Here is a 60,948-nt window from a genome sequence, read left to right on the forward strand (position 1 = left end):
AAATTCCAAATGAGCTAATATTTGCAAAAAATTACAAAAGTTTTTTAGTTCGAACGTTAAGTATCTTGTCTTTGCAATAAATATAGGTTGAAAAGGATTTGCAAATCATTGTATTGTTGCGCCTGTAGCGTGAAAGCAAGACAACTTGAAGTATCGTTTGACACACAAAAACGTGTGCGTCGTTTATTCATCAAAGACGAGAATGAATGACTACTAGCATCGAACGACTCAAAATGGTGGTCACAACAAACCACCACCTTTGGGAGAATCTCCTGACGGTCAATTAAAGGGGACGCTCTGAATTACTCAACTGCATATATGAATGCTAAACAAGAACAACATTGTTATGTGCACAATCGAACAATGACAGTAAATAATGATGACAAAGTCAGGTAAACAGGTGTGGTGAATTATGTCCTTAAAGCAACCGCTACAGTATTCTGTTTTTATTTACGATGTACACAACATGCCAACTTCACTGGTTTTAGGTTTTGTACATTAACATTATTTACCAAGCATCGGAAGGAAGAAAGCGAGTGACAGACAGAAAGTGGATGATATTCAATGAATAGAAGAATGAAATCATCAAAAACATGGCTGAGCTCTTCTCCAACTTGGCGAAGTAATTCAAGCTCAGGCATATTGCGTACAACGCCAAGCAAGAATATTAAAATAATATCTAAACCTATGTAGACATTTATCCAATCAAATATGAAAAAGCTGCTGATTGTTTGCTGACAGAGATGTAGCTGAAAGAAGATACCGTAGAAGTCCACTCTCCAAGGTACAAACCCCGTTTCCATAAGAGTTGGGAAATTGTGTTAGATGTAAATATAAACGGAATACAATGATTTGCAAATCCTTTTCAACCCATATTCAGTTGAATGCACTACAAAGACAAGATATTTGATGTTCAAACTCAAACTTTTTTTTTTTTTGCAAATAATAATGAACTTAGAATTTCATGGCTGCAACATGTGCCAAAGTAGTTGGGAAAGGGCATGTTCACCACTGTGTTACATCGCCTTTTCTTTTAACAACACTCAATAAACGATTGAGAACTGAGGAAACTAATTGTTGAAGCTTTGAAAGTGGAATTCTTTCCCATTCTTGTTTTATGTAGAGCTTCAGTCGTTCAACAGTCCAGGGTCTCCGCTGTCGTATTTTACGTTTCATAATGCACCACACATTTTCGATGAGAGACAGGTCTGGACTGCAGGCAGGCCAGGAAAGTACCTGCACTCTTTTTTTACGAAGCCACACTGTTGTAACACGTGCTGAATGTGGCTTGGCATTGTCTTGCTGAAATAAGCAGGGGCATCCATAAAAAAGACGGCGCTTAGATGGCAGCATATGTTGTTCCAAAACCTGTATGCACCTTTCAGCATTAATGGTGCCTTCACAGATGTGTAAGTTACCCATGCCTTGGGCACTAATGCACCCCCATACCATCACAGATGCTGGCTTTTGAACTTTGCGTCGATAATAGTTTGGATGGTTCGCTTACCATTTGGTCCGGATGACACGATGTCGAATATTTCCAAAAACAATTTGAAATGTGGACTCGTCAGACCACAGAACACTTTTCCACTTTGCATGAGTCCATCTTAGATGATCTCGGGCCCAGAGAAGCCGGCGGCGTTTCTTAATGTTGTTGATGAATGGCTTTCGCTTTGAATTGTAGAGCTTTAAATGGTAAATGGGTCGTACTTGTATAGTGCTTTTCTACCTTTTTAAAGGAACTCAAAGCGCTTTGACACTATTTTCCACATTCACCCATTCACACACACACACACATTCACACACTGATGGCGGGAGCTGCCATGCACGGCGCTAACCAGGCCCATCAGGAGCAAGGGTGAAGTGTCTTGCTCAAGGACACAACGGACGTGACTAGGATGGTAGAAGGTGGGGATTGAACCAGTAATCCTCAGATTGCTGGCACGGCCACTCTCCCAACTTCGCTACGCCGTCCCCCTTTAACTTGCACTTACAGATGTAGCGACCAACTGTATTTAGTGACAGTGGTTTTCTGAAGTGTTCCTGAGCCCATGTGGTGATATCCTTTAGAGATTGATGTCGGTTTTTGATACAGTGCTGTCTGAGGGATCGAAGGTCACGGTCATTCAATGTTGGTTTCCGGCCATGCCGCTTACGTGGAGTGATTTCTCCAGATTCTCTGAACCTTTTGATGATATTATGGACCGTAGATGTTGAAATCCCTAAATTTCTTGCAATTGCACTTTGAGAAACGTTCTTAAACTGTTTGACTATTTGCTCACGCAGTTGTGGACAAAGGGGTGTACCTCGCCCCATCCTTTCTTGTGAAAGACTGAGCATTTTTTGGGAAGCTGTTTTTATACCCAATCATGGCACCCACCTGTTCCCAATTTGCCTGCACACCTGTGGGATGTTCCAAATAAGTGTTTGATGAGCATTCCTCAACTTTATCAGTATTTATATCCACCTTTCCCAACTTCTTTGTCATGTGTTGCTGGCATCAAATTCTAAAGTTAATGATTATTTGCAAAAAAAATAAATGTGTATCAGTTTGAACATCAAATATGTTGTCTTTGTAGCATATTCAACTGAATAAGGGTTGAAAATAATTTGCAAATCACAACTCATATGGAAACGGGGTTTGTACATGTTGTACATTATTATTACATTACTTCATAAAACTACTGTAGTTGTTAGCAGTACATTCTACAGTATTGTTTTTATACAATATATATTATTTAAAAGTTGGTTTCTTTTTTTAAAAGGCAAGTTACATGTTAAAATTGTGCGGTTTTGAGGGGCCAAGTACTAATTAATTTGGTTTGATTTTAAATAATTTCAATGAAATATGTTGCTTTGTATTTTGAGTTTAGAGCTCCATCACAAACAATAAAAGCTTGTAAATTGAGGTGTTACTGTCAGTGCTAATGGGGGCAAAATCCTTACATTTGACAGAAGTACTAGGTTAATTTACACCTTTATTTTGCCATTCACGTTCTACTGGCTTTGGCTAAACGATTACAATACAGCAATTAGCAAACCACACTTTGTCAGTAATACAATGTAAAGAGTATGGGCCACATTTGCTTAAGAGAAGGGACAATAATGTTTCAAATCAGCTGAAATAATAATAAATTGTCCTTTTAAAAGTTTTTCCTTAAAATTGAATAAAGAATGGAATTACGTAAAATAAAAATACAATTTACTAAATCGATCATTTTATTCATGACAAACTAAAACTGAACCAAGTTGATAGTTGATCATCGAGATGTGCTCTGTTTGACAGGTAACAGTCCAGGGTAGTCCAAAGTCAGCACAAAAATGTTCCAACTTTCCTAGGACCCAAAGCAGGGTGTCTGTTATAGAACATAAATGAATGAACAAACAAGTCGTGTACCGGGAGTTTCTATATGCCACAAGGAGACAGCAGACAATTGACAGTTGAGTCCAAGTTGAATGAAGCAGAATAACATAACAAAACACTAACTAAGGTCCTTTGAAGTGTGATGAAACAACAGCTTTGTACAAAAAGATGACAAAATGAAAAGTGCTATTTTTAGACTAGTGTATAAACCCAGCAAGCTGCTTTGTATGCAATAATAATCTATGTTCATGTTGGTCACATTTGCATTTATACAGCCAACCCCCCACCAAGCCCTTCCATGGCATCTCACTGTAGCTCTGGTGCTGATTAAAGCAAACTTCAAAGGCTTATTGGCTGTACTGGAGCTGTGGCTGGCTGGTCAGTGAGCACTGCTCGCATGGGTGATGCTGCTTTGAAATAAGAGCATGTGTAATGGGGCAATGATGTTTGCTCAATGAATAGGGATCACATCTAGAAAATAGGATACAGCTGCTTCTCATATTATGGTGTGATGTTTTTATTCGGCAACCATTTTCTCAGAATCGTGCAGATTGCCAATAGTGCAAAAGGTCAGGTGGCCTTGTATTGGAACCACTTCTGCAATTTTGGCTATGCCTTGATCCTCTTACAACTAGCCAGCTCACATCACTTCTGCATACAATTAATGCAGACATTCAAAAAGGCACCACATACACTCAAAAGGAAGCTCTCATGTATAATGAGTTGCAGGAGAGAAAACACAATCTTTGTAGGACCAAATAATTTCAGTCAATGTGGTACTTTATTTTTAATCAATATTAATATTCTTATCAAATTATTAAGTCAAAAATTGTATTTCCTCTTTGGACAATTACACAAAAACACTAAGGAGACTTAATTTGTCAAACATCTCTACATTATCCTATGATAACACAGGAACGACCTGTGAAAACAACAAAACTGACCATTGAGTTGGGATTATTTACAGTAATGTTAAGTGTTACCAATGACACATGTATCTGCAATAAAGGGCTTTTGACTTAAAGGCCTACTGAAATTAAATGTTCTTATTTAAACGGGGACAGCAGGTCCATTCTATGTGTCATACTTGATCATTTCGCAATACTGCCATATTTTTGCTGAAAGGATTTAGTAGAGAACATCGACGATAAAGTTCGCAACTTTTGGTCGCTGATAAAAAAGCCTTGCCTGTACCGGAAGTAGCGTGACGTCACAGGTTGTGGAGCGCCTCACATCTGCACATTGTTTACAATTATGGCCACCAGCAGCGAGTGCGATTCGGACAGAGAAAGCGACGATTACCCCATTAATTTGAGCGAGGATGAAAGATTTGTGGATGAGGAAAGTGAGAGTGAAGTATTAGAGGGCAGTGGAAGCAATTCAGATAGGGAAGATGCTGTGAGAGGCGGGCGGGACCTGACATTCAGCTGGGAATGACTAAAACAGTAAATAAACACAAGACATATATATACTCTATTAGCCACAACACAACCAGGCTTATATTTAATACGCCACAAATTAATCTGCATAACAAACACCTCCCGTCCATATAACCCACCAATACAACTCAAACACCCGCACAACACACTCAATCCCACAGCCCAAAGTAATGTTCACCTCCGTAAAGTTCATACAGCACATATATTTCTCCAAAGTTACGTACGTGACATGCACATAGCGGCACGCACGTACGGGCAAACGATCAAATGTTTGGAAGCCAAAGCTGCGTACTCACGGTAGCGCGTCTGCTATCCAACTCAAAGTCCTCCTGGTTGTGTTGCTGCAGCCAGACGCTAATACACCGATCCCACCTACAGCTTTCTTCTTTGCTGTCTTCATTGTTCATTAAACAAATTGCAAAAGATTCACCAACACAGATGTCCAGAATACTGTGGAATTTTGCGATGAAAACAGACGACTTAATAGCTGGCCATAATGGTGTCCCAATATGTCCGCACAATCCGTGACGTCACGCGCAAACGTCATCATACCGAGACGTTTTCAGCAGAATATTTTGCGAGAAATTTAAAATTGCACTTTACTAATCTAACCCGGCCGTATTGGCATGTGTTGCAATGTTAAGACTTCATCATTGATATATAAACTATCAGACTGTGTGGTCGGTAGTAGTGGGTTTCAGTAGGCCTTTAAACATGCTAATTTCTAAATCCACAAACTTTTGGCACATAAATGTTCTGGAGGCGCTAACTACACTGCACATTGTATACAGTATATAAAATTCATAATGAGACATATGACAGCACCTGTAATGAATGTGGGAACAAATGATGTAGTATGAAATATTTTATGCCTCATTCCAATGATGGACATGATAAACAAGGATAGTGCATAACAAGGAGCTGGAGACAGACAAGATGAAAGAATGATTCAATCTTTGTTGTTTTTATTTAAGATTAGAACAGTAATTTACAAACAACAGAAGATTTACCTAGGCTAAGCTTTGCAAATAATACAGGCAATACTATCGGGCATCCGGCAGGAGGGAATATAAACACAAAATCAAGTTTAACAAATGTGACAACTGTTCAACAACATTAATCAAAAATATATTTTGGCTCCTATTGACAAATGATACACAATCAAGTCACCATGGCATTTTGCCTAACAATTGTTTTCTTTTGAGCTGGTACAACTAATCATATATTGACAATATTCTCGACGATGGCCTTCTTTTATCGGTATCAGTAGATATTATTTTTATTTGTTTTTTACAAGTACAACATAAATACATCAGCAGGTGTGATATATACATATATGATACCAGTATTAGTTTTTAAAAAAGGTTGATAAGTAGAGAGTAAGTTAGTAGTAATAACCAGTTCTCCTTTCTGCTAAACTGCGGTGCTCAGACGGCCTATAACCACAACATTAGCGCCACATAAAACATCATGGTCTGGCGTTTCCTAAATAAATAATGTTTAAAAAACAACTTAAAGCCTTGTCCAGTTGATGTATACTATTCATGTTTCGCTTGATTTTACTGCAAATTAATAATGGCTCCAAAAATCGGTTATCGGCCTTGTCCCGCCCACAGAGGCTAAGCGTCTGTGGAAGTAAATGGAAAGTGGCTTCAGCTCAGCTGGCCTGGAAACCAGGCTTCCACATGATGATTGGATGGTCTGTCTGAGGCTAAATCTATTTTTGATTGACAACAAAATGAGCAAATCGGCAATCTTAAAATATAAGCCACTGCAAGCGCATTTTTCAAGTTTAATTCTGTTGTTCCGTGTTGATATGGAGAATCTCTCAATCCTTTCTTCGTAAAATCTAACATCTTTATATATTTTATCGGTTATTGGAGAGACTGTGTTGAGAGAGTAAATAAAAATTAGCTTCTCCAACTTAAAGACAAGCAGCCGCAACTGGTATACGGACTGTGTTACATTAAACAATAATAACAATACGATAAGAAAAAATATATGTTGATATTACGAAAGTAGTTACTAATAACACAGATGTGTTTTTAAATGTGTGTACACCATCTTTTAGCCTTTTTAAAGACAATATATGCATCTTTAACAATTATACAAATTATGATGACATCATATTGGCCACGCCCCCACCACCACAGGTGTATTGGCGAGCTGGTGGGAGCCCTGCAAACAGTATATGAATATCACCATGTGAAGTTTTCATTTGACATTTTCTCAGAATCACGCACATTGCCAATAATGCAGTAGGTTGGCTTGTCTTGTATTAGCGCCACTCTCAGGATACCTTTAAAGGCCTACTGAAACCCACTACTACCGACCACGCAGTCTGATAAATGGTAAATGGGTTATACTTATATAGCGCTTTTCTACCTTCAAGGTACTCAAAGCGCTTTGACACTATTTCCACATTCACCCATTCACACACACATTCACACACTGATGGCGGGAGCTGCCATGCAAGGCCCTAACCACGACCCATCAGGAGCAAGGGTGAAGTGTCTTGCTCAAGGACACAACGAACGTGACGAGGTTGGTAGAAGGTGGGGATTGAACCAGGAACCCTCAGGTTGCTGGCACGGCCACTCTCCCAACTGCGCCACGCCGATAGTTTATATATCAATGATGAAATCTTAACATTGCAACACATGCCAATACGGCCGGGTTAACTTATAAAGTGCAATTTTAAATTTCCCGGGAAATATCCGGCTGAAACGTCTCGGTATGATGACGTATGCGTGTGACGTAGTGAGTTAAATGGAAGTATTGGTACCCCGTAGAATCCTATACAAAAAGCTGTTTTCATTTCATAATTCCACAGTATTCTGGACATCTGTGTTGGTGAATCTTTTGCAATTTGTTTAATGAACAATGAAGGCTGCAAAGAAGAAAGTTGTAGGTGGGATCGGTGTATTAGCAGCGGCGGCGGACTACAGCAACACAACCGGAGGACTTTGTTGGAGAGCAGACGCGCTAGCCGGTGACCTCACCTTGACTTCCTACGTCTACGGGCCGCCAACCGCATCTGTGATCGGGTGAAGTCCTTCGTCGCACCGTCGATCGCTGGAACGCAGGTGAGCACGGGTGTTGATGAGCAGATGAAGGCTGGCTGGCGTAGGTGGAGAGCTAATGTTTTTCGCATAGCTCTGTGAGGTCCGGTTGCTAAGTTAGCTTCATTGGCGTCGTTAGCACAGCATTGTTAACCTTCGCCAGCCTGGAAAGCATTAACCGTGTATTTACATGTCCACGGTTTATTAGTATTGTTGATTTTCTATCTATCCTTCCAGTCAGGGGTTTATTTCTTTTGTTTCTTTATGCAGTTAAAGCACGATGCTATCACGTTAGCTTGTAGCTAAAGTGTTTCACCGATGTATTGTCGTGGAGATAAAAGTCACTGTGAATATCCATTTCGCGTTCTCGACTCTCATTTTCAAGAGGATATAGTATCCGAGGTGGTTTAAAATACAAATCCGTGATCCACAATAGAAAAAGGAGAGAGTGTGGAATCCAATGAGCCAGCTTGTACCTAAGTTACGGTCAGAGCGAAAAAAGATATGTCTTGAACTGCACTCTAACGTTCCTCATCTACGAATCTTTCATCCTCGCTCAAATTAATGGGGAAATCGTCGCTTTCTCGGTCCGAATCGCTCTCACTTCTGGCCGCCATCACTGTAAACAATAGGGAATTTGTGGAAATGTTCAGCTGACTACGTCACGCTCCTTCCGGTAGGGGCAAGGCTTTTTTTTGTCAGACACCAAAAGTTGCGATCTTTATCGTCGTTTTTCTATACTAAATCTTTTCAGCAAAAATATGGCAATATAGCGAAATGATTAAGTATGACACATAGAATAGATCTGCTATCCCCGTTTAAATAAAAAAAAATCATTTCAGTAGGCCTTTAAGTGGCACACAGGCCCAAGGTCAGTATTTCTAACTTACTTTAAAGTTAAAACTTAAACTACCCATGATTGTCACACACACACTAGGTGTGGCAAAATTATTCTCTGCATTTGACCCATCACCCTCGATCACCCCCTGGGAGGTGAGGGGAACAGTGAGCAGCAGCGGTGGCCGCGCTCGGGAATCATTTTTGGTGATTTAACCCCCAATTCCAACCCTTGATGCTGAGTGTCAAGCAGGGAGGTAATTACTATGATAAGGAGTGCTAAAAAAATACAATTATTATGACGACGATAACAACTAGTTACCAAAGTAATATATGCTTCCTTCAATATTTCTTAGGGAAAAGCAACCAGCTTTTACTGTGATATGGCTTCCTAACTAAAAAACAACAATCCAAAACATATTCCAGCATTTTTAAATCCCAATTAGGACACTGGGTTAATTTAGAAACTGCTGACACGACAAGATACCTGGAGGCACATACAGACACAGCAGAAAAATATTCTAGACTGGAAAATGTATTTAATTATGCTCCAAAAAGTCTTGAAATTCTATTGCAACCTATTTTGTGTCTCTATCAGTCGTCTGTTATGTATAATCATGTTCTACTAATCCCAGTGCATGTCACAAATAACAAGCATCACTTCTTGAGGAGATTAACAGTCAAAGTGAGAAGTGTGTTGATACACATGGGGCAACTCTTGCTGTATGTGGTGTGTACAAAGGCTGACCTACCACTATTGTTCATTGATATTTGTTAAAGAAAGGATACAGGAAATGGTTTACTGTGTCTATGGCTTTTTGTAAGACAAATAAAACATTACTACAGAAACAGGCAGACCAACTCAGAGAACAATCAATACAAAGTAAGATGCAGTCAGTTATGACCAGCCTGTATCCTTAGGTACCTAAATGCCCCTTACATTTCATCCTCAATAGCAGCAGGATTGGGACGTTCTCACATGTCCATGTTAACAAAAACACCCCAAAATTTAAAAAAAATGTCCTGCATGAATGTGAAGCCATCTGCATCCTAAACAATTTATAAAATGTGTAGAGGAGGAGAGTCTTACAGCCAGTGTCTAAGTAAAAAAACTTGGACACGTAATTCTCAGAGTCTGTTAAATCCACTCTGAAACAGCAATGTGAAAAAAGAGAGTCAAGTGGAATGTGTGTTCCTGCCTGTCGAGGATTAGAGCCGATGACCGGTTAAGGCCAGAATGTAATGTACTTGCAAGTTGCAACAAGAATCATGATAATAAATCAGAGAGATGAATAAGATACAGAACAGAAACTGAAACCTAAAAGATCACTATGAATAGTCACACTTAACTACAAACTTCACTACATTAAAACATCTTAATGAACTGCATATTATCAATCAATCAATCAATCAAAGCATATTTATACAGCCCTAAATCACGAGTGTCTCAAAGGGCTGCACAAGCCACAACGACATCCTCGGCTCAGATCCCACATAGCAAACTAGAAGCCAAATAGAAATTTAGGGTCAGTGGAAAACCTCCAATATAAAAAGCCACAAGAAACTTCATGCAGCTAGGTTTCATTTGGATTGTTAGAGGAAGCGGTGTGGTGACGGGTTGACGGCCCTGTATAGGATTGGCTTGAACGCCTTTTGTTCTTTTGGGCCACCTTATCAGGTATTTTCTTTGGGACACGGGAAGGTTTGGTGAGTTCTTTTGGTAGTCAATGTTGAACAAAATAAGTTCACTTGAACTTTGTCTCCTGTGTTCTCTTGAATATGGCGAAGTTGGTAGAGTGGCTGTGCCAGCAATCGGAGTGTTGCTGGTTACTGGGGTTCAATTCCCACCTTCTACCTTCCCAGTCACGTCCGTTGTGTCCTTGGGCAAGACACTTCACCCTTTGCCTCTGATGGCTGCTGGTTAGCGCCTTGCATGGCAGCTCCCGCCATCAGTGTGTGAATGTGTGTGTGATTGGGTAAATGTGGAAATACTGTCAAAGCGCTTTGAGTACCTTGAAGGTAGAAAAGCGCTATACAAGTATAACCCATTTATCATTTATTTATCATTTAATATGTTTGACCCTCAGGTGGTAACACCATGTTTGAAGGTTTCACAATTACAATTACTGACGTGACTGTAAACTGTGGGTCCGGGTGACATCTTCTGTGTGCTCCAAACCAAATGAACTACCTCACTCATCATCTTGCATTATATATTTAGAAATAGGACATTCGACAAAGGGTTGAGAAATGTTTATCAAAATAATTACCCTTCATTCCTTGGGATTTAATGAATGTGTGTCATTTCAGTTTGAAACAATGTTTTACATTTAGAAACACAGCAAGCCTACATTGGGACTTCATATTTTCATCCCATTTTACACAACTACAATGCAATTGAATCTAGGTTGACACTCAAGAGTACAAACTGAGCAGTGTCTATAGTGTTTTAATGTTTAAAAATGTTCTTTGGGAAATATTTTGAGAGGAAGCGTTAAAAATAAAAGCAAGTCTTACCTGAAGGACATGTTTATCAGGGTTAGGGAGAGGGATGACCAGCAGATTGCTTCATCAACTAAGCCTCAATACTGTCCACTGGCCAAACCTGTCACAGCCCCACACCCCCAGCATACCCATGTACCACACGCTTGAGTAACAAGTTCTACAAAGGATAAGGGGAAAGTGGTGACTCCATGACAAATAAAAGTTCATCCATAAATCCATCCATCAATTTTCTACCGCTTGTTCTTCTTTGGGTGGCAGGGGTGGCTGGAGCCTACACAAATAGTTGTTGTCTGATAATCTTAAACTCCTACATTAACCTGATGAGAATTTTAACTCTTAACATAATGACTTTTCATGTACAGCAGATCCCAGCTATGGGTAACGTTACAAAACTAAATACGAATAAAATTACAAATGAAATTAATACTGCACCGAGGCACCATTATATACACTATGGCTCCCGTATTTCCTCCCTCATTCTTCCCACTCCAAACCTTTGTTAGTTTGACATTAATGTTTAACTCATATTTTGGAACAGCATTTGCAAAAATAGTGTTGTAATTATTAGAGATGGGAATCTTTGGGCACCTCACGATTCGATTACGATTTAGGAGCTACGATTCGATTAAAAATCAATTATTGATACATCTTTAATTTATGTATATTGTTGATGTCTTACATTTATTTTTGTTTCACTAAATAAGCGTTTATCACTTGCAACTGTAAAAAAAAGAAACAATTCAATTAATTTCCACATTTATTAGATCAATTAAAATGTGTGCAAACCTGGACCATAAGTGCCCGATAATAAATTAGCTTGTCAGATCTCTCTGTGATGTGGCTCGCTGCAGTCGGCCAAATTTTAGAACTGTCTACTTTACTTTATTTACAATAAATAAATCGATTATCGACGTTTACTAATCGATTCTATAATCATCCATGTCCGAACTGCGATGCATCTAAAAATCGATTATTTCCCCCATCTCTAGTGATTATCCGTTATTATAATTCAAAAAAACCCTCCTTATGACGAAGGAAGCCAATAAGCTAAATTAAAGCCAAATAAAAGCAAAATCCGGTACAGTAAGAAAACAACAAAATATTTTTTTTTTGGTTATTTATTTACCAAATTTGTAAACAATGGCATAACATACATACTGTATACACACAGGGTCCATTGCCAGGATTAACGTGGTCAACATATATAAAACAAAAACTAAATAAGATAAGGCTCAGAATGGTTTCTTAACAAAACCTTTCTACATATAAAGTGCTTTTTTTGATTTGATTGATTGATTGATTGATTAAGACTTTTCTTAGTAAATTGCACAGTACAGTACATATTCCGTACAATTGACCACTAAATGGTAACACCCGAATAAGTTTTTCAACTAGTTTAAGTCGTGGTCAACGTTAATCAACATTAAACTGCCTCAAGTTGTTGCTCAGATTAAATAAAATGACAAAACTTTTCTTCTACATATAAAAAGTGCAACATTAAATAGTTTCAAGTCAACTCAGCCTCAAATGAACTTTTCTTTTCCCCCCCAGCCTGGCTAACTTGGCAGTAAGAGGATATATGGGCTTATTGTTCTTCCACCACAGAAGTGGGTCAAAATCTAGTTTCTAATGCAATATGGTCTTAAATCTGCTGCTATAAAAACATTTGTTATTGCTTTAGCCCTGCCTGACTCGCCGAGGAGAGGCTGCTTGAATGCGGTGGTGACGCTTCAAATGGGTAAGCATGTTTGACGTGTTGTCAGAAGCAGCTGCTGAACAATGTCGGCAAACCTCCATCCTCCATTGTTGTATCGCGCAGCCAAAGTGTTCCCAAACGGGAGATCTTAACGAGGCAGGAGGGTCTTCAAGCTCTGGCTTTTACATGTTGTCGTAGCCCGGTCGCTGCTAGCATGCCGTGTGTTGTGCCTCGGTGTGCATTGTTTAGACAACGTGCGGTGCGCTACTTAATATGTCCGTGTGGAAACTCGTTCGGTACACCTCCGAACCGTACCGAAATGGTACAATACAAATACACGTACCGTTACACCCCTACTCACACATATTTATTAAAGACATTTTAAATTGTAAAATGTATAGGCACGCACCTACCACTAATGAATTATAATGAAAGATGAACAGTAGAACAGATGGAATCAGAGTTAGGGTCTATCCTTTAGCGTAGTCATCAGTTTAGCCCTACAATTGCATGTTAGAAACACAAATACCACTGATTAATTTCAAAGGTTGCTGAGATACCTTATTAAGATGATGTATGTAATTAGTTTCATAACTAGTATTTAGTCTATACTGGTGGAACTGCCATGAAAAAAACAGCAGCTTTCAGAAGTTAATATAATGTCAAAGGAAAATGTCCCCTTGACAAACTTTTGGAGTTTAATCCTAAAGCTGCACGACAGCCACTATTGGCTAAGCTATATGAACTATTTTCCCAACTTCCATTCAGGGCATCAAAGCCAAAAAATGAACCAGGTTTAATGCTGCATGTGTGTTTAACTTGGCGTGTTCATGCTCATTAGGCTGTATAAATAAATATAATTGTGATTTATAGCTTTGCCTGGTGGCCTCAGCTGGCTTTTATCCACTGACGAAGCAAGATATGTCAGTGAAAAAGAGGCTACAGGTCACACCGGCCATATGTCTACACATATGGTTAAAGGAGCTTACATTAATTATTTCTGACCAGTATGGTAAACTGGTTTGCCATGTTGTATCAGGACTTCTTCATGGAGATCTTTCAACATGTGAATGCTGGCAAATTAATAAGATAAACTCCTTTCCTAGGCAATTAAGTCCCAGCATGCATGTTTATTGGTGTAACAGTTGAGAAGCATCATATTATTCTACTGTGTCAGATAATACAAGACATAAATACAAGACAAAAAATATATTTCCGCTCAGTTGGAGAACATCCATCCATCCATTTTCTACCACTTGTCCCTTTTTGGGGTAGCGGGGGGTGCTAGAGCCTATCTCAGCTGCATTCGGGCGGAAGGCGGGGTACAACAGGGCTATAAATCAAAGATGACTATCTAGCTGGATAAAGGAGCAATCTTCATTTCTGCCTAGCATGTACTCAGTACTTTTAGCAGTACAGTGTACTCAGTGGTTATTAAAGTTTTTCATTTGTATTTTTCCAGATGCCCGGTTGATAACATTGGTTCCATTTAATGACGGGGATGGCCCAATTTCTTGGGCACCTCGCTCTCCAGATTGACTTAGTTCCTTGAATTTATTTGTATTGGGTCATGTTAAATATATCATGTGATGAAAAAAGATAGACAGATAAATAAATACTCAATTCACCCGGATCTTCAACATTCAAAGCAGAAATCACTGATGCCATCGCCATCATTCATGAGGCAATGTTTAAGTGAATATGGTAAAAAGTTGAGTACCACCTTGATATGCTTTGTGCAACTAATGGTGCTCCTAGAGATCCATCCATCCATCCATTTTCTACCGCTTATTCCCTTCGGGGTCGCGGGGGGCGCTGGAGCCTATCTCAGCTACAATCGGGCGGAAGGCGGGGTACACCCTGGACAAGTCGCCACCTCATCTCAGGGCCAACACAGATAGACAACATTCACACTCACATTCACACACTAGGGCCAATTTAGTGTTGCCAATCAACCTATCCCCAGGTGCATGTCTTTGGAGGTGGGAGGAAGCCGGAGTACCCGGAGGGAACCCACGCAGTCACGGGGAGGACATGCACACTCCACACAGAAAGATCCCGAGCCCGGGATTGAACTCACGACTACTCAGGACCTTCGTATTGTGAGGCAGACATGTATAAAAATTAGGCCTGTCAAAAATAACAAGTGTGATTAATCACAAAAGATTATCGCATTATTCCTGTATAAACGTAGAATAATGACCCAATTTATTTTGACCGTACATGCTCCTTTAGCTTAACCGCGGATGTTTATACGGTCAGTGATCAGGTTAATGTGTACGTCAGTGCAAAGATGAGTGAAACTCAGAACGGTAAATTTCCCTTAAAATAAACCCTGACTATACTTTAGATAAAAGTGTTACCAAGTTTTGAGCAAAAAAAAGATCTGAATTCAAGTAAAAAAAAAAGTTTAAATGTTCCCAATCTATTAGGTCTTATCCTTATCTTATCTGCTTACATTATCTTATCTGCTTACCGGTACATCATTTGCTACTGTTGTTTCGGTGATATACCAGTAATCGTTACATTGCTGTGCTGCATATACACAGACCATGCTACATAATGGTTGGATTTGCTACAGCTCTAATAGAAACACATTTTAGTTACTTCGTTCAAAAATGGATTTAGATCTTTGGACTTAAAGCTATTCCATCAATACACAGAGCTTAATGAGTGAACTTCGAGACATTCTAAAGTTTTATTTCCATTTTCCGTCCGAAAATTCCTTTAAAACAACTCTCTACCACCAGTCTTTGCTTGGGACCCGCATCCATTCTTGGTAGTAGTGTCATGTTCGTGGCGCAATCTCTGATAATTTCTTGATGCTGTCTGCTATTTAACATCAGCATAGTCTTTAGAGACGTAATATGTGCCAATATTACAGAAGACTTCAAGTAGAACAAGAACTGGGCTGTTGACTTGTGAAGAGTCGCAAAGATGACCTGTTTTGGTGTGCGGTAAAAGGTCAACCAGAAAAGCAATACATTTATCCATGCTAAACAAAAATAAGCGCCCCTCAGTGTACATACAGGAGGCACATAGCGTATGGCCAATAATCACATTCGAGAGAGTGCATGGACACTGGGTGTGAAAATCCAAAAAACAAACTACAAACCAGACTAATTTAGTGCATGGAAACTTAGGTAACTTAGGTACAAGCTGGCTCATTGGATTCCACACTCTCCTTTTTCTATTGTAGATCACAGATTTGTATTTTAAACCACCTCGGATACTAAATCCTCTTGAAAATGAGAGTCGAGAACGCGAAATGGACATTCAGTGCCTTTTATCTCCACGACAATACATCGGCGAAATGCTTTAGCTACGAGCTAACGTGATAGCATCTTGCTTTAACTGCATATAGAAACAAAAGAAATAAACCCCTGACGGGAAGTATAGATAGAAAATCAACAATACTATTAAACCGTGGACATGTAAATACACGGTTAATGCTTTCCAGGCTGGCGAAGGTTAACAATGCTGTGCTAACGACGCCATTGAAGCTAACTTAGCAACCAGACTGCACAGAGCTATGCTAAAAACATTAGCTCTCCACCTACGCCAGCCAGCCCTCATTTGCTCATCAACACCCGTGCTCACCTGCGTTCCAGCGATCGGCAGAAGGACGAAGGACTTCACCCGATGCGTTTGGCGGCCCGGAGACGTAGGAAGTCAAGGTGAAGTCGGCGGCTAGCGCGGCTAGCGCGGCTAGCGCTCCAACAAAGTCCTCCTGGTTGTGTTGCTGTAGTCCGCTGCTAATACACTGATCCCACCTACAACTGTCTTCTTTGCAGCCTTCATTGTTCATTAAAAAAATTGCAAAAGATGTCCAGAATACTGTGGAATTATGAAATGAAAACAGAGCTTTTTGTATAGGATTCTACGGGGTACCATAACTTCCGTTACTCGGACTTCGTCACGCGCATACGTCATCATACCGCGATGTTTCAGCCGGATATTTCCCGTGAATTTTAAAATGTCACTTTATAAGTTAACCCGGCCGTATTGGCATGTGTTGCAATATTAAGATTTCATCATTGATATATAAACTATCAGACTGCGTGGTCGGTAGTAGTGGCTTTCAGTAGGCCTTTAAGTTTTCATATAACAAGGTTTTTAGTGAAGCAAATAGCCTGATGTCTCTATTTAAATATTGACAACCTATCTCCTTGATTCACCAAAGCCTTGGGAAGCAATACACGCGTTTCCCTGCTTCCCACTAATTTCAGTACAGCAGAGCACGCATAGCTGAAAAATATCTTTATAATCATGGGAAATTTTGGTTGTGTTAAGTGTAGGGCAGTGAAGAAAAATGTAAATGCAGCAGCATGTCAAAACCCAACTGAACAGTTAAAAAAAGGCAGGAAATGACAATATTGTCACATTTTTTACCACAAAGCGACACAAGTCTGCTCAAGTGTCAAATTGCGACATGGGAGTCAGTAATCATTTACGAGAAATAGACAGTTGGATGAAAACAAAAGTCCAAGCTGCTGCAATCCCACACTTACAGTGGAAAACAAGGAATGCAGTTCTGATGGATGCCAGAGAAGGGAATTTTCTCCTTTGACAAGGCCAGGCCCACACATGCGGGCGGGGGGCAATAATACTCTTACACAAGTTCAAGACTTTGCCTCAAATGATAGATGATGCAAGAAAAAAAATACATGTTAGAAATACAGGCCAGAATAAAAAAGTAATACAGTATTTTCACCTAAGTTAGAGATGACAAAGCATGAAGCACATGTTATGATGCTTATTTTATTAGAAGTCCTTTCACTTCACTAACACTTTGTCAAACAGAGTCAGTAACTACAATCTGTTTCTCCTGGAGCTGTTGCACATCCAAACAACATGTAACATAGTCTATGTATATGTGACATAGGAATATAATTGACTGCTGGTATTAGTAGTGCACCAACATTTTGGCCAGCAGAATTTTTAACAATATGTCTGTGGTGTGGAAGTACTTCAATATACTGTATCCGAGACAAACCCACAAACAGCGATCTGCAAAACGTGCATTGTGGAAATATCAGGAGGGAGATCGCCAAGACGCTCACCTCGTCGGGTTTAATCCCCTGAAATTCAAACATTCCGACACAATTCTGACAATGTAAGTACCGACAAGCACGTCTGTGGCGCCATTCAGTTCAGTATTTTGCCTGTAGATAATTATTTTTCTTTTATATTACTGTAATATCAGTGGTATATAAAACATGTTCATAATTCTATAGTTGTTATAGATATGTTTTTAAGGATACAAATTTATTTGAGCAATTGCAAAATCTTGATTTTAGTAAGTTTGACACACTCAAAATCATAAATGCAATGGTAATAATGATTGGCATGATAATTCAGGGTTTCCCCTTAATGTAATTGAATATGGCGGACCGCCACGCCATTTTATCACCGTCACACCTTGAAAATAAGTAATTTTTTTACATGAAAACAAATTAAAGTAATATAATATATTGTAGCCCCCAGAAGAAATTACACAAAGTCAGACGCTATTCTTAACTTCTATTACCAATCTTATGATAACAAATAGTACAATTCCAACAGGTTTTACCTCCCGTGTACACAATTTCGTCTCCATGAGTCCGCGCTTCCCCGCCGAACATGCAACAACACTTCCTCATTCTCCGCCAATCACTTTTCAGGCACGGATGTTGGGTTTGCAAGCATGGGAAAAACTGACATTAAATCCAAACCACACACACATTAAACATTACCACCAGCAGGTCGCTACAGTTTGAATGGTTATATATTTATAGCCTACTATTTGCGCACTATTGACAAGTGATGTACCGAAAACTCGACCACCAAAATAAGACTGATTCCTGAAAAAAGTGCTGCCGGACCCAGATGTAAACAAGACCCACGCCATTGTGTGGAGCGTTGTCAGCATGTCTGCGATGTGGACGTAACCATTGGCCTGGGCCGATATTCGATAAGTCAATTAACCTACGATAAATGAAAATTATCGTCGGTAAAGTTTCCGATATTCGATAAGTCAATTAACCTACGATAAATGAAAATTATCGTCGGTAAAGTTTCCAGCGTCAATAAGTTGCCATGTGCATGCTTATAGAGCTTTCACGCTTTTCGTCGCTTTTAGCAGCTACGTGCGTTTGTACCATAGTTTGTCCTCATTAAGTGTCTTTGACGCTGCTGGCCCGTTAGCATCACACAGTGCAGCATTTTTTAAAGTGCTGTCATGTTGTCATGTCACGTCGGTGTTCCTCACTCGGAATCTGCCAAAATTAATTTTGATTAAGTTGGCAAGTAGCAGCTAACATGGACAAAATAATCACAAAACCATTTGGAACAAGATGAGCCTATCAACACAGATGAGCCAGTTTGCAGAATGTGCGCGAATACAACAACGGCCACTCGAAATACAACCACTCTACAGTCCAAACTCACTTGGCACTCACTTCGCGTTTGGTGACGAATCAAGGTCACAGGTCAGTCACCGTCAGTGTAAACAAAATAGTGTACGCTCACAAAAAGTGTGGTTAAATACATTGCCACAGAAATGCTGCCATTTAAGACTGTTATAAAACTAGCATTTTTAAAAGTGTTGTCATGTTGTCATGTTATGTTGGTGTTCCTCACTCGGAATCTGCCAAACTTAATTTTGATTTGCATATGACCTGTTAATACATCTGTTTAAACTGTAGTGTTTATATTGTTACTTTGCACTTTTGTTTAATACGGTCCTAACTTAAGTACTGTACAACTAGACGTCTGCCTACATGTTCAATATTGAAGTACAACTTTGTTTGTCAACACTTTATTAAATCAATGAAAATGTGTGCAAAACTGGTGCATAAGTGCCCAATAATAAATGAGCTAGTCGGATCTCTCTGTGATGTGGCTCGCTGCAGTCTTCCAAATTTTAGAACTGTATGCATTACTTTATTTACACTAAATAAATCGATTATTGACGTTTAATAATCGATCCTATAATCGTCCATTTCCGACGTGCGATGCATCTAAAAATCGATTATTATCCCCCACCTCTAGTTGAAATGTTTATTCAACTAGAGATTGAATAAACATTTGTTTATTTAACTTGGAGATTTAAACTTTTTAATTTCAATTACAATGTAAATTACGCAAGAAAAACATGCATTTGAAAGAATATACATGTATTATTATTATGTGTCATTAAATTAATTTGGTTAATTTGGTCTGATAAAAATAATGGCAATAATATTGTTTATCTGCAATAATTTTTGGTAAATATATCGTCAAGCAAAACTTGTTATCGGCCCAGGTCAACATTACCAGATACACCCGTGGACAGCAATCTAGAAAATGTGCAAATATTAAAAAGGACAGTGGCGGCTTTTAAGAAAGTTCAACTGGAGCAGCGCAAAGCAAGTATGACGTCATGTTTGCTATAACTTGCCTCTTTCGTCAGGGAAATCGAGGGACAGAAGTTAAGAATCTCTAAACAAGACTACGTTTTATAATAACACCAGAAGAAGATTAGATTTGTTGCTAGTCGTTTTTAATTTTAAAAAAAAAGTCATTAAAAGTCTCAAGAATGACACTTGGAAAATGTTCTAAGTACATTGTACAATAAGCAAAAACTATTGAAAATATGGCAAAATTATGAAAAAAAATATATCTTAAAAATAATTAATAATAACATTTGTTCTTAGATGTATATATACATTTTTTTTAAAATATTTTTATTCTTCTTGCCCTGATGTGGAATCTGATGTCATTGTGGCTTGTGCGGCCCTTTGAGACATTTGTGATTAAGGGCTATATAAGTAAACTTTGATTGATTATCCAATCCATCCATCCATCCATTTTCTACCGCTTATTCCCTTCGGGGTGGCGGGGGGTGCTGGAGCCTATCTCAGCTACAATCGGGCGAAAGGCAGGGTACACCCTGGACAAGTCGCCACCTCATCGCAGGGCCAACACAGATAGACAGACAACATTCACACTCACACACTAGGGCCAATTTAGTGTTGCCTTACAACCTATCCCCAGGTGCATGTTTTTGGAGGTGGGAGGAAGCCGGAGTACCCGGAGGGAACCCACGCAGTCACGGGGAGGACATGCAAACTCCATCCAATCGACGTTATTTATATAGCACATTTTAGAAAACAGAAGTTTCACAAAGTGCTGCACAGGAGTTAAAACACACATTTAGAAGCAGGATAAAACTAAGGATAAAAACTAAAACTAAGGATTATTCGATGACGTCATGGTGACCCCGCCCATAGCCACGCCCCTATCACCACAGGTATTTTGGCAGTGTAGGAGAAACCCTGCAATTTATTACGGTGTTACAATTTCAAATTAAATTAAAATCATCATAAAACTGATTGATGACCGCAAACCTCTAAACTTACGGACTGGTGATACAGCTAATTTACTGGAGACGAAAGCTAGTCCACCAGTCGCTCCCTAGCAGCTAACACTGCTAAACGCTAGCTAGCAACTAACGCCACTAATCGGCTAACAGCTAGCACCGCTAAGCACTAGCTAGCACACTAATCTAAAAAATGCACAAAACTAAGAGTTGGGTGTTTTGAGAAAGGAAAGTCTCCACTTGCCAGCTTAGTTTGGGTTTAGTTTGGTTGCTAGCAGGCTTGCAAACATTCTCAAAGATTTTGAGACATGGCACACTAATAGCATTACATTAAAATGTCAGTTATTTCAGTAAATAAATGCAGACAGATTGTACATGCTAGTCTTGTCATTTTTTTATTTTTTTTTATGTATAGACAACATCTATGGACACACCGTGATCGTACATACATACATACATTTTTGCATACCGCATGTCCTCATTAGGGCCAATGGGTGAGGTGGAGCCTATCTTATAACTGACATTGGGTAAGAGGTGGGGCAGCTCATGGACTGGTCGCCGGTCGATCAGAAGGCACATATAGACAAACCATTCACCCCTATAGATAATTTAGTCTCTAATTAGCCCATATTTGCAATATGGGAGGAAACCAGAGTACCCTGAGCAAATCCCCGCGAAAGGGTGAACATGCAAGCTTTACATTTTAAACCCAAACCTATGCAACACGTCATTTAAAACTAGTACATATTTCTACATTTAAGAGTCTAGGTTTCCATATTTTTCATCCTCCAAAAATGATCGACATCGCGCACATACAATTATTTGGGGTATTTTGAATTGCCATCATGAAATCTATGGAAGACAAACTGGATATATTTTTATTCATAGTGGGCGAAATCGATATTTTTGTACTATGCTGAGCTTCTCACAGCTGTATTGGTGCTGCTTAAGCATTGCAGCTTCAGTTATTTGTTGGTCTTTATGCTCTTTGACCGCTGCCTGGTTAGATGTGGATGATCCCTACAGAGACATGCATCATTCGCCTCAGGGAAGGAGTGCAGTGGTCAATAGGGGCAACGTCCAAAAGCTCCTAACACAGAAAAGATTCAAAACTCAAAACACACTGTTAGGAAAAAAGCTTTGATTGATATTATTAAACATGTTTTTTTCTTTATTTTTTTTATTTTTGCACACATGATGAAAGTGCAATTTCAATGTTGATCATGTGCATTTATCACAAAATCAAAATTAACTATTTTTAGTAAAATACACATTGAGGCTATAAAGTGTGTTTTACCCGGTTAGTCTAATTGATAGATTAACTCAATTACTGAAATAATCGTTAGCTGCAGCCCTACGAGGGTTTGGCATCGAAGGAAACTGAGATTAGTAATATGATTCTGCCGGAATCGTTCAAATTTTTTTATTTTGATTCTGAGTTTCAATACCCGACAGTAAGAAAAAGCCGCCGCCAACAAAGATTAGGCTGCAGATCTCATGACAACCAAGAACAGGGTTCGAAAGTGCTCAAAAGTTTGGCTCAACTTCATAAATAAAAAGGCAGTTACAGTCGCCTGTAACGGCACTTAAGAGTGCCCAGACTTAAGAGTGTTTTGAGATAAGAGCTGTCTCTTCGCAAATTGTTATGCTTTGTGTTGCAAGCAAAGGTTTGAGCTACAAGCATTCCCGCCATTAGTCGGCGTAGCTAATGTCGCAGTAAGATCCGCCCAAAACATCTGGTGTTACTCGCTCGCATTAGCTTTTAGCTAAAGATTGACATAACTTTGATTTTCCAACCATGGGAAGAAAGAAAGTGAGCGTGAAGGACAGTGCTGAGAAGAACAAACGGATGATACTTATTTAATTAAAAATAGAAACAATCAAAACATGACCAAGCACTAATTAAATTGATTTCAATTCATTTCAATGAGCGACGTTAAGCTTGTAAGTTGAGGTACTACTGTACATTGTGCAAAGGAGGGTGCACGACAAATGTGATGAATTAATGGTGTGGAATTTAAAGACTGCCTCATCTTTGATCCCTTTATATTCAGTCAGAATTAGGTAAGTAAAACAATAAATCATGTCTGTCTTTTATGCCAACACCAAGGCACCAAACAAATTATATTAGTCCTCCTGCACTTGGGTCAGTTTGAGCTACTTTTTATCACGCAGAATATTTTCCTGATTGGTTAGCAGGCAGGTACAGTGGTACCTCAATTTAAGAATACTCCAATTTAAGCGTGTTTTGAGATAAGAGCTGTCTCTCAGTTAATTGAGTGGGAATTAGTGTGATGCCAGCCAAGAATGTTTAAAACAATATCTAAACGACGGACCTTTATCCATGAAAATATGGAAAAGCTACTATGGTATGTTTGGCCGCGAAGCAGCTTTAAGGAGATACCGTATAAGTCCACTCTCCAAGGTAAATAATGTACTGTACTAATACATTCTAGTGTTTTGTTTTTCTTACAATATTTCTTATTTAAATCTTATTTTAAAAAGGCATGTTTCATGTTAAAATTGCATTGTTTTAGGAGGGAAGCACCAATTACATTGATTTCAAATCATTTCAATTTGAGACGTTGATTTGAGATACAAGCGTTTTGAGTTAAGAACAACGCGCAGCTCTTTTTGAACAAAAGCATCGATAACTTCTTTATAGAAGTCTTCCTTATCTTTCTGCAGTTTTAAAAGTCTCTCTGTCTCGATGGAGATGATCCTTTAATTACCTCCTGCTTCGATTGAAAGTCCAGTTTAGAAAACTGTTTTATTTTAGATATGTAATCCTCCATGTTAAAAGTCCAGGCAAGAGGAAAAAATAAACGATCGCTGCGAACTGTTGCTGCTTGTTGTCACTTCTTCTGCAGCTGAGTGGTCGCAAGAATGATCTCTGGGATCACTACCACCCTCTACCACCAGGAGGCGGGATTACTGCGAGCCTCACACAGTGCGTCTTTTGCAGCCGTTTTATGATTGCTCAGCACAAGAAATATGTTACACACATACAGTTGTTGACAAAATACACTGTACATTATATACCTCAGCTAACTAAACTATGGAAATGTATAGTATAATTCATATAGCAATACGGTCTCACTGCACAGCAGGCCAGCAGTTAGCAGAGTCATTGCGCAATCCATGGCGAGGCTCAATTCAGTGACGTGCCGCAACTGGCTGGTGACTCACCGCAAGTCTCTTCTAAGTATTTGAACGGCAAATGTGAAAATTCAGCGATTTTGAATAAAAATAATCTAAAACTGGTGAAGTTAAATGGAAAATAACTTTATAGTATTATCACTGGATACATATAACAATTTAAAAAAAAAATTTTCTTTTTACATTTTTTTTCTTTCCATGATGGCACGTGAGGCCCCGCCTCACCTGCCTCCCCTGACTGCACGTCACTGCTATTTAGTATGTTTTGTGTTTCTTATGCCACACGGATAGTGTTCTAGCAGACGTTGTGGCACCCCACTCTGTTCGGGGGTCCTTGAACATAGCTCAAAATAAAAACACCTCTCTGTCTGGTATTCCTCAGAGTAGGGCTGGGCGATATATCGATATATCGCGGGTTTGTCTCTGTGCGATATAGTTCTACGTTCTCACGCAGTTGCTTTTAGCAGTGGGGCATTAAACTGCATGCGTTTCTCACTCTTTCCTGTCTTTCCTTCTCACAGAGACTAAAACAAGTGCACCTTCTTACATACGTCATATACTGTCACATGAGCAACGTCACACGCTCCCACGGAGCAGACAAGTAGCGACATGGTAACGTTAGCTGTGATGCTAACAGCTAACGGTGTGGTTTGAGTGGTAATACGAGAGGAAGAAAGTGTGAATCTGGTAACAAATGAAGGAATAATTAATTCCCAAGAATTTGGCTTCAAGCGGGAATATGTCTTTACATGTCAACATCTCCGTTCGGTGCCACACCAACTAAATGCCGAAGCAACTATTTCCACATCAACACCGTAGGACATATACTATTTGATATGTAGCTCATTTTTATGTGACACTTATTGAAATATCTTGTGTGTCATCATGCACAAAAGTGCACTAATAGCTTGTTTTAAAATGTGTCTGACAATCTTGCACTTTCTGTTTTGGAAATGACATGAATGTCTGTGCCACTGCTTAACTGTTTAATAAATACAGTTTTGCTAAATTGACTTAGTGGTGATTTCCCTCTCTGCATGAAAGTTTAAAAGTAGCATATATTAATGCGGTATGAACAAGAATGTTTTAATGTAGACACAGTGAAATTTTTACTTTCCACCCACAGTCTGAATGCTTCTGTATATATGTATGTAGTATAATGTTTAAACAACACATTCAGAACATTCGTTCTCAGGACTGGACTGTGCACCTTAATTTCCTTTTGCACTATTTTTCTTTTCTTCCTATGTTTTGCATATTTATAGACTGTTGCACTGATACTGGAGTTGCTTTTAATCTCATTTCATATATCTTATATATATATATTTATTTATTTTTTTGCCTTTTGGTTGGGGATCCTTTGGGACTGTGTGACAAGGGGTGGCACTTTCGTGACTTCTGCTGTGCTTTTTTGTGGACTTCTGGATCTGCCTCCCGGGAGCCTTTTGGCCATGGAGACCAGCTGCTGGGTCTCTGCCACACCGGAGTCCTTTTGGAGAGACTGGAGCAGATGCAGATGAAGAGACAGGGCTGCAGAGCTAGCACTGAGCGCCGGGACGGACAGGCTTCACAGTGTCTTGGCTGAATGAGCAGGTATCGGACACCTCAGTCTCCTTAGACGCATCCTTGCTCATTCATGCAGACTGGACACTGGCTGAGAGTTGGTGGGCGGCCGAGTGTGGAGTCGGCTCTCTTGGTTGCTTTGTTGGGTCTGCTCCTGTCTCTGGCCATGTTCCCTCCACCCCAGCAGACAATGGCGTGGAACACCGCAGAGGCCACCGCAGTGTATATGTTTTTACTTTTTATTCATAGCTGTACGTAGAAGTGGCTGGTTGCATCAGCGCTGCTCTATTAACGTCTTTAATGTCCTTTGTGTTCTTTGATGTTTCCCTCTTACACACATGTAAGAGGAAAGTGTGCTATGGCTATGAGTTGTTTTTTCCCTTGGCCTCAGTCTGGACCCCCTCTCCAGGAGCCCAGGCTTTTTTTTCCTCACACACCCCCCCCCCATTGTTTACCTGTATCTCACCATTTTTGTAAGGGGCACCGGAAGTTGGCAGACCCGTCAGCGATCCTGTTCTGTCCCTCTGTAATGTTTGTCTGATCTTGAATGGGATTGTATTGAAAATTTCAATTTCCCCTCTGGGATTAATAAAGTATTTCTGATTCTGATTGTACCTGTGTATAGTGACAATAAAAGGCACATTGTATAACACATATGTTCCTTTTTGACTGTACTTAAATGTATAATAGACTGTATTTATATTATTCACATTTGAATAATGCTGTATAACAGACTGTATTTATATTATTCGCATGTGAATAACGCGGTATAATTGACTATTTATATTATTCACGCATAAAAAATACCCAAGTGTTTATTGTGAGCTAACTGTGGTGCTGAATTTCCCCCAGGGATCAATAAAGTACTTTATATTCTATTCTATGTGTTTTGGGTATTGTGTGCGGAGTTTTGGGGGGGGGGCATGTGTGAACATTTTCTTGTGCATTTATTTTAAGGCATTTGTGTTTTGTTGGGTCCTTTCTGTGTCTGGAGTCCGGAGCTTTTGGACATTGCAGCACATTCGGCCACTGTAGAGGAGCGCACACACAAAGCATTGATTGCACTGTCTGACATCTTGCTGCCAAGTGCACCATTTGTGTAGGGGAGGGGTCAAGCAGGGGACATTCCCCTTTGTGTGAGCACATACATAAAAAAGGATGGAGGCAGCTGTGTGCACTCCAAGCCATTGGAGTCAGGACTCAGGACCCAAAAGTGGTTTTCATGATAATAAAAAAACCTTGAATAAAAAGGCAGCATGCTGAGTAATCATTCATTTCAGTCACACTCGTTTTAGTAAATCGCCTAGCAACTGTGGGTTGCCATGTCAGAAACACCAGCTTGTACCTCGGTTGTAAAGCTCGGACGTGACGTGGCAGGCAAACACCGGGTTTCTACCTTTCAAGAGTTGTGTTGTGCGTGGACAAACATTACATGATAGCGCCGGTAAGATGTTTTTTTTAGGCAGGGTTCTGTCAACGTGCTTCTCCTCACTCAACGGGAGTTCATTTTCTAACTACAGGTCAAGTTCAAAACCACTTCCGTTGCCCACTCAAGTTATTCCAGTTCGGTGCTTTGTTAACCAGGCTTGACTTTAAAGTAGTGCCAACAAGTGTCGTTGGCCATTTAAGATACGCGCCGCTGCTAGCTCGGTGGCGGGGATGTTAGCGCATGCTAACACTTTGTGTTGATGGACGCACGCCGAGTGGACGTGACATGTACTTACTTTTATGTCTGCCGCCTCCCCACGACTGTTTGGCGATGCTGGGGCTGCGTATTATCGCTCTTCCGGCGGATTTCAAAGCGTCCATGTCGCGGTGTGAAAAAAAAAAGTGGGGCAAACCCCCGTCAAGCCTCACAGTGTGTATCGAAACGGCGGCACTCCTCCTTTAACTTTTCTCAGCTGTTGGTGTGCCCCCGTTCCTTCCGCTCGGCGTTTCGATCGATGGCGGATCAACACGCTCTGCCCCCTGGGCGGTGTCACGTATGCAAATTGATCGGATAATATGCGTGACGTCCGCTTGTGGAAAAACGTGAGGGGAGCGGTTGTAGTGAGGACGCTTGCATCCCGGGCGGGCGGTGCTTATGATTATAGACGCTCACGCGCACTTCCAATGTGTGGTACGGTGCCCATTAATGGCAAACTCAAACAAATGTGTTTGAGTTTGAGTTTGAGTTTGAGTTTATTTCGAACATGCAAGCATACAACATCATCCCAAGTGCAGGACTAATAGACTAAAAAACTCCTTTAAATAATGTAAATAATTCAATGTATATACCCTGATGATTATCTTGTGTGATGACTGTATTATGATGATAGTATATATCTGTATCATCAATCAATTTAAGTGGACCCCGACTTAAACACGTTGAAAAACGTATTCGGGTGTTACCATTTAGTGGTCAATTGTACGGAATATGTACTTCACTGTGAATTGTGTGCAACCTACTAATAAAAGTCTCAATCAATCAATCAATCAATTTGTATTTCACCTTTTTTGTAAGGGGCGCCTGAAGTTGGCAGACCCGTCAGAGATCCTGTTCTGTCTCCCTGTAATCTTGTTTGTCTGATCTTGAATGGGATTGTGCTGAAAATCTTATTTTCCTCTCAGGGATTAATAAAGTATTTATGATTCTGATTCTGAAGCTCTAACCAGGTTTTGAAAAGTTACCCAGCCAGCCACTTTTGCTGAAATTCCCCATTTCCCCAACATGCATTCATGTTCTTACTTTTACGATAGCATTAACATGTTCACAGGATGTCCATCCATCCATCCATTTTCTACCGCTTGTCCCTTTCGGGGGTGCTGGAGCCTATCAGAGCTGCATTGGGGCGGAAGGCAGTGTACACCCTGGACAAGATGTACAAAAAATATTAAAGGGAATCTAAACTTATTTTTTTAATTTTTCCTATCATTCACAATCCTTATGTAAGACAAGAACACATATGTGTTGTTTTTTTTTTACGCATTCTGAGTCGTAAATAAACACTAGCGAAATCCCAACTATCCTAATTCTAACAAAGCCCACAAAGCCCTCTAAATAAGAATTAGCTGATCAGAAGTCATTTTTAAAATGTTATCAATCAATGTCAATGTTTATTTATATAGCCCTAAATCACAAGTGTCTCAAAGGGCTGCGCAAGCCACAACGACATCCTCGGTTCAGATCCCACATATCTCTTTAAAACATGCTGTAAAAATGCACATCTTCTTAAAATATGCCTTATAATAGCCACAAAGAAGAGGATACATTTTTAATTAGGATACAATACAAAAAAATAGTTAAAAGATTTTATAGAATAATAAATAAACATCATACTAGGAATGCAAATGACGCATGTGTTTGGAAATGGATGACTGATTTAAACATTTTTAAAAAATACACATCACAGAATGATATATGCATCCTTTAGATGCATTTAAAATAAGCTGAGTCAATTATCATCTAAATAGATTGTATGTTGTTTAGAATGCATACAGTAGATAGCAAGTTATAATGTGTCAGGCAGCTGAAGGAACTATTTGGTTTTCACTCTAAATTGTCATTGACTGGTCCTCAAATTCATCCTGCAGGGCAGACAGTCCGATGTTATCCAAATACCAAAGTGTCCACAGTTCTGCTCGCATCCTCCAATCATTTGTGGCAGCTTTGGGGTACTTTGAAGACTGCCAGCAACTTCCAATTTGTCGACAAACCAGAGCAACGCTTACTCCAATCAGCAGATGTCCTGTTGTCATAATTCCGAATAGGTGGATATTTTCACGTCCTCGACTGAAAGGGTCGCCAGGCATGCCGCACTCCTTCTTCTTCCAAGAGTCCGTCGTGTGTCCAGCAACAACCGCTCCGTCAAGACAAGCAGGTTCCCCCAAAACCCGAGATCTTGTCAATTTCGTTGAGGCCAGTTAATTAGTTCCAATGTTTAAATTTGGAGAGCAGGGCAAAAAGAGGCAACAAGAAAGTTGAGACAAGACAAGACAAAGAAGCGAGCAGGAGAGATAAGGGAGAGGAAAGGGGAGTATCCGCCCCTGATGACTGCCAGTGAGAAAGAAGCTCTGCTTATAATCATGTTCTTAGGTAAGAAATTAGTTCAGTAATGCACTTAAGCATAAAGTATATATGAGTCAAATTCACTGCTAACAGCTCAAAATGTGCTAGCGCAAAGCAAACTTCAACATAAAAGCATGAGTATTAAATTAATTTGTATTAAATTGCTTCTCTGCTAAGCAAAGGTAAAGCTTATATTTATTAGTATGATATTGTAAATTGACATTGATAATTGTTGCAATGTAATGTTTACTTTTGTTTATGGTTACAGGGGGAAGTAAAGACAATATTGTAGTTTGCTATGTGTTAACAACCATTTGCTATTTTTTGATCAAATTAATTATGATTAATTCATTCATATCAAGGGTGTCCAAAGTGCAGTCCGGGGGGTAATTTGGGGCTCTTATTTAAAAATAATAACAACAGCATTAAATGCAAAAACACACACAAATGTGAAAAAGACATCAAAAAAGTGTAACATAAGGAGCTGGGTTTTCCTCTAAACATATCAATCAATTAATCAATCAATGTTTATTTATATAGCCCTAAATCACAAGTGTCTCAAAGGGCTGCACAAGCCACAACGACATCCTCGGTACAGAGCCCACATACATATTGTCTTAACATATTGAATGTGTCTTAACGTATTGAATGTGTTTTTAGCTTTTTTGTTCAACTTCTTACAAGTTTTTTGGACACCCCTGTTATTGATAGTACCATTAGAGTGACGGTGCACCTGTCATCATAAGTAAACAAAGGAGAGAATAATGGGTGCTAATAAGGTCAATTAAATATGATTAGAGTATAGTATAATATGTTTTGAAAATATAAATAATGAATATGATTTGGTTTTCATTGATTGGCTTCGACATATTTTCTTCATCAATAAACCCTTAGAAGTAGTTCAGCAGTTTAAAATAAATCACTGTGGCTTTTTTTTTTTTGTTCAAATCTCGTCAGACTGCATTTTAGAGATGTCGACTAGCTCAGAGATAAACGTGCAACAGAAAAGTCCTTCAGGAACTTAAAGTGTTACATAACTTCTCTCACTCGCCATTCAAATAATAGTGATGCAACAATGGCTTCATTCAGAAGCAACAATTATGAAACAGGATTATTACTATATTTTGAAAAATTTATATTTGAGTGCAGTGACAATAAGAAACAATAACACTTTTACCAAGGCATGTAAGATGTTGGAAAATGTAACAAATGTAAGCTCATAAAAAGCTGTATGAATGTTACACAGCTGATATATATTAAATGTACTAATTCTGTTGGATTTCCAGAAGACATAAGGCCTTTTTACAATCTGTTAATTCCACATCAAGCTTGCCTCTCCCAAACTGGGCAGTGCCAAATTGGAACAAAATACATAATACCGTGCAGCAAAATACTGTACAGAGGATTTAGGACAAAACAAATATATGCTTAGTGGACATAGCTGCTGTTAAAGCACTAGAAATGACTAAGGAGCTTTACCCCGGTTTGTTCCCTCAGCATAGGTTTATCCAGAGCATTTGACCAACCAAACCTGCCATGTGACAAAAGTGCTGAGCAAATTCTTCTTTCATGCGTTGAATATGTGTCCGTATCCAAAGGCATCAGATAATAATAATGTAATCAGTATAATCAGAATGTTTGCAGCCTTGGGCTCCTTTCTTTAAAAATCTCAAAGCAAAGCTTCTGGGGTGTGGGAAAAAATCGATTCGAATTCGAATCGCGATTCTCATGTTGTGCGATTCAGAATCGATTCTCATTTTTAAAAAATCTATTTTTTTCATTTTTATTTATTTCTTTAATTTTTTTTTTTAAATTAATCCATCCAACAAAACAATACACAGCAATACCGTAACAATGCAATCCAATTCCAAAACCAAACCCGACCCAGCAACACTCAGAACTGTAATAAACAGAGCAATTGAGAGGAGACACAAACACGACACAACAAACCAAAAGTAGTGAAACAAAAATGAATATTATCAACAACAGTATAAATATTAGTTACAATTTCAACATAGCAGTGATTAAAAATCCCTCATTGACATTATCATTAGACATTTATAAAAAAAAAAAAAAAAAAAGAACAATAGTGTCACAGTGGCTTACACTTGGATCGCATCTCATAAGCTTGACAACACACTGTGTCCAATATTTTCACAAAGATAAAATAAGTCATATTTTTGGTTAATTTAATAGTTAAAACAAATTTACATTATTGCAATCAGTTGATAAAACATTGTCCTTTACAATTATAAAAGCTTTTTACAAAAATCTACTACTCTGCTTGCATGTCAGCAGACTGGGGCAGATCCTGCTGAAATCCTATGTATTGAATGCATAGAGAATCGTTTTGAATCGGGAAAAAAACGTTTTTGAATCGAGAATCGTGTTGAATTGAAAAAAAAAAATCGATTTTGAATCGAATCGTGACCCCAAGAATCGATATTGAATCGAATCGTGGGACACCCAAAGATTCACAGCCCTAAAAGCTTCAGTGTAGGGTCAAACTGTTGATTAAAATGTGAGGAAAAACTATTAAGTATGTGCAAAGTGCAAAGTGTTGTTTTGGTTACGAGTACCAACATTTCTCTTTCGTCTCCACTTTTTGTATTTTTTTTAAGTCACAATGTGTTCGTACAACATGCCAATAAAAAAATTATAAAGTTCTAGGCCACAAATTGCCCCCCAGCTGCACTTTGGACAACTAGTACATCCATATTATCTCTTAACATGTGAGTTTGAGTTTGAGTTTATTTCGAACATGCACGCATACAACATGATACATCACAATTTCCAGTTTCTCTACTCAACATGTTCGAAAAGGAGTAGGACGAAGCAGAGCTTATTTAATCCTAATCCTTTTCCTTTGCATAGCAGTTGCTAAAACTTTTGTTCACTTCCTGTTCTCAATTTATTCATAATATACTCCATAAGTAATAACAATAAAAATAAATAAATAATAATTGGTGAAGTAAGTTATATTTCATAAGGTGAGATGAGTAAGATTGTGTGTGCCAGCCATTAAAAGAACACATGCCATTTGGTACTTTAAATTGTTTTTTGTTTAAAAAGTCACAAAAAACTGTGCCCAATTACTACTACCAAGCAGTCAGTATTATTGGATGATGACCCAGCTAAATCATCCCCATGGTACACTTGTAAAATAGTATCTAATTTATTTTCAATATTATGTTCGTGTATCACCCCTTACATTGTAGTAGCACTTTATTTTTTCTCCTTTAATTTATTTATCTTTGTTACTCCCCCTGGCTCGGTGCCCTCTTTCGCCTGTGGGTTTTGTTTACATTCTTCTAAATAAAATTTAAAAAATGAACATTGTTTTTGTAGTATCTCTTCTCTTCTACGTACGTGTATATATTGTATGTGTTGCACGTATACATTTTTGCGCAATAAAATATATTATAAAGATAAAGATAAACTTGTGATATGCATGTTGTAGTCAGGACTGGGGAGAACTGAATTGTTGCATATAGTGTCTTCTAGTGGTTGTAGCAAGTAACACATGACTGCTGATTTTGCAGATACAGTGGTACACTGTGACAATCCTAGGCAGGTTTTTTAGTGAATTTGACAAATTACACAAAAAATGGCAATATAATCTAAGATGTGTTGATTGTAATATAATTCATTAAAAAAAAATTTTTTTTCCCCCCTAATACAGTAATCCTTCGTTTATCGCTGATAACTGGTTCCCAACGTGATACATTTATTTATTTATATGAATGATAAATCTACTATTTTTTATAGCTGGGGCATAACAAATTGTTTACTAGTTTCTAAATATATTTTTCAACATTATGACATGAAATAACACCCTTTAGTCACCTTTGCACTATTTTAATTCAATATTATGACGCTACCTGAGGCTGATCTGATTGGTTTGGTCTCCTCTACTGTAGGATTTATACTTCTAGTTAATTTTGCCAGTTTCTTGCCTGAAATGCTTAATTTAAGGCAAAATGTTGTAGAATATGCTTTAAAAAAAATGGAATATCAGCAATGGGGTGAAGCCACAGTCGAGTAGCCCCTGAATTTACTAGCTTAATTGGTTCTGTGACTGAGCTCTTAACTCAAAACACTTGTATCTCAAATCAACGTCGTAGTACAGTCGACCGCTAGCTGTAAGATAATGCTAACAAGTAAGACCCAATGTTTCCGGTGCATCTTACGGGGTAAAAGGATGAAAGAATAATTAGCCGAGAGACAGCAATTATCTCAAAACACTATACTGCATACGGGACTCATAAATAACTGATTACAAATAAATTAACATTCAATTATGTTGTGCTGGGATAGACTAATGATTATGTGTATTAAACTGTCAATAAAATTGAAATGCAATAAAAATACAGCCTCAGCACTTTAGTCATAATTTTTGCACTTAAACTTCTACAACTTTAGCTTCAAACTTGTTTTCTCTCATTACTGCCACAAGTGGTAGAAAAGTGTATAACAATTAGCTACCCCTGCAGACCACAGCTGTAAAACAGGTATTTTTTTAGCGGCTCTCAAGGGGTCGCTCGAGGCCCAACAATGGCCCCAGCCCTATAGTTGAGAAACACTGCTCTTAAACAATTGCCCACTTAAGTCCTGTAAAAAAGTAACATGTTAATTAAATATCAACTCAAGGCAATAACCAGACTGGTATTCTGCAAGAAAAAAAACTTTATTCCTTGTAAACCTCACAGAGCGAGAGTGCAACCAAGGTCAGACCTGGGGTGATAAAGGGGGGCTGTGAGGGGGGGAGGGGGGGGGCTAGGTGGAGAGAGCAGTGACTGGGCATAGAAAACCAAAAAAAACACTTTTCTAAACTTTCAACAATCAGTTGACCAACTGGCTAGAGTCTAGACTGGTATTTTCACAACACTTGTTTCAAGAGCCAATGACAGCATTCAAGCAGAAAAAAACCTCATATACAGAAGTTGAAAACCACACAAACACGCACAACAATGACCCATTTGATGATGATGATGATGAATCCTTATCAGACTCAAGCCTTTTGCTCCATGCAAGGAAATAAATTACTGGTACTTTGAAACCCAGTTGAAAATAATGTAACATTCACGAGAAGAGATGCAATGTCCTATAGTCTCTTTGCTGGAAACTACACACATGTTAGTCCAAACAGGTAAATACTTTTTTTTTCTTCCAAAAAGTTCATCCAATGTGTTTGCAGTACATTCTTGAACGCACTACTAGAGAGGAAGTAGAATTGCATTCTTGGAACACAAACAGAATGGTTAGGGGGGTCAATTAAATACAGTTCCTTTAAAACCAATATTTCGTTTTTGGCGTTCTCAAAGCTCTGATTCACATTGCACGGCCCATTTAAGTTTTTTTGTTTCCCTTTCAAATATGTTTTCTACAGTGCAACATAAAAGTTGAAAAAGAAACAACATAGGCAGCAGCTAAGCAGCATAGCTGAGTGATGAGTGCAGTAGAAGGAGGCCTTGTCCAAACACTGACACGCAACCAGGACCAAATCTTTTTTTTGTCTTTTTTTTCCCAACTAAATGACACCTTCAAGTGCTCAAGAGATTTACACATTGTTCTGAAGAAAAAAATAAATAAATAAATCAGCACCTGAAAACAATTTCCATTTCAAATTTTCTTTCTTGGCCCTTTGGCCAAATAACTCTGATGGGAAATTTGAAGTTTGCAATTGATTCTTTAACTCAATATGTCCTCAATCAAGGCACTGTAATAATGAGACCGGCTGAAATACTATGCACAAATAATGACCAACATATCCAGCACTCTTTAACTCAAAGCTCACTCCAAAATACAACATAGAAAATCGGAACATTTATACATGTTTTTTCTAGCAGTCTGCCTGTATTTAACTCACAAGGGCCTGATTCTGAGCGTTCTGACCACATCCAGCTTGAGTCTTAAAAAAAGATCCACTGAGACAAAATCACTCAACGCATCTTAAAAACAATAACCCTCAAGCAGCGGAGAGCAGGGTTTGTGTATTAAGTGTCTGATTGTAAATTAAAATAATAAAGTAAACAACTGAGTTGGTCTGTGCTAATGTTGCACTACATTCCTCTGATTGTACAAATGTTTCCTTATTAACTTGGGAAAAGGGGGTATTAGCCTGAGATCCGTTTGATGGTTTAGGGACTTCTCCACCCCTAAATAAAAAAACAGTCACTCCCAAGAACCAAAGTGCAGCTTGTTGGCTGTATTGGTAGATGACAGCGAATCGATACATCCCCCAATCTGTGAGGTTTCACTAAACACTCATGAGGAAAAAAAACGTTCTAATCAAATTGATGTCTGGTTTATTTTTTTTGTATTTTGTTTCAACTACACACAATACAACAACCTCCTGACCTGGCGAGGAAAAAAGAAAGAGCCAAGAAAAAAAAAATTCTCAGCCGCAGACATGCCGAGCAGATTGAAGGGTGACGGGCCAGGGAACCCCCCCACTCCCCCCCAAAAAAGAGAAAAAGGGCGAATGGAAGGAGAGATAGCATAAAGCAGTCACTTTTTGAGGGGCTGATAAACTGAGGCGTTGGGGTCCAGACCAGAGGGGTTGGTGTCCATGAACTTGGAAGAGTAATGGGGGGCCACGGGGGTCATGCTGCTGGTGTCTGTTGTGTATGAGATGCTGGGCATGACAGCCATCACTTCGGCTATCTTCTGTTTCAGATCTTTTATTTCTTGGTCTTTCTGAAGGATCTGACCTGAGGACAGATACCAACAAGTGAGTTGAAAAACAACACAAACAAGTGGGTCCTTAAACAAGGTAACAATAGCTGGGTTTCCATTACCCCTAGAAATGCGAAAAAACCTAAATATCGCAATAAGAAACTGGCAATGGAAACACATATTTTGAAAAACCTCTCAAATATCACAAAAACGTTTTTGCGCTCTCATGAGGTGGTTTTTGAGACGTTTCGATATTGAAGTTTTTCACAAAAACATGATGGAAAAACTTTTTTCGCATTTGTGTAGTTGCACCCAACTGGCGGGGCAAGGCGGGCGGACGGGTTGTCTTGGTTTGCTTCGATTGGTCGGTCGGAGTCGGGCAAGACGGCATCGCCACACAGGGCCGTCTCGTGGGTTTCTCCCTGCAGGCTCCGAGAGACCCACATGCCCAAACAAGTTTCAAGGGGGCCGTAAGGACGGTGCCTTTGAGCAACCACCCGCTTGCATTCATCTTCTATTGACATCACGGCAACAGCAGTGGCTGCAATATCTTCCTCAAAGTAGAGTGTCGCGGGATGAGATTTTACAAGAAATACGGCTCATGACGCAAAACACACCCTTAAATGGAATCACCTACGAGTTGCAAATGTACTTTATCAGAATTTTTGAAATATCGCTTTTATTTTGCAAAAAAATGCAATGTAATCGCAGCTATTGAGACTATCGCAGTGTCCCAATTCGAGGCTGAATTTTACATCTATTGCAATGACAGAAAAGCTACCTCAAACCAGCACACTAAAATAGCTCTTTCTCCCTTTTCTTTTAGGATGCATCGCTACTATCACTCAGCTACTACAGCAATATCAGAATCAAATTCATTGGCCAAGTATGTTTAACACAAAAGGAATTTGACTTGGTAGACTACAACTCAATTGTTTCGGAGACCAAATTTTCCAGAAAGCTATGGATCGTTCTGACAGCCTTCTCCCTTTACTATTAGTCTTTTTTTGTATATTGTGGAGAACCAGCGTCTTCTACAATAGATATTTTATTATGGTCTACGTATTTTGTCAAGAGTTACAGCAGTAATCTGCTGTTTTTAAGAACATACTGTACAAAGCTAGTCGAATATCTTCTCTATGACAGCACTCTGGCATTTTGAAGATTTTGCTACAAAAATGTCTCTCACAACTTTTTTTTAACTTAACTTGTGGGCCACCAGTTGAATAGCCCAAATGATGAAAAATAGAGGCCCTAAAAAGGAACCTTGAGGAACACCACTAGTATAACTATAACACATGACCACTGGCTACATCTGAAGTAAACAAGCAACAGCAACACCTTAGTTACATTAATCACATTACAAAATGTAACTGCTAAAAAGTAGAGAACCTAAAGGGGTGCCTCAAGGTACTCCTGAGTTATGTAAATCACAAGTTTGGACCCCTGTGTTCTATATTTGCTAGCAAGGTTAAAATGGCAATGAAAGGATCTGCCAATGTGTTTACTGTGGTCCAAGTTCCTCTACACAACAGGAGAAAGCTTGTCTTTTTTGGAAATTACTGCAAAAATGCCTGGCTGACAAGTTTTGAACTGAACTCGGGGGGCTGGTATGGAGTCATTCCTGGGCTGGATTTGGCCCTCGGGCAACCAGTTATATAGAATTGATCTTCTCTGTTGACCGAAATCCTTTGCACACCACAGCAAGCTTGTCCAAAATTCCTAAATGATTTAAGAATACCCTCCAAATTCCACTTGAGTTCCAAAAATGTGAATGATAATTGAGGTTGTGAACAAGAAGTTGAATTAAAGACGTGGTACAAAATTTGAATTGAAGGAAAACAATTGCAAATCCATGACTAAAATTTTTGTATAATTCAGAATCACGCTTCAAAGTATTATTCCATTTTAGGGATATAATTAGAGATGTAACGGTATTGTAGATACCGCGGTTTGTGGTTTCAAAGAGTTCCCAATAAAGCAGTGACGCGTAACAGTATCAAACAAAAACTTGGTGAGTGTAGTTTTTTTCTGGCGCTTTAGCGTTGGCCGGGTCTAAAAATAAAGTACATCTCCCAGAATCGTGTGCTTGGAACGTCATAAGCAGGAAGTGAAGTGTTTGTAGTATCTATCCATCCATTTTCTACCGCTTGTCGCTCTCAGTAGATAAGAGGAATTGTTTTTTGGACATTTCTTAAAAATGTCATCAAAATCTGTCCATAAATATTTGAGTTATGTTGTGGACAAACACACAAACTCTGGCAAAAACATAACCTTTTTGGCAAAGGTAAGAAAGTCTGTGTTTTGTAAAGCAAAGCGTGCCACTTTTGTTAGAGCCAGCCGCAGGGAAATATGAGTAAACTGAAAAGAAACTTGATAGATCTTTAATCTATCCATCCATTTTCGACCACTTGTCTCTCTCGATGTCTTGTGGGAGCTGGAGCCTATCCAGCAGTGGCAACCTCATAAACCATCACCCAGAAAATATAAAATATAGTTTGTGAGGTATTTACATTATTAAACGTTTGTTAGTTAACTTTTTCTGACATTCAGCATTTTCCAAATTGATATAAAAAATGTCCACTGCAGAACACAATGCTTCTCAGAAAGTAAAAGTTGAAAGACACTTAAACGACCATTATTGTTTTACACAAGATGTTTACATTGTATCATTTAAAAGACATCAACTGTACGTTTTAATAAATATATGATTTATTTGAAACAGTGTATGTTCACGCACAATTCTTTGCACTTAAAAATACATGCTAGTAGTAATAAATATGATTAGTCTTTATCCTAAAAATTTCTGCCTCTTCATTTTACACACTGTGAAATCTTTTTTTTTTTGGACATATACCATATTAATATCGTAGCGTGGCCTTAATTCTGTGATAATATCGTAACATGGGATTTTGAAAACGCTTACATCCCAATATGTTATGATATTAAAATGAGATATCACTGTTATTAAATTACAATGGAAGTGCAATCATCCTTTGATGTGGAGCCAATGAAATACAAATTCCCATTCTGCAAAGAATTAGATTGAAATAGAAAATTTTCTTACATATTTTTACTTATTTGAACATTTAAAACAGGATATGTTAAACATAGGACCTTAGAATGTATGTTTAAATATGCTAATATGCTGCACTAATATATGAAGCAATCCCTCTCATAGGCTTGGTTTACAAAATAGGCACCCTTAACATATTTAAATGGAAACTACAGACCTTGTGCAATCTCCAGCTGTCTTTTGGCATCCCCCAGTGCGGAGAAGAGGTCCAGTTTGATCCTGGTCTCTGCACTGAGACTGTTCTCCAAGTGCTGGGTCTTGTCCTGCATGGCTGACAGCGCTGACATCAGCACTTCTGTGTCTTTTTCATTCTCCTTGTATTTATGAAGCTCCTGAAAAGAGGGAAGATATTCAGTCAGGGTGAGAATGACAACCTTTTTAGCACAGTGACAATGATGTTCACCATTGCCAAAATGTGTATAATAAATATTCCATGTATTTAGTCTAAGGTTAGGTAAAAGCTGGTGTACTCGCGTTGTAGTTAAAAAACCCCAAATCAAAATAGGTTAATAATGTATTTTGACAGTAAAAATAATTTATATTGGGCAGGACTTCGATGCAAATACAACTTTTGTTGCTTTTAATAATGAATCCAATAATAAAAATCCATTAATTTTGTACTATTTATCATGTTCTGTACACCCCGAGAGACCCACATGCCCACATGCCCATGACTGATCACCAGTCAATCAAATATAGCCAAAGCATCACTCACATTCAAACCTGTGAACAATTTAGAGCAGGGGTGTCCAAACTACGGCCCGACAGAGATTGGCTCGCGGCGACCCCAAGAGGGACAAGCGGTAGAAAATGGACAGATTGATTGAATTGGAGTGATAATGCCGCCCTCTTACAGACAAGGATAAAATCAATGGTCAATGACCATGAGTTTCATATAAAGGTCACTTGAGCCCAGCATCAATTTATAGAACCCAATTCAAAACAACTTTCCCCACTCCATCCATCTATTTTCTACTGCTTGTCCCTGTCGAGGTCGCAGAGGTGGCTGGAGCCTATAATAATGAATGGGTTATACTTGTATAGCGCTTTTCTACCTTCAAGGTACTCAAAGCGCTTTGACAGTATTTCCACATTCACCCATTCACACACACATTCACACACTGATGGCGGGAGCTGCCATGCAAGGCGCTAACCAGCAGCCATCAGGAGCAAGGGTGAAGTGTCTTGCCCAAGGACACAACGGACGTGACTAGGATGGTAGAAGGTGGGGATTGAACCCCAGTAACCAGCAACCCTCCGATTGCTGGCACAGCCACTCTACCAACTTCGCCACGCCGTCCCCAGCTACATTCGAGCAGAAGGCGGTGTACACCCTGAGGAAGTCACCACCTCATCGCTCATGGTGTAGATTAACTATAACCAACAAATAAAGTCAACACATAGTTGCACATAACAAACCTTGCGCTCATTTAACTTTGTGGACATTATTAAACACGTATATATAATTTAAAATTACACATATATAAATCCAATACAGTGTATTATGGGTGATACAAAACACTTAAATTTACTTAGATGCTTTTCCACACACACACACACACACACACACACACACACACACACACACACACACACACACACACACACACACACACACACACACACACACACACACACACACACACACACACACACACACACACACACACACACACACACACACACACACACACACACACACACGTGTGTGTGTGTGTGAATATATATTGCTACTTCACATGCAGTCAGCTTTTGGCCCAATGCGACCCCCTGGTCAAAACGTTTGGACACCCCTGATTTAGAGTCCACTCTACAGTTAACCCAACATGTTTTGGACTATGTAACACACAGAAACACAAATGTAACAAAATCAACATGAAAAATCCTTATTACCTGAACCTTTAAATCAAGCTCCCTGATCTGGTCCTCCTTAAGCTTGTTGTCCAGGGTTAGTTTCTTACACTCCGTTTCTAATTCTGTGATCCGCCTTCGCAGCGTGTCTGTGCACTCCCCTCTGAAAAGCAGGACACAAACAACTAACAATGAAGAGATAGCTAAATAACAGCAGTTGTGGAGAAAAAGTACTTTCAGATGCGCAGTATACCTGGAAGCAGCAGCTAATGCTACTGCCCTGGCTGCTGTAGCCTCCTCAAGCTTTTTGCGCTTCTTTTCGTCTGCGAGCTGTTTCTCAGCAGTCGTACGAGCTTCCTGCTCAGCTTTAAGCCTTTTCTCTAGTTGTCCCACAGCTTGCTTGTCCTTTTGCTTTGCCTGCACAGCATTGTGGAGCCTGTAGGTGCATATACACGATGTGTTAATAGGGGAATTTTTTTAAATGACTTCGAAAAGGTGTTGAGGATTGAAGTGAGGTTTTTATGCGCTTTCCCTGGTGTTTATTTATACACTTTCTGGTCACGATCCTAAACTCAAAGCTTCACAAGTGTGACCTTGTTTAAGCCACTCACTTATTCTGCAGAAGCTCATTCTCCTGGCGCAGTTGGCCTAGCTCAGTACGTATTGAGCGCTCTGCACTGCCCAGTGTGCCAATCTGGCTGCGCAGGTCCTGTTCCACCTGCCGGCTCGCCTGCAGGTCCGCCTTCAGCTTCTTAACGTCCTGCTCCAATCTGTTCCAGATAGGAGCATTAAGAGTGGAAGGACATCATAACCAAAATATTCACATATGCACAGGCCACAGCAGCATGGGAACCCCCTCAGTTGATCATTTTAAAGAATGCACACTCATTAAAATGGAATGAGTAGCGATTGAATGTTAAAATTAATCAGCAATTTAAGTACTTATGGAAATACATTTTTCTCCATAACTGAATGCGAACATGCTAAATATATACAGGCCAAGAACTTGGACAGTGTACTAGGATAGAGATGTCAAAGAGAGGTGGCTGCACATGAATTAAGAGAATCTTACTAAGCAGTATAAAAGTCCAGAAATATATTGAGCAAATAATAAAAGGTTATAAGATTATACAACTTTTAAAGAATTAAAGTTTGTGAAAAGATATGTTCTATGTGTGACACTAAAAATTATATTGACACTAAAAAATGTACATTCAAAGTCATTTCTGAATGTAATTTTGTGTGCTCTTATCAATAAAACTAATTTAGCATTGGATTACATCATACCAACGTTCAACGGACACCTCAGTTAATCATTTTATTTAAAGGAAAACTACAATGAATTTAGTCTATTCTGAATTACAAATATTTTTACAATGTTGAATACACGTGTTGAACAATGTCAAAGCGTCCAATACATGGGTTTCCGTGAGGGAAGGATTACAGGTAATCCTCGCTGCAGCCGCCATTTTGTGTGTCATAAATTTGTTTATTTGCCAGCGGCAGTTTTCTAAATATTTTTCGCACTTTTGCTTCGACAATGACGTCAACTTCGGGAAATTTGAAAGAGGACGTGAAAGTTTCCTACAGGCAGGCGTTAGATGGGGTTTGCAAAGCCAGGTATTTTCAGAAATTGAAGGGATATTGGCGATAAAGATCCGTATGAGATGAGATGGGAAAAGACGGATGGACTACTGATTTGGAATCTGGATATAAGTTACCCGGACATCGTGAACTATTTGGTGAACAATGTAAGTGCCTATACACTGGATGAGCTCAAGGGCTACAAGTCACTGGAAGAGTACAATTACTTTGTGTGTGAATAGGTACAGGAAATGAATCTGGCTACAAAGGGAGATAAATGTTTGATCGTGTTCGTCGCTCACAGAGATCAACTGATTCATATTTGGACACTGTACGTGTATGGCAGTATTTGTGAAATATGTTCACATGTTGCTGCATTGTTATTTGCAATTGAAGCGAGCGTGAAGATGCGCGACAGCACAACAGTTACACAAGAAAAATCTTACTGGCTACTTCCATAAGCATAACAGCCTTCATCATCGACAAGGAAAACAACATAATTCAAAGCATTACCTGTTACAAAATGATCAGAGCAAACTTTATGGTGTCGTTTTGCTGGATCAGGATTAAATCCAGCTCGATTCATTCTAGCCAGCCACAGGTTGCGCCTTTCTGTCGACATTCGCTAGGTTTATTTTCCCTGCTCTACAATGACCTTCGGAACATCGTAGTACTTTGTGGTTCCTTGTCCTGAATTCACGATTTCTACAACCCCACACAACGCATGTGTGACTCATTTCGCACTAAAATAACAATACAGGCGTGCTTGGTTAAAAGTGTTTGCATACATTCTTCGCTTAGTTTTGACACACAAGATGGCGGACGTCCTAGGATGACGTCATCGGAAACCTATCATAAAGTTAAAGCATTTTGGATGCCTCAGTTCGCGATGTTTTGCATTCTGGCTACATCATGATGTCATAGCGAAGATGTACTGTACTTATTTAGACATTGACAAGTGAAGTGTGAAGTAGCGGATTTTCTGTAATGACTCAAAGTGCTTTACATTAAGAAACCCACTATCTACATGTAAGCTACATTTACACCAGTGTGGGGGGCACTGGGAGAAAGGTTAGGTGGGTGAAGTGTCTTGCGAAAGCTGGATTCGAACCCGGAACCCTCAAGTTTCTGGTCGGCCGTTCTACCACTGCCCCACAAAAAAGGTAAGATAAGGTACTATTTTCATTTAATTGTGGCATGCGCATAATACCGACATGCGACATGCCGTGACATAAATGCTGCTAAAAGCAGCTTTTTCAATGCAGTCTGAATCGATAGGAGCGTGTGCCGGTGTACCTAATGCTGTGACCGGGTGAATCCATATAATGTGCATGGGGTTAATTTTTTACCGTTTCTGGGAAAAAATAACGGTAATGAGTTGAAGATACACATTTTAACAGTGTATAATTTTTTAAACATATACTTTTAGAGAGGGTGATTTGTGGTTCCATTTGCAATTGAAAGCTGTGTAAAAGCTGTGTGGCGGGCTTTTAAAGACTTCAAATGCATATAATATTTATAAAAAAATAAAATTAAAATAACGTCCCTACTTCACAGAAATTCACTCACAACTCTTGGTGGAGGGTAACGCCCGTGATAATCGAAATAAGACTGTAGTTTGTTTGGAAAAAGTTTTGTTCTAATTATGGACAATATGGATGATATCTATCTATACAGTACATGTAGTAGACGATACTGACAATTCCCTTTGTTAGCACTAAATGTAATATACAGTTGACACATTCTTTGGTACTTCTTGTCAGTGTGTAACTGTCAGTTGTTAATGAGTACGCTTCTTCTGTAAAATTAAATTCTATTTTAGATGCCACAATTAAGATCAGCGGATGCAACAGCATACATTTGGCATGTACCAAATATTTGAATATTCAGGCACTTACCTAACAAGTGCTTCTGGCTTGCTAAGCTGGTTGTTGGGAATACAGTTGTCTGTGGGATCCCTGTTGGAGCCACCTGACGTCCCCTTCCCGACCGCTAACTTGTGCTTCTTCTCGTTCTTCCCCGTGGAGGAGGAGGAAGGCGCAGAGGAGGGCACACTGCCATTTGTAGCACTGTGGCCACGCGGCGAAGAGTTGAGCGCTGTGGCATTGTTGTTTTTGTAATTTTTGGAGGAGGAGGAGGAAGAGGACGAGCAAGAGGAATTGTTGTCCTCTTTAAGCAACAGGTTTTCTGTGCTGCCCAGTTCTGTGGTTAGTCTTTTGCTGTTCATATGGTTCTCCATATATTCCATCTCCTGGAGTTTAGAGTCCACTGATGATGGCAGGATGCTGTTGCTGTTGTGTTGCTTTTTAGTGTCCCCACTACCCTTCCCCTCTTTCCCTTTTTCTTTATACTCTAACTCTGGCAGTGACGTTGAGGTCTTTTTATTGGCAGGGGCGCCATTCTGCAACACTGGAGGTGTGTCCACTTCAGGTAATCCTTTAGCTGCTGCTGTAAGAACAAGTGGATTAATGAGATGCGTACCATATGAAATATTTAAGTCAAATGTTACTCTTTGCAGTTCAACTGCTATAATTACAACACTGAAAATATGACTGAAATGAAGACCTTCAACATGAAATTGTTCAAACATGATTGTAAGTGCTGTATAGTTGTTCCTCAGCTTACGAGTGCTCTGGCTCACACGCTTTTTAGAAAACAAGCTGTTTCTCAGCTAATTGCAGTGCTTTAAGTTGAGAGCCTCCCCACCGCTGGTTGGCGTAGCAAATGTCAGACTAAAGTCCAAAATATCCGACCAAAATATTCAGTGTATCATTACCCTGTAGCTAGCAAGACATAACTTTGTTTTTACAACCAGTGATGTGAAAAAAGGGAGCGTGAAGGACGGTGCTGAGAAAAATGCAGATGATATTCAATTAATTAAACAAAAAACATGACCGAAGTGTGTGTGTGTATAGCTAATTTGGCGAATCAGTTCGAGCAAAGCCCTGCTAATCTGCACCATATTGAAGCAGAATGAGTTGGTAACGTCAGCCAAGGATGTTTAAATAATTTGTAAATGACAAACATTTATACATGAAAATATGGCGAAGCTGATAATGGTGTGTTTGACAGAAGCAGCTCGCAGGAGATATAGTAAAAGTCCACTATCCAAGGTAAATGCTGCATATTTTGGTAGATTACTTACTTCATAAAACTAATGTAGGTGTTTGTAGTTCTTTCTATATTATTGTTTACGATATAATATTTGTTATTTGCCAGAACGGAATTTAAATTATTTAAAATTTGAAACAATTTGAGGTACTAGTATTTTGGTTTACAAGCTACATAAACAGCCAAATAAAACTTGTAAGACAAGGTACCACTGTATGATCAGAGAATTTTAAAGTTGGACCAAAATAAAGTTATATTCAATATCTATGGTTATGTCACGTACTCTACAGTAGTGCATCTCAACAAATTACAATATTTTTGAAAACCAGTTGATTTAGGTACCGGTATTATAATTTAGAAATTAAAACACTTTTAATGTATAGGTTTACTATGAACAGATATTTCAAGAATACATTTCTTAAACATTTTCTGTGATGATTGTCAAAAAGTTCAACATTGTAATAAAAAAATTAACTACAAAAACATCCATCATTTTAATGGTCTGTGTCCTAATTGAACTCTTGAAATCAAATACATTCTGCACAATATTTACATTTTTTGATATGTGTTGTGTACATGCTGTTCAATCTTACCTTCTTCTGCTTCTCGCTCCTGCCTTTGGAGCATCTGCTGCTCTGGAGGCAGAGCCTGCTGCAAGAGCTGCATGTAAAACTCATTCTCCTTCTGCACCTCCTTCTGTTTCCGGAGGCGCATCTTATAGCTTACATAGCTCTTAAAGCCAAAGCCCAGTGTGACCACTGGATAGCCAATGCTACAAAAACAAAAAGAATACAGTTAGTCCATAAAAACTATAAAAAGCAGTGTTTTCATTAAAAACATAATGGATACAACACTCAAATTAAAAACTCCAAATGAAAAGTAGAAGGTTTTCAAAGACAAAAAACACGAGACATCGCTTGCGGTCAGAACTTTACAAACACTCATCATGGGTGCCTGCCATGAACTGGAAAAGTGTTGGAACACCAGTGTCCACAGTCAACCCCGTTTTACATCACCATGGGCTGAGGGACACATACCACAAAATATCATACATATTTTTGGTATAAACTAAGTGGGAAATTAAGTCTTAATCATGTCTTACTATTACAGTCCAGAATTTGTCTTATTTTCCATTACTGTATTATGTTGAGGCTATCGATAAATATCACTAAGCAGGACTTTTGTTTCTGGGTTAAAGGCCTACTGAAACCCACTACTACCGACCACGCAGTCTGATAGTTTATATATCAATGATGAAATCTTAACATTGCAACACATGCCAATACGGCCGGGTTAACTTCTAAAGTGCAATTTTAAATTTCCCGCGAAACTTCCGGTTGAAAACGTCTATGTATGATGACGTTTGCGCGTGACGTCAATGGTTGAAACGGAAGTATTCGGACACATTGTATCACAATACAAACAGCTATGTTTTCATCGCAAAATTCCACAGTATTCTGGACATTTGTGTTGGTGAATCTTTTGCAATTTGTTTAATGAACAATGGAGACGGCAAAGAAGAAAGCTGTAGGTGGGATTGGTGTATTAGCGGCAGGCTGCAGCAACACAACCAGGAGGACTTTGAGTTGGATCGCAGACGCGCTATCCGACGCTAGCCGCCGACCGCATCGATGATCGGGTGAAGTCCTTCGTCGCGCCGTCGATCGCTGGAACGCAGGTGAGCACGGGTGTTGATGAGCAGATGAGGGCTGGCGTAGGTAGAGCGCTAATGTTTTTATCATAGCTCTGACGAGGTCCCGCAGCTAAGTTAGCTTCAATGGCGTCGTTAGCAACAGCATTGCTAGGCTTCGACAGGCGGCACAGCATTAACCGTGTAGTTACAGGTCCAGTGTTTGGTTCGGTGTCTCCTGATAGTAGTATTGTTGATCTGCTGTCTATCCTTCCAGTCAGGGGCTTATTTATTTTGTTTCTATCTGCATTTAAGCACGATGCTATCACGTTAGCTCCGTAGCTAAAGTGCTTCACCGATGTCTTGTCATGGAGATAAAAGTCACTGTGAATGTCCATTTCGCAGTCTTGACTCTCATTTTCAAGAGGATATAGTATCCGAGGTGGTTTAAAATACAAATCTGTGATCCACAATAGAAAAAGGAGAAAGTGTGGAATCCAATGAGCCCTAGAAAAAACAAACAAAGGAATAAAATAAAAATAAATCAATCATTAACGCTTAAGTAAAATATGAATGAAAATACATGTGTCAAATACAATTGACTTTCAATGTTGGCGACGACAAACCATATTTCCATTTTACAAGATTTAAACGAATAATGAAAAAATAAATCTACTCAGTCATATCCTTTCATCATGATTTTTAGATTTTTTTTAATACAGAAAGAGATTTACATTGTTTTATTCCACTGTCAACTTTGTTCCATAAACTCACACTATAGATTGAAATACTTATTTCCATTATCACTGTTCTAAATGTAGATTTATTAAATATACAAGTTCCTTTCAGATTATAATTACTTTCTATTTTTAAAAATCGGTTTTGAATGTCGTTTGGTAGAATTGTTGCATGTGCTTTGTACATGATTTTTAGGATATTATAGCCCAGCTCATGAAATTTTAATACATTTAACTGTTTGAATATTGCTTTGTGGGTTCCCTGTATGAATTTCCAGAAATTATTTCTACAGCTATTTTCTGGAGAAGGAAGATTGTATTTAAATATGTTTTACAGGCACTACTCCACACTTCAATACAGTATGTTAGATATGGAACAATCGAGTTATACAAAATATACAATGTTTTTTGATTTAGCAATTCCTTCAGTTTCTGTAAAATAGCAATGGTTTTAGATATTTTAGCCTTTGTATCATTTATGTGATTTCTATGACAAATGTTCATCAGTCATAACACCCAAAAACTTGATCTCTTGTGTTCTTTGAATCTCAACTCCTTCGACATACGAGCCATCCACACTTTTCCTACTACTGCAAAAAATCATAAATTTCCTTGTACTAGTATTCAAGGATAATTTATTTACATCAAACCATCTTTTAATCATGATTAATTAATTTTCAACCACCTCTCACACATCTGAAATATTTTGTCCTGAATAAAATAAGGTTGTGTCGTCCGCAAATAAAATACACTTTAACAGTTTGGAAACCATGGTAATATCATTGACGTACATGAGAAACATCATTGGTCCAAGGACTGATCCTTGTGGCACTCCACAACTAACATTATGTAAGGCAGATTTCCAATTGTTAACTTCTGTAAACCATGGTAATATCATTGACGTACATGAGAAACAGCATTGGTCCAAAGACTGATCCTTGTGGCACTCCACAACTAATATTGTGCAAGGCAGACTTCCAATTGTTAACTTCTGTAAACTGTTTTCTGTCCTTCAGATAACTTTTGACCTACTCATGAGCCACTCCTCTTATATCATATTTGTACAGTTTGTCCAATAATAACTTATGATCGAGTGTATCAAATACTTACTAAATTTTGTTTTCTATCTATTGCAGTTGAAATGTATTCTACCAAATCAATTATTGCTGTTGTTGTTGAGTGATTGGGACGAAACTCATATTGACTATTACTTAAAACGTTACATCTATTAATACATTTATTTAATCTGAAAGCAAACCATTTCTCTAAAATATTTGAACTGTGGCAGCAGTGATACTGGTTTGTAATTCGAGTACTCGTGTTTGTTTCCATCTTTGTAAAGGTGTATTACTTTAGCAACTTTCATATGATCTGGAAATATCCCTTTCATGAATGATAAATTACAAATGAATGGTTCGATAACAAAATCTATGATGCTCTTTATAAATGTCATATTCATGTCTACATAATCCTCTGAGGTCTTATTTGGACACTGCTTCAGAGTTTGTAATATTTCAATCTTTTCTACTTTATCAAGAAAAATACTGTTAATATTATCATAGTTTCTCCAATTTTATTATTAACTTTAATTTTTGGTATTCATTTAGCCAAGGTAGGGCCAATGTTTACAAAGAATTTATTAAAATCATTTACTATATCATCTTTGTCGTAAACATCTTTATTGAAATGATTTGGAATTTTAAGTTGCGATTTTTCTTTTTTTAGAACCCTGTTAATTATTCCCCAAGTACCGGTACCTTTTATGTTGTCTTTACTTTTGTCAAGCAATTGCCTATAGTATTGTTTTTTATGTTTGTCTCATAATCCATATTAATTTGTGTTTCTATTTTTTGTACCTCTCTTCTGAGTTTTTTGTTCTTGATTTTTAAAATGTTCTATACAAATGATTTTTCCCCCTGCAAGCATTTTTATCCCATTTGTCATCCAAGGTTTGTTAATTAAATTTTGTCTGCCATTGCCTCCAATTTTGAATTTTTAACAGTTCTTGTCATACAGATGAATCAATATTTTCCTAAATGAGTTGTATTGTACTGTACTGTACACGGTGTTCAAAAACGCATCTGATGTTCTCAGTCCTCCTTCAATATCGATGTTAAAAATCACCACATAGAAACACTGATTTGTTTGGTATTCTTTCAAACAACTCCATTCATTTGTCCAAAAACTGTTCTACACATGACCCAGGCTTTCTATACACACATGTGACAAGAATATTCGTACTTGTGTCGTTCATTATTTCTACTGTGACCATTTCCATAATATCATTTACAACAGTTGTCATATTACTAACAAGTTTACATTTTAAGTTTGTGCTTACATAAAGGGCTACCCTCCACCCCCTTTTTGTCGGTTCTGTTTACATTGTAGCCATCAATTTGAACTTCATTTACATTTGTTTCTTTCAACCAAGTTTCTGTTAATGCAATCAATTTGAAGCTTTTACTAAGTACTGTGTTATTTTTTCTAAATTGCAGTTTAGACTGACTGTTGAAATTAATGATTGACATTGTTTTGTTCATCATTGGACCTATTGTAGAATTAAAATGATCTTCAGTATAATATTTACATTCATTAATAACAGGAATGAATGAGTTGTAATCACTATTTTTTTCCGTCATATATTTTATCAGCTGTATTGATATTTGGGTCCATGAAAATGTGTATTAATCCATTTTGTATTTATGTCTAAATATTTTGTTCTTCGGTATTTGTCCAGTTCCTCCATGTTTCTAATAAGTAGTACAACTCTAGCTTCTTCTGGTGTACCGTTCAGCATAACGAATACCTTGCAGTTGGACATCCAAGTAGACTGTATTTTCCTTTGCTTTCGCAGGAGTCGTGATTTACTGGCAATATCTGCGAAGTTCTTCGTCAGGTGCTCATTTATGTAGACCTCAGTGCCTTTTAGCTTCCTCCCCTGTCAGAGAAGATCCGTCTTATGCTTCCTGTTGGCGAATCTTAAATATTGGCGGGTTTGTCCTCTTTTCTTCTCGATCGGAGAAGATGACATGCCTCGATATTTGAGTCCATTTTAATTCATTTAGAGTGCACGAAAGTATTTACTTGGTCCTCTGTTGATAGCTCATCCATTTCGATTGGTTCCTGGTCCTGATTTTTCGTCACTGCTCTGGCATATGATTGAGGTTTTATTTCTAATCCTGTGATTATCAAGTCGTTTATTCCAAGTCAGCCACCCTGTTTTTCAGTACAGCAAAATATTTTTTTATCTTTCTCAACATTCATTCGTTTAAGTGCTTTGACCTCTTCCATCAGAACCATTATTTGTTTCTGCTGTTTTCTTATGACTAATACCTCTTGTGATAAAACATCCAAAAATGTTTTAAGTTCCTTCACTTCTTCTGAAGCAATGTTTTTTTGGGGGGCATGACGTTTAGATATATAACTGGAGTTTATAACATTCAAAGAGCAACTGTATTTTCTGCCAGTGGTGTTATGGATCGGTTAGCTTGGATGCTAGCGAGCCTTGTCGCTCCTGGTAGCTGCTGGCTAGCGGCTAGCTGTTGTCCGTGCTGTTTGCCGGGCTGTGTGGCCGGTAGATGGTGCGGGTGAGGTTGCTGGATGGGGGTCAGCTCCTGCCGGTTCAGTGGTTGGGCTCGATGGCGGCTAGCTAGTGCCAAGACTTTTGCCGGGTCGGATAGCAGCTACCTCCTGCCAGTTTTGTGGTCGGGCTTGATAGCGGTTAGCCGGTACCAGGGCGTTTGCCGGGCTGAATGGCTGCTAGCTCCTGCCGGTCTGTAGCCAGGCCGAATGGCAGCTACTTCCTGCCGGTGTTGTGACTAGACTCGACGGCTGGACGGCAGCTAGCTTTTGCCGATGTAGTGGTCAGGCTCAATGGTAGCTACCATTGGTAGCTCCTGTCTCGGTGCCAGCGGTTGCCAGGCCGGATGGCAGCCAACTCCTGCCGGTGTTGTGGTCGGGATGACAGCACACTCTGTCGCCTCTGCTCCTCTCGTCGCTGAATATTCACTGCAACAATTCAGTTGACCAACTTTTGGCAAATCAACTTTTTGATGCACTTAATTTTCGACTCCTGTTTCATCAATAACATCTCCACATTAGTGAGCCTTTGACACGAGTGAAGTCAAAAAATTTGAAAAGACAGACCAGACTCTGCGCCATTATTGCTAATAAGACTGCTTTCAGCTCTCAACAGCTGTTAAGGCGAAGTGGAGATGAATTATGTTGATTCAAAATGCACTTCATCTTCAACATCATTAACACAGCTTTGACGTGATCGATGTAGAATGACAATTCAGACAGGCAATGCTAACAGGGAATGCTCACAACGAAGCTAATGATTGTAGCGGCAACTCTCAAGTTGAACAAGTTTTTGCAGAACAACTTATGCCCATGGTTACAGCATTTGAAGCACAGTTATAACTTAGAGGAATTACCCAGGTCCAGTCATAACTTAGAGAAATTACCTTGGATGTGACCAAGTATTTCTACATCGTGGCGGTGTTATAGTGGCCAGGCAAGCCATAGCAATGATGCTTGGAGGATCCTACGGACAATTAGTGGGTACTGTATTCTACAGTAAAACACACCCAAGGTTACTATATCGGATGAAACGAGAGTACATGTGAATATGTGCGTTATCTAATGTTTAGAGGTCACTCATTACATTTAATAAACATATTTAAAAGGTTGTAAACAGTTTTTTAATACTTTACCTATGACAATACTTGATTCATTAATAAAAATCCTACTTCGCAGAAATCTGTTTATCGCAGTAAGGCCTCGAACCAATTGGACCTGATAAACGAGGGACGACTGTAGCGCGCTAAAACATTTTTGAGCTTCTAGAATGGCCTTGCAAAACACAAACTATGCTTAAGAAATGGTCTCTTACCAAAAGAAATCAACCAATTTTGCCAAGAAATATCCCCCAGAATTATGCCAGAAGCTTGTGGCTGACCGCAACTGTGTACTGTATGAGCCACACACCCAAAGGTAAAAAATGTGATGCTACGTTTAGAGTATTTAGTTAAATAAAAACAGTTATAATGTATATTTTTTAATCATGTTGTTGTCTTGCACAAAGAGTTAAAGTTATATGTAAAGTGGGGGAATGATAATTGTATGAGTTTGTAACTTACAAAGACAGCAGTCTGAACAGTGCATTTTGTGGTAGATTTGTTTCAAAAACCAAAAATGGAAATGTTTTAAATCATAGTTTTTCTGAGTTACTGGCTCTCTATGTTAAAATAAATAAGCCTACCATACAAATGTACTGTTTGTGTCTGTATAATGAGATGCACTAACAAAATCAGAAAGGGATGATGCACTACTTTAAATAGGTACCATTCATAAAACATCACTGTTCAACGTTGTGTGGATGTTTACATTTGGAAAAGATCCAACAGTGGCTCACCAGTGTGCAGCAAAGGGACGACACAAGTCTACATGGAAGTTCTTCAGGTCTTTGAATCTGATGGCTGCCTCTATGTACACGAAGAGTATCCATAGTGACACTGTGGGTAGACAGACTCCTCTCTCTGAAGAAGAAGGTGTAAGGATTGTCAATCAAAGGTGAAAATAAGTGAAAAAAGAAAAATAAGGTTCACTTGCCATTGTGTATCAGTTAGGGCTGCAACTAACAACTAATTTGATAATCGATTAATCTGTCAAGTATTACTTCAATTAATCGATTAACAATCGGATAAAAGAGACAAACTACATTTCTATCCTTTCCAGTATTTTATTGAAAAAAAAACAGCATACTGGCACCATACTTATTTTGATTATTGTTTCTCAGCTGTTTGTAAATGTTGCAGTTTAAAGATAAAGGTTTATAAAAAATAAATACATTAAAAAAAAATTATTTAAAAAAAAGTAGCCTCTGCGCATGCGCATGGCATAGATCCAACGAATCAATGACTACATTAATCGCCAACTATATCTATAATCGATCAGTTGTTGCAGTCCTAGTATCAGTTTTAAGAATTGGTATATTCTGCACAAAGACGAGTAAGAGACTATTAATTCAGTTTTCAACGAGGGTAATGTGAGGATAACTAAACTTGATTGGGGCACATGATTCCCTTCATCACTTTCACACAGATGCACAAGGAAAGCCACCAAGGACCATGTCCCTCCCCTGACAAGTTTTCCATTATAAACCTGACATCTGGTGCCGTACTTATCAAGCTTCTTAGAGTGCCATTTTACACTTAAGTCCTGAGAATTTGCGAAATTTAGTCCTACTCTCAAACTTAAGAATAAAAGCTTTTTATCAACGTTCTTAAGTCTAAAAATCACTCCTACTCTCCACGATATTTAAGAGACCTTCAGAGGTGTCTTAAGTGGTTAGGAGTTGCCAGCAGGGGATGGCACTGAGGCGAGAGAGACGTGCGCGAACGTTCAGGGAACGGAACAATGTTGTTTTTTTTTTTGATGACGAGCAGCTGATCAAACGGTATCGTTTAGACAAGAGCGGATATTATTTTTGTCACAGATTTAATACTTTTTGATTCTTTGTTGATTTCTGCATGTGGCTGCAGTGGGCTAGTATATATAGAGCCACCCACACCAGTTTCAAATTAGTTGCCTAATTAATGAATTGGAAAGAAAATGTTATGACAGTAGCGTATGTGTGTGGCCGTGAGGTGAGTGACGTCAGTGAGTGTGTGGGCGATAGAAGAGAGGGAGCGGTAGCGTGAGTGCCGGCGGGGACTAGTTTGTTTTGTATTATTTTGTAGTTTATTGTCAAAATATACACTCCCATTGTCCACTTAAATATTTCCAAGATATTTATTTATTCTTAGACAACGGATTCCCTTCCGTGATTGGTCATTTCTATGGACACAGAAATGACGTCACCTAAAATTCCGTTTACGGCACATAGTAATGTCGTAATTCAGCTCTGAGTGTGACACTTAAGATTCAGTCCTACACTTCGCTGAAAGTGTGAGTAAGACGCTTGATAACTAACTTTTAAGTGCAGCTTTCAGCGAAGAATTTATTTACTCTTAAGTCAACTCTTAGCAGACTTCTTAGGAGTAATTCTAAGAAGCTTGCTAAGTACGGCCCCTGGTCAACAGGCGGCATGCTTGATGACTATGAGTTATACATTCTTGTGTCATTCATAGTATGTGCTAGGGTTGTCAAAAATATCAATACTTCAATACTAACACACAATTATACATTGATACCTACTTTTTTTAGTATCGTCAGTACCGAATACTGTATACTTTTTCCTCTGTGAGCCGCTTAATTCTCGGCATGTGAGCACTAAGTCATCGCTGAAGAACGCATGCGGACTTTAAAAAAAATAAACCTGTATTCCTCACTATCTTTACTTATTCATGGACAGTTTGCCCTTGCTCATCAACAAATTATAATGGAAGTGTGGCAGTGTAGCATTAACGGTAGGTACAGCGCAACTCTGCTTCACAACATACCTTTTACGCGCCTGGTTTGTCAAAGATGTAACAGAAATGATCGGTGATCCACTTTACTGACTTTGTCGCTATATATAGCGAATAAAAGTACATTTAAAAGTGAAAGAGAAGCACGTTTTGCATCATGTATTTTTCAGTAATCAAATACAAGTGGTCACAAAAATACTTGCTGCACGAGAAAGAGAGAGAGAGCTGAGATCTGACCCCACAAGCCCAGGGAGTGTGCATTACTACCGTGTGCAGTAAAGTTACAAAAGCGTGCAACCCAACTTTGAACATTTCCGTAAGTGCTTAAAAAAAAACAGCTTAGAGACATTCCTATTTTGTTTGGCAACACTTTGAACTTCACCGGTTTACTTATTTCACCAGGAAGGCAAAGTGTGGCATGGGGGCCAATTGTTGAACTTTGTTCTTTTTTAATGGGCCTGTGACACATTGTAAGAATAAACATTTAAAACAAAACAAAACATAAAAACAGCAAAAATAGAGCAAAAAGGCATAACGTAATGAGAAAAGGATGATATAAAAAAACTAAAATGTGTCTTTGAATACCTGTTTGCCTATTTCATTACAAATTACACAAGAATGTCACGACCACCATACTGAAAGAATATTAAAAACAATATTGTTTGTTTTATGTATTTAAAGACTCCATGTCACTGCTGTTCTTTTTATCAAGTAAAATAGTGGATTATTGTTGTTATATTTGACCATGTCTATAAGGACAGTATTGTTTGTTTTGATATACTGGTAAACCGCTGTTTGATAGTTTCCTATTGGCAGCTGATACTGTGATATAAATTATGCGCAAAAAGATGTTTAAGAAAAGAAGCAAAGAGATCTTAAATACTTGAACATTTTTAAGTTTTCAATAAAATAGTGAATTTATTGAGTAGTAAGTATCAAGAATTGTCTAAATTCATGGGTACTATGTCAGTATAGGGATTTTGACATTGTCACAATCCTAGTATGTTTTTTATTTTAACATAAAGAAAGGAATGTCTTGTTACCTGTGTGCCAGACATACTGCACCCACACATAAGTACTGGCAGCAAAGAATAGCCATTGTATGGGAATGAAGAGGAGGCAAATGAAGTCCGAAGTAAGCGCCACAAACACAAAGAATACTGAAAAGGCCTGTTGAGAAGAAGAGGGCAGTTACAATCCAGTTCTAAAGGCACACTGGAAAAATCACATCTAGCCTTCTAATTTCCAGGATGATTGTCACTTCATTTTGATATTGCAAAGTTTCTATGCTAGCTAATAGCTATGAGTCACTGGAAAACACTGCAGTAACCAGGCACCACAGGCTGTTTATAAGCCAGGTAAAGAATGCACTGGTTTGTTGACCTAACCATTTTTGCATAAAATATGATGCAAACCTGTCTGAAACCTACTCTTGAGTCTACACAAACAAGCTTTACAAAAATGTGTATTTAACAAGAACTCACCAACCCCTGGTATCTGAAGGAGTCGTACACACTCCGGAGGAAGAGCCAGAATGGCCAGAGGTACTCAAACCTGAACTCCAACACAAAGTCAGCCAGTAGCACCAATGCCCACACCACCAGAAATTTCAGGTACAGGAAAGTGCTGCAGAGATGAGGCAACATTATTTGTAATTAAAATACACACTATAAAACAATAATTTGAATACTGGCAATGTTACATTTAACACCCAAAGTATAAAATATATAACAGGGGTTAAGTATAAATGTACATCTGAGCTTATTGCTGCTGTTTGATTACAAACCTATTTGTTGCTTGTGGTCTAAATGTTACAAGGTCTACATAAACATGTGATAACATCTTGAATAGATTCCGGAAGAGATTTTTTTCTGCAATCTATAGCTTCTACCATGTTTCTTGAACATGTAAACATAGTGGGCTGTTGAGCTTGAGAGCATTTCAGAAGGATTTCAGTAACTTGGGTAGGTTCACACTTGCAGCACAACACCGTGGTCCCGACCAAAAATAAAAATATGATTCTTGGTGGTCACTTTTGTGCAATCTGGTAGCTCTCTTTTAAGCTCATGCATAAAGTTGTGCTATGCTCAAAATATGATGTCTTACAGGGGAGGGGGGTCTGGAGCCTATCCCAGCTGCACTCGGGCGGAAGGCGGTGTACACCCTGGACAAGTCGCCACCTCATCGCAGGGCCAACACAGAAAGACCATATAAAAGTTATATAGGAAGGGGACGGTGTTTCTGACAACTTCTGTAACTCTGTAATACAACACTTTAAAAAAAATAACAAAGTATATTCACACACCTCTGGTCTCACATTTAACTTGTTTTTTGCAAATTTTCCCTTAGCTTTTTGTCGGGTGTTGCGTCATTACGGACAGTTGCATTTTGTGACAGCATATCCCAGTGTTTTGGAGTGTTTATGCAGTTGGTGGAGATTCTTGAATCACTCAGGCCTCTCGGCCCCTGTTTGGTCCTGGCTATCATCACATTTAACCAAACAAAGTGTACTTGCAAAAGTGTTGTGAAAACACCCGAGTCAGAAAATGGGAATCCCAGCAGTTGCTTGATTTATACAATTATGAGTGCACTTTATCAGTAATTCAAAGACTGCCCTACATCACTAGGATATGATTCCACGTGTGTAAGTACTCTATTGCCCTTAAGCGTTTGGCTGATGGTTGGACCAGTCAGGTGTGGCTGGAGAGAGCAACCAATCAATCATCAGCTTAGTTAAACTCAACAGTCCACCATGAATACGGCATACCAAAGTACTTTTTAAATCACAGTTCTGCTAACTGTATGTGGAATGATAAGATTTTAGTTGGTTGACATTAGGTTTACAACTCGCTAGTGACCATCTATGAAATGTTATTACAAAACGGACGATTGGCAACATGACAACGGGCCTTGGTTGACATTGTCACTGCTCATTAAGTAATACCCCCCCCTCCAAAAAAAACACTACATTTCCGAGTAATGTTGTATCGTTAATTTGTGGTATTGTCCAAAACTGCTATTGTGTGGCCTAAATAGAGCTACACGCTAGCTCTATCGCTAGCTGCTAGCATACAAGGAAAACATACTTGTGTAGCTACCAATAATAGCAGCTAGTTAGCCGTGTAAACAAGCTAGGCAGCGCTAGCAGTGTGGTTGTATGAATATGAACATTCAAATGAGTCCCTATTTTGTAGCTATAACGTGATTGGCGTTGTTAAAGAGCGCCCTCGTTCACTGTCGTAAGGACCCGACCCTACGTCCAACTCTATATACGTTACCTGCCGTATATCCCCTCGGTGATTCGGTTCCGTTTTACCGGCCGTCGGAGTTTGCTGCAGTCCGCATTGCGCCGCTTCATCCTCCTCCTCTTGGCTTTGGCCTTCGGCTAAGCACTGTAATCTTATCCAGTTTTCTGGTGTATACGGCCAACTACAATAAATGAAGTGCTGTACAATGTGCCGCTGTAATTATTTCCCCGACTGGAAACAAAGAAATAATAAATAAAGGACTCTATTCGGGAACCTCCTCTTTTGCTCTTAGCGCAGGCTCACTGAGCGCAAGCCGCGCTGTATTTGACGTGTGTGCTGTTGCCAGACGTTTGGAATATCCAATCAATCTATTCGCCGAGGCCTTTCTCGTTGACGGATACCGAGACGAGCCATTTGTGTGACGAGGCGACCGCTCGATCACTTCCCCTCGACCATGACTCGAGATCAGTTGCGTGTGAAATGCCTCACGGGAAAGCCAATCACAGTGTTTGTGGACAAATCGGGCATTGCACATTGACCAATCAGCTGCTTTTGGGGCGGGGTTTGTTTCGCTTTTCTCCCTGTGGTGTATTGTAATATGTCACTTAAACACAATGTGGCAGTATTTACGTTCATTTATTGGTCTACACACGCTCATTTTTTTATTTTATTTTATTATTTTCTATTTTATTTAACTGCGTGGGTTCCCTCCGGGTGCTCTGGCTTCCTCCCACCGCCAAAAACATGCACCTGAGGATAGGTTGATTGGCAACACTAAATTGGCCCTAGTGCGGGGGTGTCCAAAAAGCGGCCCGGGGGGCCATTTGCGGCCCGCAGCTAATTGTTTACCGGCCCGCCACACATTCTGCAAAAATTGCAAAATTGATAATATTGCAAAAATTTAAAAAAAACATTTTAAAAAAGTGGAATGAGGTGAAATCTAACAAGAAAAAGTTGCAATGTTGACACAAAGCTGCCATGCAGGCTGTTTTTTTTCTTTTGTTTTTGTTTATTTTTCTTTTTTTTTGCCATTGCTATAAAAAAAAAAGACTAAAAATCTATGTTATAATGAATTATTAGTTAAAAAATATCACTTTAAATGTTTTATGTGGAAAAAATATTGCATATATTGTGTGGTTGCCATATAAAAACATCAAAGTTTTATTCGACAAAAGAGCATAAAACAAACAAAATAATAGTTCAAACATAAAATCGACAGATATATCTGAAGTTGATCTCGTAATTTAAGTGTTAAAAGTAAAAAAAAAAACAAATAAAAATGTATCACTTTATGAGTGGGGGACCTTTTGGATCCCAAATATATTTAGTAGGATTTTATTTAACTTTTCACTGTGATTACTCAAAAATATTAAAGAATTAAAATCAATGGTGTCCTGCATTATTGATCTTTTAGGCTCTAATTACTAAATACTGCATATTTCAGTTTTACTATAAAAACAAAGTTGTCTTTGACAGAAACCTTTTTTTTTTTTTACTTTATATCAACCTCAAGTTGATATAGAGATTTACTGTAAGCGTTAAATAAAAAAGAATAATAATAATTTGACTTATTTTTAACAGTTTAATGACTGAGACCCTTTATAGTC

The 60,948-nt window shown here is 38.8% G+C and overlaps 2 protein-coding genes across 5 annotated transcripts in view; both read right to left on the reverse strand.

Moving 5' to 3' along the window:
- The window catches only part of ldlrap1b (low density lipoprotein receptor adaptor protein 1b), a 73,768-nt gene extending 45,814 nt beyond the window's left edge, over positions 1–27,954 (reverse strand). For 2 of the 3 annotated variants that reach the window (XM_062041803.1, XM_062041804.1), the window contains exon 1: positions 27,691–27,954. In XM_062041803.1, the coding sequence (XP_061897787.1) occupies positions 27,691–27,775 (85 nt within the window). In that variant the 5' untranslated portion in view covers positions 27,776–27,954. The remainder of the gene's footprint in view (positions 1–27,690) is intronic. The other variant, XM_062041802.1, reaches the window with a different exon arrangement.
- An 8,351-nt stretch (positions 27,955–36,305) lies between these two features.
- Positions 36,306–59,812, reverse strand: maco1b (macoilin 1b). Of its 2 annotated transcripts, none has more exons than XM_062041806.1 (11): positions 59,372–59,812; positions 57,578–57,719; positions 57,137–57,263; positions 54,098–54,221; positions 46,908–47,086; positions 45,102–45,648; positions 42,231–42,389; positions 41,873–42,055; positions 41,662–41,782; positions 39,926–40,100; positions 36,306–36,727 (listed from the first exon to the last, which is right to left on the reverse strand). In XM_062041806.1, the coding sequence occupies exons 1-11, from the start codon at positions 59,449–59,451 to the stop codon at positions 36,525–36,527; spliced, it is 2,040 nt and encodes a 679-aa protein (XP_061897790.1). In that variant the 5' UTR covers positions 59,452–59,812; the 3' UTR covers positions 36,306–36,524. The 2 variants fall into 2 exon arrangements, with proteins under 2 accessions (XP_061897790.1, XP_061897789.1); XM_062041805.1 differs by having other exon boundaries at positions 45,102–45,651.
- Positions 59,813–60,948: the final 1,136 nt, after the last annotated feature.

Source organism: Entelurus aequoreus, linkage group LG03 (genome assembly GCF_033978785.1).
Source record: "Entelurus aequoreus isolate RoL-2023_Sb linkage group LG03, RoL_Eaeq_v1.1, whole genome shotgun sequence".
Taxonomy (NCBI): domain Eukaryota; kingdom Metazoa; phylum Chordata; class Actinopteri; order Syngnathiformes; family Syngnathidae; genus Entelurus; species Entelurus aequoreus.

Excerpts from the sequence above, each read along its gene's own strand:
- maco1b (XM_062041805.1), bottom strand. The coding sequence starts at position 59,451 with ATGAAGCGGCGCAATGCGGACTGCAGCAAACTCCGACGGCCGGTAAAA. Across the intron at positions 57,264-57,577 it reads CCTTCAGATACCAGGGGTTG|GCCTTTTCAGTATTCTTTGT; the intron begins GTGAGTTCTTGT and ends TCTTCTCAACAG. Across the intron at positions 41,783-41,872 it reads GCATTAGCTGCTGCTTCCAG|AGGGGAGTGCACAGACACGC; the intron begins GTATACTGCGCA and ends CCTGCTTTTCAG.